The sequence below is a fragment of the Desmodus rotundus genome, chromosome X (assembly GCF_022682495.2).
Source record: "Desmodus rotundus isolate HL8 chromosome X, HLdesRot8A.1, whole genome shotgun sequence".
In the NCBI taxonomy this organism is placed as follows: domain Eukaryota; kingdom Metazoa; phylum Chordata; class Mammalia; order Chiroptera; family Phyllostomidae; genus Desmodus; species Desmodus rotundus.
This window is the reverse complement of record NC_071400.1, coordinates 79,611,075-79,683,163: the sequence shown is the minus strand read 5'-3', so window position 1 is coordinate 79,683,163 and position 72,089 is coordinate 79,611,075. Positions and strand designations below refer to the sequence as shown.

At 38.1% G+C, this 72,089-nt stretch overlaps 1 pseudogene; it reads left to right on the top strand.

The window, feature by feature from the left end:
• The first annotated feature begins 27,766 nt into the window (after window positions 1-27,766).
• On the top strand, window positions 27,767-66,735 carry LOC139440528 (tigger transposable element-derived protein 1-like; annotated as a pseudogene).
• Window positions 66,736-72,089: the final 5,354 nt, after the last annotated feature.

The window sequence follows — 72,089 nt, the reverse complement described above, 5'->3', positions numbered from 1 at the left end:
TCCTTCCCATGTTTCCAGGCCATTGTTTTAAAGATGTTTCGGTCTTTTATAGCAAATGGTCATTAACACATTATTTGTAGAACAGAAGAGAACTGGAATACTATAATCTGTCCTGGTGGAAGGTGGTTTTCAGTTGCTGCTTCGCTATTAACACAAAAGGATCCGTTTCTCAAAAAAATCAGTCTATTTTACTGAACTTATAATCTCTGTGGGGTTTATTGTATCTTCTGTAGAGGTTAAAATTCAGTGTTTGAAAGAGTGAAAAAAGGTTATCTATAGGATTATAAATAGTAATTAAATGTATATGTATTTCCACATTTATATATGTAGACTTTTAAAAATGAGGCAGTTTCTTTGTATCCCATTAAAATATTAATTGCTTTATGATTAATTGCAGTTGTAGAGATGAGTCTACAGCTTAGAAAGTGAAAAATGCAAGATGAATGACCCACTAATACTAAACATATATCTAAAGTAGTAGATCATGTAGAAATATATTTAGAGTGCTTTCTTCATTTAGTTAATTCAATATAGATAAATTCTTGTGAACAAATGTATGCATTTCTTACATATCACCATGGAATCATTTGCATACTTTTGCATTCTATCCATAACAAGAATTCTAAGGAGGATTCTGGTAACTAGCTATAGATGAATCATGCTTTATATAAAGAAAAAAATCAGGAAAGAACATAAAAGTGACTGCATCATTGGTAGCTTAGCCAACTGGCGTAATCTGTTTATGCATTTATTTAATTCGTATAGCATGCCTGCCATGTGCTGGTTACTGGGCATATCTAAGAACAAGGGAAAGTATCCAGAAGATTTTGGCACCAGGAATACCCGAGAGTGTTTTAGAAAGGAGGGATTGCTTAAAGTATGTCTATCATACACATACATAAAAGATCATTATAAACTTGATAAAAAGCAGGGGATTGAGGAGTAAATGAGAGAAAATAAAATGTACACAGGGAATACTCACAATTTACTTAAGAAATGTGACTATAAGGAGAAAGAAAAATGAGACACTGGCTAGAAGATCCAGGAGAAAGAATATCTCAATGTTTGTAGAATGATGGAAGCCACAGAGGTAGAGGAACTTTGGTCTGACAATAGGACATCTTGTCCCTCTCTAGCAAGAGGAACTGCTAAGAGAGGCTCCAGTGAATCCCAAGATTTCAGATAGAATACTCTTTGCCCTATTGATTCCTTACAAAAGCGTTACACACAGGTTGTATTTTTATTCCCATTTGGCGGAAGAGAAAAATAAGGCACACGGCAGTTAAGATATTTATCCAAATTTATTTTTTAATTAATATTTTATTTATTTATTTTTAGAGAGGGGGAGGGAGGAAGAGAGGGACAGAAACATCAATGTGTGGTTGACTCTTGCATGCCCCCTACTGGAGACCTGGCCAGCAACTCAGGCACGTGCCCTGACTGGGAATCAAATCCACGACCCTTTGGTTCACAGGCCAGCACTCAATCCACTGAGCCTCTCCAGCCAGGGCTTATCCAAATTTATTTACTGCTTCTCTGGTAAAAGAAAGATACAAAGCCAACTCTGTAAGATAGGGTTTACCAGGTGCCTCAGGACTCCATTCCTGCTTCAGTGTGATCTGGGTAAATAACCTAAGTGGAATTACTTTCTCTCTTCAGTCCTCGATTTTTCATCTGTGAAGGGGATAGATGGGTTGCTCTCAGCAATACATAAAATAATGTGGAGTTGAGCGCAGTGCCTGATACAGAGTAAATGCTCATGAAACGTTAGCCATTTTCATTCTTAGAAAACCACCTAATTGTCTATCATCCATCTTCCCTGATCTGGGAAGCTTTGACTCTTTATTCTATAGACTAGAATTATTAGCTATAGACTAAGCTGCGAAACTCTTTACGGTAGAGTTGCTAAATGTGACTGTGGGTATGTTACAAAACAGACCTGGGGTGGGGGGTGAACAATATACTGTTACTGAAGGGCCCCCCTTTCTCTGTAGGGTTCCCCCCCACCTACTAGGTTTGCTTTGCCCGCTACCAGAGGAAAGACGTCTCTCAATGCCAGAGATTAGTGAAAAGGCAAGGAATTATTTATTTACAAGTTATACAAACTTAAGAGTAATGACTTAATGTCTTCATTAAAATAGTAAAGTCCTTTAGAATACCCACAGATGCACACAGTCCCTCCCTCTCCCTCTGCCCAGTCCGGGGTACCGTATCTCAGGAAAAGACATATAAGTCCATGATTCAGGCTCCCGGCACCATCAGCTGTGTCGCCGCCACGATCTCCAGTTAATCCAGAGCCAAGTGGCACCTTCTCATGGTCCACCGGCAAGAGTCCTTTCACCCCCTTTCTTCCCAGCAAAGTCTCTCCTGCTGCTTAAGCCATGTGGCAAAAACGGAACACCCTAAAGCCATGTGGGCCTCTCCTCACATAGCTGCTGCGCCTGGGTTTAAATCCCAGTTCCAGTCTTCTTCTGCAGCCCCATTTCCGACTCCTCCCACAACCAGTTACATGTGCCAGCATTCCAGTATTCTTCCAGCTTTACTGGGCTGCCATAGTAAGTCCAGGCAGGTGTGGCCCCATGGCGTGGAGCCAATCATCTCCAAGGTCTCACTCAGGCACTGTAACCAGGGGGAGTTGCTTCCCAGTTCCATTTTGGTGAAAGTCACTTGTATCCCCCTGGCTCAAAGTGGTGGCCACAGCTATTTAACACATCCATGAAACCAGTTAAAGGTTATAGATATGTTAAATGACCATGCCAGCGGTTAGCTGCACAGCTGTTGCTGTACAAAACAGCTCTGAATGGCCCTGCTCCATGCATCCCATCCCGTAAGCTCAGACCTGTGGGGGTGAGGACATCCTATATATATTTTTCTAATACTTCCTGGACACCCTGAGTTCTGGACCCCATTACAAATCCCTGTTTGGGCCCCCCTTCTTGTGTACAACCTGTTATAGGTACTGCCATTACATTTAATGCCAAATAAGTATTTCTCTTTGACCTAGTTCCAAAGTAACTCAAAGACTTTCACCCCGCTAGCAGTTTCCTATGTTGTGGTAGGAAGATGAAAAATGAGCATTAAATAATTGCATCTGCTCACTTGGAATAGTTATGTGGACTAAAGCAGCTACTAAGGCTTCAGCACGTACACAATCAAACTTCCTATTCTGCATTAATATCCTTGGGGGAAGTTCCATTTTAATTATTTTCTTTTCCTCTTCAGCTCAGTTCAGATAAAAGTATTTCCTTAATATTGCTTTGGATAATACTTGATTTGACAACACTTTTTAAATCTTGTATTGGGACACATTCATTTTTTCCTTCAGAATTGTAGTTCAATGGCTAAAAGCCATACATATTCACTCAGCTATTTGGAATAAAAACAAGGTTTCTAGCTAGTTATCTGGAAATGCCTCATTTTTTTTATCCCTATAAGACATTTTTTGTACATTTGAAATTTTTGAAATTGGAAATTTTCTTTTTGGAAATTTTTGTCTGGATGTTTGTTCTAAAGAAAATCTTCCTCTAAGATGACCAAATGTCCAAAGTGTTTGCAGGAAAAAGTGAAAATGTAAATTGCTTCAGCGACCCTCGTCAGAGCCGACACCACAGACATTTCCTGCAGAAACGATCTATGTGCATCACACATATACGTTACTTTATTTTACTTAATTTTCTTTTGTTTTGGCAAAGAAACACATAACATAAAATTTACCTTCCCTACAACTCCAACCACGCAGCATGATGCCAATTACACGCACACCGTTGCAATGGATTCCAAACGCCCCCCATCTTACATGACCGAAACTCTACACTCACCAAACAACATATTCTGCCTCCCTCGCACTTCGGCCCCTGACAACCACCATTCTGTTTTCTGTTTCTATGACTTTGAAATTTTCAGATGTCTCGTATAAGTGTTATCATGCACTTATTTCGCTTAGCATAAAATCCTCACGGTTAAATCTATGTTTAGTATATGACAGGATTTCCTTCCTTTGTAAAGTGGAATATTATTTCACTGTAGGTATATACTACATTTTCTGTATTCACTCATCAATTGATGGACCTTGAGATTGCTTCCACCTCTTGGCTATTGTGAATAGTGCTGCGATTAACATGAGTGTATAGCTATCTCTGAGATCCTGCTTTGAAAGGTTTACGAAAAAATATTTTTCCTTTGTAAATTTTCACAGTTCACATTCCTTGATATTTTTCTTCTTTAAATTATCAACTAGCAATCTGTAATATGTAAATCAATGCACTAAAGCCATTTTGTTCTTACATTTACTGGGAAACTGCTCATTAATACCAACTATGTACACAAAGTTGTTAATATCCTTATGAATTACATTTTTTAGCCCTTTGGCTTTTCTGGTAAGTTCAGTAATGTAGGTTTATAAATCTACTTCATTGCACTTAGATTCACAACAATTCATTAGACTTCGGTATAACTATTTATGCTAATTATTTGTAGGGTAAACCAAAGCAATAAGAAATAATGTTTTCTAATTATAGAAAAGCCTGTCTTAAACCTTTTATCTACTGTAAGAAATTTTTAACTGTGCAGTTTAAAGGTATACGTAAATCATTTCATTGTTTACTTCTGAGTACTTCCAACTTTCCATAGATCAATTTGGAAGGAAATAGTAAAAACAAACAAACAAAAACACAAAACAAAACAAAAGAAGAGCTAGAATAAAAAGTGTTCTTTTTGTAAGATCACTGAAATTCTAAGATTTCTTCAAAGAAGTTTAGAAAAACACAACACCGCCAATGTAGGCGTATGATATCTCCCCACATACTATGTTTACCTGGCATCATTCTAAGTCCTTTGCATGAGTTCCAGCTCAGGGCAGCCATTAGGGATATTTCTACCTTCGCAAGGGAATTATTCTTAGGTCTTTGGCATCTCCCAAGCAGATAACCTTTCCATTCTCTAGAGATTAGGGCAACTGACAATCAGATCCTGTTGTCCCAAGCATCTTCACAGGGAAGACATTTAAACAAGCTTCAAAGTGGTTTGCCCAAGAGAAAGGTTTCCTTGCAATTAGGAGGAACACTTGCCATACGGCCATCTGTGCCTTCTGTCAGGTTTTTACACATACTGCTTCCAGAGATGCATCTTCCGTTTCTAATTTTATTTGTTTACTGTTTTTTTGAATACACATCTTATCATAATCAGTTAATATACTTTACATAAAGATAACATTTTAACATCTTGGCTATTAACAATATAGTCTAAATATTTACCATTTTAATAAGATCTGTCAGTAAATATGAAAAAAGAGTTGAAGTCAGGATGAAGAAAGTGAATAAAACTTTAGCTCTTCAAAACAAAATCTGTCTCATGCACAAACATCCCATATTTGTGGCACAAGGGACAAATTAAAATTAATTGAATGTAATTAATTACATTCAGAAACAGGTAAATATTACAAAGACCTCCAACTTGGGAAGTTTAGTATCTTTTATGCCATCTAAAGTTCATTTTGTGCTTTATAATTTGAACAGAAAATTATTTCAGGGTAAATGATAGTATCGCAGATCCAATTGTTTTTTCCCTAGGACTTGATAGTGATTAATGTTCATTTAATAGTCATGTACACTAATTTAATGTTTTGTAACTTTAAAAATACAAAGTACCTGGCTCAAAAACTTTCTGTAAATTCTATTCGTCTTCCTAACACACACTTTTTTCCAAATGTGATCCTTCAGACCACAAACACTGATGCATACTCTTTCTGAAACATGGATTTATGGGTTCAGCTTTTCTGTAAAATTGCTGCTCCTTGGAAACAAGTGGTTACATATGCTATAGAAAACAGTACTTACTCATTATTAATATTTTTAAGCCTGGGAGCATAAACGCACATTTCTACAATTTCTTCTGAATTAACAAATCTAATTTGAATCTTGATCTCCTGGAGAATTATATCTACCGTTTTTTACTATGAATCGATTTAATTTTTTAAAAATGTTCATTATAAAATAATAGCATAGAAACAATTTCACACATCCATGGAAACTTGAGAATTGACAGAGTGACCACTTGCAGGTCATTAAAGAAATGACAGATTTTTCAATAGATGATGCTAGAAGAATTGATTATTTATATGAGAGAACTGCAATTTATTCCCTACCTCACACGGATGGGGGAACTCAAGAGTTGGAAAATTTTAGTTTTAAGTAATAGTTAAAAAGTTAGCAATGAATGCAAGGAAAAGGCTATTGTTTCAGGAACTGAGGCTGTGACCCACCCTGGCTCCCTGAGACCACAGGCAATTCCACCTTTGTGCCCCCTGGGGACTGCAAGCAAAGGAGATGGTATCTGAGCCATTGTACTCCCTGGAGAGACACCCTGCAGCCCAGGAAGTCGATAAAGAATGACCCGTCAAAGGATGAGAGGATGTTAGGGAAATTGAGGGACTGCAACTTTTATCCCATTAACCTTTTTCCTGAGTTCCAAATCCCTTGCCTACACTTTTTCCCCCTGAATTCCATACCCCTTACCTACACTTTTTCCTCCTTATAAAAAAGGCTGGCTTCAAAGGAAAAATAAAGGTCTTGATAGGGGATTCAAGAGTTGGAAAATTTGAGCTTAAGGTAAAAAGTTGTAAATCTACCAAGTAATGTGTATGTTAAAGCTTTTGTTTCAGAAACTACAGATAAGGCCGGTCCTAGCTCCTGGGAAAACAGCTGACCTCCTGGGGCACTGCTAAAGATTACCGCCTGGGGACAAGTGGAGGCATCCCGGCCTTTGTGTTCCAGGGAGAGACAGACCACCACCGCCCCAGCTAACAGTTAACTGCCCAGGACAGGAATGTTGCAGCTTCTTTCACCTAATCCTCCCTGAATCTCAAAGCCCTCACCGCACCTTGTTTATTCCCAGTATAAAAAGTCTGGCCTGGAAAGAAAAGACAAGATGGTCCTATTAGGGTATGAACCTGCCGTCTTCTCAGATCCCCGGCCTTCTGAATAAAGCGCCCATAAAGATTCAATCACTATCATTGCTTATTGGGTTTGGTAGTGACAGGCAGCCCGAACGCTGGTGTCTTTTCCAGTTTCAGTCTGTTAGGGTACAAACCTGCTATCTTCTGAGATCGCCGGCCATCTGAATAAAGCACCTATAAAGAACCAATCCCTGTCTCTGCTTGTTGGTCTGGTAGGGGCAGGCAGCACGAACACCAGGTTTTCCGGTTTCAACACCATAAACAAAACTCTATTTCAGATATATTAAGAATTAATGATAAAATAGAACTTTCAAATGTTTAGCATACAGTGTTGAAGAATTTATTTTTCACCCCAAGAAATAAAAGAATTTTAAAAAATATTCCTTAACCAAAATGTGCAAAAGTGTGTCTATGTATACTTATATATAAAGAATGCCAAAAATCACCTTAAGAGATGGGAAATATAAACTGGACTTAACGAAGAGATTTTCAACATAGATGATCCACAAAGAATTAGTACAGCAAACATTGAAGAACTTCTAGAAGCAAATATATATATATATATAAACCAATAATGCTAAGTGAAATAAGCCATGTGGTGAAAGACAAATACCATACGAGTTCACCTATAAGTGCCAAATGTGAACATGGAACAGACTGGCAGCTGTCAGAGGGGTGGGGTGTTAGGGGAGCTGAATGAAAGAAGGTGAAGGGATTAGTCGAAGTATATGCGTATACATATAATCTCACATAGACATTGGCTACAGTGCCGCGATAGTCAGAGGGAAAAGGGGGATAAATGGGGGCAAAAAGAGACTTGACTTTACTTTGAGCGTTGGGCATGCAATGCAATATGCAGATGATGTTTTGTTGAGTTGTACACTTAATATCTGTATGGCTGTATTGACCAGCGTCATTTCAATAAATTCAATAAAAAACTGTGAGATACTTTTTCACTCCTGTCAATGGCAAATTTTAGAAGTCTGATGTTACCAACATTTGGCAAGGATGTGGGACAATAGGGAATCTTACCAATTGTTTGCTGGAATATAAATTGAGACAACTAGTTTTGGGGAAAAAATGACATTATTCAGTGGATAAAAATGCCAATGATTTCAATCCTAGATATGTATCTTAATAAAATAAATTAATTTTTAATGTTTCAATAAATTTTGGGTTATGAGCTAGAGTTGAAGTGTAACTGTTGGGGTGAAATTCCATAAACATGATACTGTTTTAAGAAGTTGTGGACGAAGCCCTTACTGGTGTGGCTCAGTGGATTGAGTGCCAGCCAGCAAACCAAGTGGTCACTGGTTTGATTCCCAGTCAAGGCACATGCCTGGGTCGCAGGCCAGATCCCTAGTAGGGGGCACATGAGAGGCAACCACACATTGATGTTTCTCTCCCTCTCTTTTGCCCTCCCTTGCCCTCTCTGTATAAATAAATAAATAAAATCTTTTAAAACTAAGTTGTAGAAGAATGCATATTTTATGATATTATTTATACAGTTTTTATTTTTCCCAACTATACCAAGTTCTAAGCCATAGAAACAAGATAATTCCTGTGTGTGTGCACATGTGCTTGCGTGCATAGCTCTATGAATACATCGGTATTAAAGAATTAAAAGATAAAGTCTACGTGGGAATGAGTAATGAAAAATACCCACTTCAGATTAGTAATGGAACTTACATGGTTATTTCATGTAAGCCTAATCTAAGTACTCTATATACATACAATGAATCCTTCAATCTTTACTCCAACTATGAGTTGAACTTCATTATTATTTGCATCTTATAGATGAGAAAACTGAGGTGCAAAAAACATAACTAAGGTCATAATGGTGTTAGAACTTGTACTTGAACCCAGAAAGGCTGACTTCAGATCCCGCTTGTAACTTTTGGGAGAGGAGGGGAGGGGAGAAGGGTTAGTATTTTCAGGAAGAAACACACAGGCGTCCTTCCTTTATAGTGTAATGGTGTTTTATGTCTTCAGCTGGTTGGTGGGTGCGTGGTAGCTATTTGGTTATTTTTATACATTTCTTTCAATTTTTTTTGAAAAAATATGCATGGTTCATAAATATGCTGCTAATTAAGCATACTCCTGACATCTTCTTACAAACAAAACAGCTGACACATGAGCACCTGGATTAAGGCACAGAATATTACCAGCAGTCTAGAAGGTCCCATCAAGCTCCCTTCCAGTCAGTACTCCCTCAGCACTACTACTGTTTTCTGACTTTTAAAGCTATAGATTAGATTTGGCTATTATGGAAATTTCTATAAATGATTCATGTCATTCCTACTCCTCTTTTGTGTCCTGTTACTTTAGAAATAGGAAAACAGTATTCATTCATTTAAGAAGTATTTGTTGAGATTTTCCTCTGTGCTAGACACTCTTCTATATCCTGATGCAGAGAAGTGAATTAAACTTTTACTTACTTTACACTGAGCTTATACTTCAAGGGGGATAGTGATAATAAATACGCTAAATGAATCGATGTTAAAGGATTATAAGTGATAAGTACAAAATAAAGCATGAGATAGTTTACAGGAAGTGTTGCAGTAGGGGTAAAATGAGGTCCATCTACATTGTTTGGTGTCCTAGTAGGGTCTTCCATTGTTACATGCTTTCCATTCTTAAAACTACCACAATTTGCCCTGGTTGGTGTGGCTCAGCAGATCGAGCTCTGGCCTGTGAACTGAAAAGTGAGATACCGTCCGGGCATGTACCTGGGTTGTGGACCAGGTCCCAGTTGGGGGCATGCAAGAGGCAACCAATAGATGTTTCTCTCACACGTCAATGTTTCTCTCCCTCTCTTCCCCCCTCTCTAAAAATAAATAAACAAACAAACAAACAAACAAACAAACCACAATTTACAGGTATTCAGGTACTCTTCACACTTGATCTTAGCCAAAAATGCCAAGAAGTGATGTGTACTCTTGATAGGTACCTGGGCAATTTCTAATTTGAGTCTACTATGACTAGCGCTGCCATGCGCATATCTGTCCATTTCTTCTGGTGAATACACACACACTGTTATGTAGAGAGAGAGAGAGAGGTCATAGGTTGTGCATATATTCATCCATAACAAATACAGCTTTCCAAATGCCTTGTGCCAATTTAAACCACCACCAGCATTATAGGTTAAGGTCTGGTTGCTTCACATCCCCAACAATATTTGTTTTTTGTTTTTTTTTTTTAAATCTCTTTCATTTTAGACCCTTGGTTGAGTATAGTGCCTTAACATCTTTTTAATGTCAAAACCACACCATATCATGACATCTTTTTAAATGAAAAATTGAATAAACCTGCCAAGTTACTATAATATATTGCATGTGCTTTCCTTGTGGATTTCTTAATTTTAGCAAAGAAAAGAGTTATAGTTTGGTTCATGTGAAATCATTCTGTCGTCCTGGTGTGAAAGAAAGGAAGAAAGAAAGAAAAAGAAATCTGAGAGCCAACTTTCAAGACTGGGTGGAAATTATTCAAATTGGAAATCTTTCACCAGTTTCTAGCTGGAAATTAGTAGATGTCAGTTAGTCTAAGGAGGCAATACCAGTTTCTTCACTGTGTTACTGTAACATTTTCTAAACATACAGTTCCAGGGTCAGTTCTCTCTCATTGCCTTCTGGACAATTGCACAGTGATACTTTGCCAACACTGCAAGCTGATAAGCATAGGAAGGAAAGAGCATTGCACGGGCAATCTAGGGACCATATTTATGATTTGTCTCTACCTCTAATGAGAATTGGGGTTTTAAACATGTAACTCAACCTTTATTTGTAACATCCCAAGAATGTTTGCATCGCAGAGTTTGCACTTGTAATGGCCCCTTTTCCATGGTACATTCCCTCATGTGTCATAGGTCTTGCTTCATTGTAACTTATGTAAAGGGCTCTTCCTTGTTTTTTCTGTTCTTTTAAAAAAAATAAAAGCCATTTGTTGACATTTTATCATCTTCCCATACTTTGAGAATGTGTGTGTGTATATGTATATTAAAAGTATCATCACATCGTTGGTTGCTTGAGAGACATTTTTATGACCTGTCTGATACACTGCTGAAATACTGAGTAGAACAACATTTCAATAGGTTCTCTTATTATTTTTAATGTCACACGGACTTCTTTCAAAGATTTATGGACATCTGATGCCTGCACAACAGTAGTCTGTATTTTTAATTATTTGCTTTACAGTAAATCAAAGCAAATGATTCACAGCATTATAAATGATACCTTCTTCACCCTCATTTATCACGTTTCTTCATTTCCTTAAGGATAAAGGTAGCACCTTGATTGCATTCTTCACTTCAGTCATTAAAGTTTCCTATTCTCACACTTCACTATGAGAGTTTCTATTAATAGCTCATGTTGTAAGGGGCCTTTCTTTTTCCATCCTACTTAAAAGGTTACCCTCCCCTCACCCTCACCCCTGCAATTCTGGTTTTATTGTGTTTTAGCACTTATCGGTATGAAATATCTAGATAATGAATGCACTTGTTGGTTTTATTATTTTTCTTTCGGTGAAGTGTAAGCTCAATGAGGGAGGGGTATTCTGTCATTTTGACTGCTCATTATGTAAAAAAATCTCAAATGTATATTTTAAATGAATGAATGCAGTTTTATAATCTCTGACATGATTAGAATGGGCCAAACAATGAATAAAATGTTTTCTTTGATTACAACTTGATTCTTTGACTGTAAGAGAACTAATGATCTTCCACATGATTATGACTCCCCGTCCTTTATTAGAATGGATTGTGCCCTGTACAAGAAGAACAAAGTTCATCACTTTCTGATTTCAAACTATATAACAAAACAATAGTATTTAAAAGAGCATGATACTGGCACACACGCAGACACATAGACCAGTGGAAAAGAAATGAGACCCTGGAAATAAACCTATGCGTATATGGTCAATTAAGATTTGATAACGGAACCAAGAATACTCAATGGGAAATAGACAGCCACTTCAATAAACGGTGGAAACACTGTATATTAACATGCAAAAGAATGAAATTGGTACCTGTCTTACACCACTCACAAATATTAACCCCAAATGAGTGAAGGATGTCAATGTAAGAACTGAAACTATAAGACTACCAGAAGAAAGCATAAGGAAAAAAAATACTTTGATATTGGTCTCAACAATAAGTTTTTGGGTATTATAACAAAAGCACAACAAACAAATCCAAAAATAAATAAGTGGAACTACATCAAACTAAAAAGCTTTTGAAAAGGGGGTGGAGGGGAAGTAGTAAAGAGTAAAGCAGGTGAAATATATGTGGACAGAGGGTGATTTGAATTTGGGTGGTGAACACACAATGCAGTATAGAGATCATGTATAATATTATGGAAATCTACACTTTAAACCTAGATCATTTTATTAACCAATGGCACCCCAATAAATTTAATAATCTTTTCAAAAAAGTTTCTGCACAGCAAAAGTAATAATTGGCAAAATGAGGGAAAAAAACGAACATAACCATATATCTGATCAGGGGCTAATATTCAAAATACATAAGGAATTCATACAACTTAATAACAAAAAAGTTCGAAGTCCCAATCCCAAATGTGATGGCTTTTAGGAAGTAATTAGATTTTGATGATATTATGAGTGTGGGTTCCCTATGACGGCATCGGCCTCCTTATTAGAATGGGAAGAGACTAGAGCGGGCCCCTCTCTGCCATGTAAAGATACAGCAAGAAGGAAGGCTTCTTCAAGCCAGGAGGAAGGCATTCACCAGACACTAAATCTGCTTACACCTTGATCTTGAAATTCCCCGTCTTTAGAACTGTGAGAAGTAAATGTATGTTAGTTAAGCCACCTACTGTTTGCTATTTTGTTATAATAACCTGAGCTAAGACAAGACTTATGGAAAACTAGCACTATAGAGTTTAACTGGACAGTGTAAGAATAAAATAAAAGAGTATAAAAATTTGATTAAAAAGTGAGGTGAGGAACTGAGGGAACCTTTTTTTTCAAAGAAAAAATACAAATGGCTAACTGGTACATGGAAAGGTGCGCAACATCACTAACTGTCAGGGGAAGCCAAATCAAACTACACTGACACATCATTGTCCACTTGTTAAAATTCTTATTGTCAAAATGACAAGGGATTCAAAAAGTGTTGTCAAAGATGCGGAGAAAAGGAACCCTTGAACACCATTGGTAGTAATGTAAAACTGGTACAGCCACTATGAAAAACAGTCTGGTGTTTCCTTAAAACATTAAAAATAGAACTACCATGTGATCCAGCAATCCCATTTCTGTGGGTATACCTGAAAAAATGAAACCGCTATCTTAAAGAGATATCTGCACCCTATGTGCATTGCAGCCCATATGTAATAGACACGGCATGGAAACAACCTAGGTATCTATTAAAAGACGAATCAGTAAGATGTGGTGTATATACAATAGAATATTATTCAGCCATTAAGTAAGAGAATCCTACCATTTGCAACAACACTGATGAATCTTGAGGAAATTATACCAAGTGAAATAAGTCACAGAGAGAAAGATAATTGTGTATGGCCTCATTTATATGTGGATCTAAAACATCCGAAATTATAGAAAGAGAGTAGGTTTGTGGTTGCCAGAGGTGGACAGGTGAGAGAAGTGCGTGAAGGTGTTCAAAGAGTACAGACTTCCACTTTTTTTTAAGATTTTACTTATTTATTTTTTAGAGAGGGGAAGGGAGGGAGAAAGAGAGGAAGAGAAACATGTGGTTGCCTCTCGCACGCCCCCTACTGGGGACCTGGCCCACATGGGAACATATGGAATCAAACCAGCAACCCTTTGGTTCGCAGGCCAGTGCTCAGTCCACTGAGCCACAGCAGCCAGGGCCAAACTTCCAGTTTTAAGATGAGTAAGTCCTGGGGATCTAATGTACAGCATGGTGACTATATATAACATTTCTGCATTGTCTGCTTGAAAGTTGCTAAGAGACTAAATTGTGAAGGTCTCACCACACATACAAAAAAAAAAAAAAGGTCACTATAGGAGGTAATGGATCATTAACTAACCTTATCGTGGTAATCATTTTGTAATATATACATACATTAAATCATCACATTGTGCACCTGAAATTTACACAATGTTATATGTTCACTATATCTCAAAAACCTTGTAAAAGATTCCTCATACTATTTATTCCATTATTAAAAATAAGTTTTACCAGGGGCAGGGAAGTGGAGCAAATGGGGAGATGCTGGTCACAGGGTACCAAGTTGCAGTTACCTAGGATGAAGAAATCTAGAGATGCGATGTACAGCATGAGGATTATAGTTCTTACTACTGTGTTCAATGCTGGAAATTTGCTGAGAGAGCAGATTTCAGGTGCTCTCATCACACGCAAAATAAATGGCAGCTATGTGAAGAGACGAGGTGTTAATTAGCTTGATTTTAGAAATCACTTCACTGTCTGTGTGTATATTAAGTCATATTGCAAGCCTTAAATATGTACAAGTTTTATTTTTACAAATTAGGAATAAAAATATCGTTTCACATTGGGAATAATAAAAGCCATGGACCTACGTCTCTCATTTTTGTCTTGAATTTTAGACTATTTCGTATTGTTACTTACAGATTGCCTGTGTATGTTTTTTCAATATTATAAACTCCTCCAAACTTATACTTGGTGGAAAAATCATTTGGAATTTGAACTTACACGCTTCAAGACATACTGAACGTGTTCCAGATACAAATTTCACAGCACACAACTCAGGTGAACAATTTTCATGTTTCTATAATTTATAGTTTTTTCTCTATACAGTCCCTCTTCAACTCAGTAGGATACAGCTGAACCTAGTCATTCTGTAAAACAGTTAATTCTGTATTTTTTTTTTCCATTCCATTCAGGGTTTTCTACATTAGGAAAGAATCGACTTCCCCCTCGCTTTCCCTGAGGTGGTATTTAATTAAGGGCGTACACAGGATACTCACGTACAATTATGAGTGTATTTGGAGAGGGGCGATCTGGTTCTAGATTCCCATGTGTTCGTCTCAAGCATCCTTTGCTACATGTAGTGTTCTGTCTTGCTCTCAAGGCTGTATGTGTTTTCTGCTCTGACCTTTACTGAGGTAGTCATACTCTGTCTGAGTCCCTAGTTATAAGACTCCTGCTGTTTTCTGCTGTACCACTCCTTTATGTCAACAGTGAGACCCTTAGGCTCTGCCAGCAAATCCTCTTGCTTGTTTTCAGTCTCTCACCCTTCCCACTCTGGAGCCATAAAATCTCTATGAACTGTTTCATACCAGATTGATCTGCCTAGACAAACCTTCTCCTTGCCTACTTCCACCTGCTCTTGCACCGTGCTGAAGCATCAGAAGTGCTGGGATCTTGAAGATCCCTGTGTCATATATAAAACAGAGCACAGATTCTATCTACTTTCAATTTTTTACCCTGTTTTGGTATTTTATTCCCCTTTTACCCATATCAAAACATGGATGTACCCTGAGTGCAACATACTGAAAGATTCCTTCTAAGAAACTCACACCAGTATCTATTGCCTGTACTCTTTTCTGACTCTGCTTGTCTTCCACAGACAAAGAATTTCTAGTTAAGTTACTATGATGTCTCTCATCACATTGGGCAGTAACAGTTAAAGTCTAGTTTGAGCAGTGACCACCAAGGTGGGAGGCAAAGCTATCGCAGGGAGCTGAACACTGACACTCACATACACCTAAGCAAATAGTTCAAGATGTTACTTTGCCATAGCTAATCCTATTCCAATATTGCTTATAGAACCTATGATCTGATAATCACATGTTATAAACTCAGTGGAAATTGTGAATTGAAATTTGTGTTGGTTCTGACAATTGCAAGATAGAGATATTACATATAAATTTACATGCTGCCCCGGCTGGTGTGGCTCAGTGGATTGAGTGAGTGCCTACCTGTGATCCAAAGGGTTGCTGGTTCAATCCCCAGTCAGGGCTCAAGCCTGGGTTGCAGTCCAGGCCCCAGGTGGAGGGGAACATGAGAGGCAATCACACATTGATGTTTCTCTCCCTCTCTTTCTCTCTCCCTTCCCTTCTCTCTAAAAAATAAGTAAATAAAATCTTTTAAAATAAATAAATAAACAAATTTACATGCTTATTTTTATATTATATTACTGTGGTTTAAAAGTAAAGCAAACAAAGAAGGTATGCCAGTGAAATACTCAAGACCTTCAGGGATATTAAAATTAGTTTAGGCATAAAATATGTATGCCCTTGCTGAGTTTATATGCTAATAGAAAGAGACATGTTTGTTCACAAATAACTAACACAAAGCAGATTGTGTGTTATAACAATAAGACATATTAATTGCTTTAATTTATTGAGTTTTAATATCTGCCAAACCACGCTTGGTATTTGATACACTTCAACTTACTTATTGCAGATAACAACCAATATGGTGTTACTATTGCAATATCTCATATCAAGAAACCTCAGGAAGGTGAAGCCATTTGCCCATTACACTGCATTGTATAAAAACCCAGAGAAAGGCAAGGTTGATCCCAGTGGGGTGACATTCACGGCCTGCCTCATTCATGAAGAGGCATTTGAACTGGGTCTCCTTGAAAATGGGTGGACATTTTAGAGACCCATTAGGAGAATAGCTTAAAGATTGCAAAATAACAAAGATTTTTGATTGCAGAGATAACGTAATTAGGACTGTATTTTGAAGGCAGCTACGGACAGAAGAATAAGGAAAAGATTGGAAAGTATAATAAAAATTCCCACCAGAAGAAAAAAGACTAGATGTCAAATGCACCTTGAATTAAAATTGACACGATAATTGAGGAAAGTATATTTTCATAACTTTCTAAATCCCTGGAATTTTAGCTACCCTATAAAACCAGAGTCCAAATACACACCACTCAAAGATACAGTGAAGTCAAAAGCCAATGATCTCTATGTACTCAGAAAAACCCAGATACTTCATTTGTCCACTATTGACTTATAGACACAGATAAGAGTATGGCGGTTAGCAGAGGGAAGTGGGGTGAGGGGTAGTATAAGGTAAAAGGGGCCAAAAATATGCTGATGAAAGATTATTTGACTTTGTAGGGTGGGCATACAATGTAATACACAGAGTATGATGTGTCATAAACTATTTAATCTTATTAACCAACGGCACACCAATAAATTTAAATAAATAATTAATATTAAAATACCATTTGAGAATTACATTGTATCAATTAATTAATGGGTATTTAAATACTATTTTTCAATATTTGAGGAAAAATAAACAGCTATAGTCATCTTTCACACTGATTTATTAACCTAATCAAATAGGGTCTCTGCTGAACCAACAATAAAATTATTCAGAGACTTTGACTGAGTGTGCACGGGCATTAATTTGGTCACCTCAACATGATGTTGTTTAAGAAAAGTGGAGCAAACTATCAGAGATTATACATTTTGGGAGCCTAGTTTTCCTCTGACTAAAAAATCAAACTTACACTGAATTCTAAATTATGCCACTTTTCAACATAGCCAAGAGATTTAGTAATTAATTACTAACATCTCAGCAGTTTTGTGTGATTGGCAAGATTATGGGTACAGCGAAATCAAGATTACATCTTCCATAATTGCGTGCGCAGTTAGCCTGCCACAGAACAACACACCGTGTTTCACTGGCTTCCCTGGATATCAATAAGAATTATGTCAGAAAGAGTTTCCCTGGTCAAATTAGTTTCAGAAATATTAACTTCAAAAAAAGACATGTTTGTTTTGTTTTATTTTTCTTGTAGACTTTGCCTTTATTGTAATATGATCACATGAACTGCAAATTTCTAGGAAAGCAACATAGAAAGTACATAATATTTATGAAAATTATAAGATCACAGAATCCTTTACTACCTAAACATTTCACTAGACTATAATGCTATAAAATGTACTCTGAGTATTCCACTGTAAACCATAGAACAACGCTTCTTGTAATATATGTTGTTTTTATTTTTAAAATCAAATAAAAATGATATATAAGGAAAAATGCATGATTACTTTTTATATGCATATCTGGTTTACTACTTTAATCAAATAATACTTCGATGGAGCCTAATGGGACACATTTCATAACGCAGCAGCTATCTGATGCATGGCGATTGCTTAGTTTCACTTTTCACAAAGTCAAAGATTTAAGTACAAGTAGTTGTTTTTGGAGGGACAAGGAACAGCAGCAGGCGTATAGGGATGGGAGACGGGAAAGGGAAGGGGGCTGACAATGGGTGTGCTCCTATGCCAGCTACCACAATGGACAACCAGAGATGATTGCTGCAGGGATGCCCTCCAGAGCATGAGAAAACACATACCTCCACATTATCCCAGCAATGGGGTGCGGAGCTTGGGTATTTATAACCCCATACCAGTTAGTCACTTGTTAAGAGCTGCACTGGTGGGCACTTCTGGGCAAAGTGGGCTCTGACAGTATTGCCCAACGTGTTATCTGGTATAAGAGATAACACTTATACTGCAGCACTAGGAAGAGTAGAGTAATCTGTAGAGGCCTAAAGAGAAATGCATTAAATGGCCTCAATAAATAAATGCCCATTGTGTTCATTAGAAATTATAAAAAGAGTCATGAAAGGTTATTTAAAAAAAAGAAAAGGCCAATTTGTCATTTTGAAGAGAAATAGTGTTGAAATAAAGTCAAAATCTTAGCATAGGCTTTTACCTAAATGAACACAGGACGAAGAATGACCACAGCTAAAGAATAAATGAGTAGGGCTAAAAGGTCAGCTCTATCAGTTATCTAAATGGATCAAAAAAAAAAACTAAAAAAGGAAAACCATGAAAGAAAACTTGGGAGGCATACAGAAGTTCCAACATTTCTCTATTAGATTTACAAATAAGAGGGCGGAACAGTGTTGAGTCGAAACTATTGTTGAGAGAATCATGAATGAAAATCTTCCAGAATTGAAAGTGTACTTGAGTCCTCTTATTGGAAAAAACCGTGATATGTAGAGCAGGACAAATGAAAAAATGAACCTTGTCTAGAAACTTGTAGTTTAAATTCAGATCAAGGATACAGATTATCAAATTCCCCTACAGAATTCCCTTAAAAATTCTCATCCAATGTATCAATATTTTACCAATACCCAAGTAAGAAATGTTGGGTTTTCAATATATATGAGAGTTAATGCTGGTGCTTTTATTTTCTTCTTTTTCTTTTTCAGAGTAGAAAGCAATGTTTAAACACATTAATCACATTTAGATTTCTTTTTAATTATTACCTTAAAAATGCTGTAGCAATTAAAGGATGATTTACTACTTGGGATTTTATGTCATACTTTTGAAGATATTGCAGCAAGAGATCAGCAATAATTTATTTCAATGAATGAGGAGCATTGTCTAAATATATTCTGAACTCTTATAGTCTTGCTGTTCAGTTATATTAAATTGTATGAGTTACTGATGAAAAAAGTCTTATAAGTAAACAGGAAAACCAGGCTAATGTTCCCATCAGTACTCTATTACTGTTTTTCTCCTTTCTATAAAGTACATTTTTCTATTTAGTAAAATGCTCCACATTTATAAGTTATGAAATATTTATCTCGGTATCTATTGTCTTTGAATTTGTATACATATATCCTATCTATATATTTGAATACATAAACCATTTCCATAGTTACTGTCTTACATAATTATTTCATATATTTTAAATGATGTATGGTTTTAAACAGTTGATACTGACATTGAATTTCAAATGCTAGCAATTTTAGAGTCAGTTTAATGAAATATCCAAGCACTGGTCAATGGGGTGATCTATTTATAAATATGTATATAAATCAAATAGTATGTACACTTATTTTATAAAGAATTATGTCCTTTGGAATTTACATAACTCAACTCTCAAGAGTATTTAACATGAACTTTATTTCAAATTATATCTTCTTTGTAAGATTTGTCTTTAGCAGATATTTAACCACTCATGATACAGTTAAGAGGAAAGGATGCATATCAATGTCTAAGCCAAGTATATTAAATAAAGCACCTCCTCTCTCTGGATAGCTTAAACACTGACAATAACTGTTGAAAAAAATATGGATAGTGATTAAACAGTTTTATTCTTCCTCCATATCAGAACATCCAGCCAATTTATTTACTATGAGAATTTTTGCTGTTTTTATGTGTGAAAGATTGAGATCAGGTTAAAGCAAAAAACAAATTACCAAAGAAGGAGCTCCTACCCTTTGCGACAGCACGGATGGAACTAGAGAGCATTACGCCAAGTGAAATAAGCCAGGCGGTGAGGGACAAATACCATATGATCTCACCTTTAACTGGAACATGATCAACAGAAGAAAGAAGCAAACAAAATATAACCAGACACTGAAGAACAATCTATCAATAGCCAGAGGGGAGGGGGGAAGGGACAGTGGTGAGAAGGGTTTACAGGAACTACTATAAAGGACACATGGACAAAACCAAGGGGGAGGGTGGAAGCAGGGGAGGGAAGTGGGTTTGGCTGGGGTGGGGTAGAGGGGTGGGGAGAAAATGCAGACAATTGTAATTGAACAACAAAATAATTTAAAAAAACAAATTACCTAACAAAACATCTCATAAACAAAATAAAACAAACAAAAAAGAATTGCACATCTCCTCCTGAAAATGTGGGAGAGCAACAGAAATATTATGCACTACAGTCAGAAATATACGTAAGTCTGTGAACCCAATCTCCCCGCAGTGGCAACTGTCCACTTTTCCTAACTCAGAGAAACTTGAGGAGGAGGGAACTGGAGGTGTGTACACATTCACAAAACAAAGTTTGTAGAGATTTTCATGTGGCTCTATGGCCTTTTCCTCCAAGGGAAATTGGAATAACTAAACTTTGTAAAAAAAAATAATAATAACTGTCAATGAATTAAAGACTGCCTATATCATGAAGAGTAGAGTAAATGAGGCAAACTGCTTATTTCTTAAGGAGTCAATGCAAGTTTACAAAAGCAAAAAAAGGAGGGGGTAGTATACTTGTGTAGATGGCCATGTGATGCTTAGAGGCAGTAACCGTGATTCACTGAAGTTACTACCCTGGATACCTACAGCAGAATACATGCCACAGAGGAGACGCATCATAAAATGCTGCTGCACATTTGAGTAAGCTGCCTATTATAAACCAATCCTTAAAGGAAAGTTCACAGATATTAAGCTAACACAATTAATAGCAAAAGTCCAAATAAAGATTTTATATGCCTGGTTATCTAATAATGTGCTACTCTAGGGTCTTAGAATAAAAGACATGAGGGACATAATGATTGGCCTGCCCACTTCAAAAATGTCAAGTCCTGAAAAACAGAAAGATGAGAACTCTTTCCAGCAAAAGGAGATTTACGAGATCTGGCACATAAATGCGTGTGATTTGGATCCTGAACCAGGAGAAAAACAATTTTTTTCTTCTACTTTTGCTATAATGATCATGAGGTCAATATATGAAGTTTGAAATTGTCTGTAGATTAGATAATAGTAGTACATCAACGTGAATTTTCTTAATTGGATTATGTTACTGTGGTTGTGTAAGAGAAAGTATTTCTTTAAGGAAATACTGAAAAGTTTAGAAATAGAGAAGCATCACATCTGCAACATGAGAACGAGCAGAAGAGAATGTGGCAACATATCGACATTTGAGAGCTTAGTGAAGAGTATACAGGAATTCTTTGTACTATTCTTGTCTCATGTTTATAAGTCTAAAATTATTTATTTTTTTTCAAGTTAACTAAAATAATGCTCTTTTTTAGTCATTTTATACCTTGACAGGCTTTACAAAAATCATTTGAAAGGATTCAGAATTTCAGTGGGTAAAAAGAAAAGATATACGAAAGTAAAAAAATGGTAATGTTCGCATATATAATTTTAAAAATAACAACAACCACCATAAAAAATAACAGCAGAAAGCATGTGTACTTTTGAGATACATATTTCTGACTTTCCTAACTCTGGGTATAGGAAAAAATTATATTCATTTTAGGGCAAGAAACGTCCTACTGTTTTTAAAGAACAAATCTCCTGGTGGAATGAACTAAGGGGCAAGCTATAAATACAGTTCCAAAATGGCAATAATTTAGAGGGGAGTTCAGTAACTTAGGGAGGAAGAAAACAAGAAAGACTGGAAGGTTTTCAGTAGCAACTATCTTTACCACAGAACAAATTTGCAGTTGCTGCCTTCCTTTCAATGCGGTGGTATTGTTTCCAGTGGAATTTCAACAGAAAAATTTGGCTGCTGGACAGTTTCTGTGTGGACACCCAGCTGTTCAGACAATTAAAGGACTCAAGTTGTACAGGCTGAGGTGTGGGCAGTCATGCAGTCTGCCATTGAAACACAAGTGAGCATCTAACTAGACTATTTACCAATTTATTTGTAAATTTATTTAAAATGGCAATCAGTACTGAGAGACAGTGAAGAAAGACAATGTTCTCGCTCAAATAAATAATGATCAATAAGGCCATATATGACAAACCCACTGCCAACATCATATTAACTGGGCAAAAACTAAAAGGGGTTCCCTTAAGGTCAGAAACAAGACAGGTTTGTCTGCTTTCACACTCTTATTCAACATAGTACTGGAAGTATTAGCCACAGCAATCAGAAAAGAAAATGAAATAAAAGGCATCCAAATTGGGAAGGAGGAAGTAAAACTGTCATTATTTGCAGATGACATAATATTGTATACAGAAAACCCTAAAGATGCTACCAAAAAAAATACTAGATCTGATAAATGAATTTGGCAAAGTAGCAGGATACAACATTAATATTCAGAAATCATTGCCATTTTATATACCAATAATAAACTATCAGAAAGAAATAAAGAAAACAATCCTATTTTCTATTGCAACAAAAAAAATAAGGTACCTGGGAATAAATTTAACCAAGGAGGTAAAAGACCTGTACTCAAGAAATTATAAGCTACTGAAGAAAGAAATTAAGAAAAATACAAATAAGAGGAAATATATACCGTGTTCATGAATAGAAAGAATTAACATCATTAAAATGTCCATACTACCCGAAGTAATGTAAACATTTAATGCAATTGCTATTAAAATACCAATGACATATCTCACAGATCTAGAACAAATACTCCAAAAAATTTATATGGAACCACAAAAGATCCCAAATAGCCTCAGCAATCTTGAGAAAAAAGAACAAAATCTGAGGTTCCATACTACCTGGTATCAAACTATACTACAGGGCCATAGTAATCAAAACAGCATCGTATTGCACAAGAACAGGCATATATATCAATGGAACAGAATAGAGAGCCCAGCAATAAACCTATGTCTTTATGCTCAATCAACATTTGACAAAGAAGGTAAAAACATGCAGTAGGGTAAAGATAGCCTCTTCAATAAATGATATTGAGAAAATTGGACAGATGTATGCAAAAAAAAAAATGAAACTTGACCACCAACTTATACTATACACAAGAATAAACTCAAAATAAATTAATGACTTGAAAGAAAGTCACAAAACCATAAAAACCTAGAAGAAAACATAGGCAGTGAAATCTCAGACAAAATATTTCTTTCTTGTAGCAATATTTTTATTGATATATCTGCTTGGGCAAGGGAAGCAAAGGAAAAATAAACAAATGGGACTATATCAAACTAAAAAGTATTTTTTGAAGAAAAAAATATTCATTTATTTTTCGAAAGAGGGGAAGGGAGGGAGAAAGGGAAGGAGAGAAACATTGATGGGCGAGAGAAACATCCATTGGTTGCCTCTTACACGCTTCCAACTGAGTACCTGATCTGCAACCCAGGCATGTGCTCTGACCAGGAATCAAACCAGCGACATTTTGCTTTGTAGTAGGAGGCCCAACCAACTCAGTCACACTAGTCAGGAAACTAAAAAGTTTTTGCATAGCAAAAGAAACCATCAACAAAGCGAAAACAGGAAACTGTGTGAGGTCCTAAGTGGCTTACTTTGAAGGGGGCTGAAGTGTCATTGTCCTATGTACAGTGTTTCTTGTATCTTGTATCTTCTTCAATAAATGTCTCTATTTTTCTTATTACATGGATACTTTCTGGACAGACCTTGTACACACAAAAAGATTAAGAGACAAACATATTTGTACATAGTAAAACAGACAATTTTATAAAAAGTATATATCTGCTATATAAAAATAGCATTAGACTTCCTTGAATTTAATAGAATAACAAAGACAGATGAACATGAACCTGAAAAAAAATAATGAACTTCAGATAAATACATTAGAATTTGGGATATTCAATTAAGGTTAAGAAAAAACTGATTTTTTGGTAGGATTAACTCCTGGCTTTTGAAGTGGTAGGTCTTTAACCTATAGATTTTTAATAATGAAAGTACTTTTATATTACTTTTCCTTTGTGTCATAAAAAAATTACATTTTTGACTGCAATTTTAGTTTCTTCAGAATTCTAGGTTAAACTGGAATCAATTCACACCACTTGGCATTTTATCCCAGCCTCTCACACATTCCTTATTTTTTATCATTTCTAGATCAACTGGATTTTATTATCCTCGAGCCCCTAAATTCTGTAATGTGGAAAAAATATTGTTTTTGCTTTATTTTTGAAGACAATTGGAATCCATAAATTATTTTAGAAACATATTTTATTTCTTTCAGAATACTAAGCATATTTATACATTTCTATTTTGGTTTCACTGTAGCTATGGAGATTTCTATGGTTCACTTTACTATTCCCTTAGTCAGTGACTTTGCTTTTTATGCCTAGATTGCAGTAGAACACATTCTTTATCCTTGAAATCCAGTAACTTAACAGGATGTGCCTTGACGTCAATTGTTCTGAATGAGTTTCCCTGATATATGATATGCTCTTTTGATCTGCAGATTCGATTTTTCCTTCATTTCAATTAAATTTTCCTGTATTATGCTTCTGAGTACCTTTTTTATTTATTTATAGGAAGATCTATAAAGGCTTTTCTCCTATTGATTGTAATAATTTTTATCCAAGTTCATTATCTCTGATGTTTCTCATTTATTTATTGATTTGTAGTCATGTTATTTTGATTTCTAATTTGTCTCACCTGTCCTCCAGTTTCTGTATTTTATCCCTCTATCAGACTTTATCACTTCATCGGGAGCTTTTGTTCACTTAATTCATTTAAAATATGAAAGCTTTCATAAATTTACATGCCATCCTTTCACATGTACTATGCTAATTATTTACTTTATCATTTTAATTTCAGGATATATATGATATCTAAATAAACAAGTAATAATAACAAAGTAAGTTGAGATTTATCAAGTTAGGCATTGAGCACAATGATTTACATGCATTAATTTATTTAATTCTCACAGTAGCCCTAAATGGAAGGGATTCTTCTCCAGTTTACAGATGAGGAAACTAGACCTAAGAGAATTAAGTAACTTGCCCAAAGATATATAAATAGCAAAAGACAGACCAAGATACAGGTTCTAGCTATTTATCATAATGTTATTCATATTTACTGACTCCTATTCTTCCTCTGATTCATTAACTGCCAAACATGATATGATCTGTGTAGAAAAAGTTTGGCCATTGTTAATATAACGAAAATGGTTTGCATGACATCTATGTAGCCCAGCAGCCAAGGAGAGTGGACCAGAATGCTCATGCATGAACAATGATGACCTCACTGTACTAGTCGGTGGGGGCTGTAGATGCTGTTGAGTGAGCGTGTGTACTGTGTGGTCATCACATTCAAAATGACTGAGCGAGTAGAGCAATGAATCTGCATCAAATTTTGTGTCAAGCTTGAACATTCCTTCCTGGAAACTATTCACATGATTCAGAAGGCTGCAGCTATGGGCAACTGGTGACTGGCAGCTTCCTCAGGACAAAGCGCCTGCTCATGTGTCATGTTGTGTGCAGAGTTTTTTTTGTGCAACATCAAATCACCCAGGTGACTCAGACCCCTACAGCCCAGATTTGGTGCCCTGTGACTTCTGGATCTTCCCAAAACTGAAATCACCTTTGAAAGGGAAGAGATTTCAGACCATTGTTGAGATTCAGGAAAATATGATGGGGCAGCTGATGGAGACTGGGGGAACTGTGTGGGGTCCCAAGGTGCCTACTTTGAAGGGGACTGAGGTGTCATTGTCCTATGTACACTGTTTCTTGTATCTTGTATCTATGTACAGTGTTTCTTCAGTAAACGTCTCTATTTTTCATATCATGGCTGGATACCTTCTGGACAGGCCTCATACAAGAGATTCACCATTAGGCAAAACATTATCTCTATGATATCAGTATACTTATTACAGAGAGGGGGACTAAGATACAACTCCAGCATTAAAAGAGGAGCACACTCAGAAAATGAAGGTGAGATTTAAAGTACTAGAATGACCATGCTGGAGATGGTACTTGGGAAATTTTCCTTTATGTTATTATGATACCAAGGGAACAGTATGTTGTATGTTTGAGTTGTGACAATTACTAATTTTTGGTATTCTCCTAATACCTACATCTCTATTTCTTTTTGTCCCTGGGAATAAACACAATGGGAATATCTGATAAGAGTTGCATGTGTGCTGCATGAGAGGAGGACAATGAGCAGGTAAGCATGTGGGCTTGATTGTGTGTGTTCAGGAGACCCTGTGAAACTATTCTCTGTGGCCTACTGTCCGGAGGAAAGAGATCAATTGATCACTAACCACTGGTAGAGACAATAAAAACCAAACTAAATGACACCAGTACTAGGACCATTCACTAATTAAGTAACTGATAAGATAGGATAGAGTAAGGAAAACAGTGTCAGCTGGCCTGAAAGTCCAGTAGTTTAATGTTAAATTGATCTTTCTCACTATTTGTGTTTCACCCTCACTGACTTCCTGTAACTTAGAAAAGTCCTGCAAAAAAGCAGGGAAATAGGGCCAGTGCGGTGTTCAACAGTGAACTGTGAGGTTTGGGACACCTTAATTTGAATTCTGAAAATATATTATTCTTATCTAAGTAGTACTTTAACTGAAATTCAATTTCTACAGTTTGTAACCTATCGTTGTGAGGGGTGCCTTCAAAATAAAACCCCATTATATTACCTTGTTTTCTGAGGCAAAATTCAGGTTGAGTTAAAGAAAACTGATTTATCTGTGAATCTTTAACAAAAATTTAGCTCATGTATCAGTATCTATCTGTCTCTTTTTAGATCCTTCTCCTTTTCTCCTGTAGTTCTTATGCTATAAGCCTTACAAAAGAAAAACAAAGGTTGTTTTTTGTATCTAATTGGCACAGTGATTTAGAGCAAGAAAATGTCCCATTACTATAACTGATAGAACTCTGCTATCTTTGACCATCTGAATTCCTCCTTGAAAAAGGTAAATGATGACAGGATCTTTATTTTTCAAGGTTTTAAGCTTAATCCTTATGTGCTTTGTTGCACATATTTCAGGACAAAGGTTTTTAAATCAACTGCAGCAATAATGAAAGTATGATCACGGTCATTTGACAAATCTTGGAAAACCAGAAACATCCCAGAAACACTCTTTTGCAAATGCTGTAACAGCAGGACAAAATGGCAATGTGGGAGACCGCTGCCTCTCCCTCTCCCCACAGAACTTGATAATTAGACAGCTATCCACAAACAAAAACAGCTCTTGGAGAGCTCTAGAGTCCTATTAAATATTTTAGCAACATCCCATCCCTCAAGCCAGTTCCCTTGGCACTTATTCAGTGCCAAGAGGGAACTTCCTAGCTGAAAAGAAAGAGTGAGGTGAGCAACCGGCTCCTCCAGCCTTCCGGGGTACCACACCAAGGACCCGCTTTGGTTTAACCCCATCCAGAATGGCAAAGCTGAGATGTACAAAGACAGCTAGGAACAAAGAAGAAAAGCACAGTCTATTAATAACAGCCATGAAGAAGAGTGACTGCAGTTCACAGAGACAAACTCAGCAGATTTTACCACCAATGAAACCAACAGCCAACATAGCTGCCCTGGACCCTCGGCAGATTTCACCTGCCTTTGCCCCACAGGTATTTACATTCATGGATGCCAGTCATCGAATCCATCCTGGCTCCCTCCCCTCTCCACCCCTGCATCAGCCCAGGAGCCTAGGAAACACACCAGCATCCAGCTCAGGCCCCTGCAGCTAAATAAGTACAAAATGTCAGCCAGCTGAGTCTATCTGCACTCCCTCTGTCTGCCACGCCCCAGGCAAAATCCAGTAAATGCACCAACAGCCAGCTTAGGCTTCTGTGGCTGCATGAGTATAAAATACCAGCCTATAACCCCCCACCCCCCGCCAACCCCACCACCATGCAAACACTCAGGGCTAGCCACTCCAGCTGTGCACCTGATACCTGTCGTGAGCCTCAACTGTAGTACACACAGCTTGAGGGAAAGCAAGCGTCCACGGGAGAGCTTATTAACAGCTGCCAGTGAGCCACTAGTTGGTCCCAGGCCATGCTGCCCACCCTGGTCCCCAATACTATGTATGTGTCTGCCACTGGCTTCTGCAGCCACAGATACACCTGCAACTGAGTGTGTGTATATCACCAGCTCCAGCCACCACCCCTGCCTGTCCTGGTCCTTAGTCACAGGACCTAGAGGCACCACTGAGGGCCCCAACAGCCATTGCAGCCACTGTGTGACCCCTATAGCACTTGCCAAGGACCACAAAATTGTTGGTGCAGTGGCACCCAGTAGCCTGAGCTGAAGAGACATCACTCTCCACATAGACCAGGTGCCACACTTGTATCCCCATACTTGGCACCCTGTACCACTAGAGTAGCAGGACCCCACCCAGGAGTTATAGTCTTCCCTTACCAGTCTATAAGGTCTGGAGGAGCTGACTCCTTTATTAAACATGCAGACATCTCGAACGGCTAGAGATTACAAATAAGTATGGAACTACGACTTCATAAAATGAATGTAGTTAACTTCCAGACCTGGCCCCAAAGAAAGGAAGATCTAGGACTTGTTCAACAAAATATTCATAATAATTTTTCTAAATATGCTTAGAGAGCTTTAAGAGAATACAGACACAGTTTTACAATATAAGGGGAAAAAATACATAAACAAAATGAGAACATCAACAAAGAAGAAAACATTAAAAAGAACCAAACAGGAAATTTGGAGCTGTAAACCATCATGATTGAAATGAAGAATTCATCAGAAAACTTCAAAAACAAACTTGAACAAGCAGAAGAAAGAATCAGTGAGCTATACAGGAGATATATAAAAATTATCCAGAGGAGGAAAAAATTGATGAAAAGGAATAAAGACACCTATAGGACTTATGAAACACCATTAAAAGAACTAATGCATATATCTTTGCAGTCCCTAAAGGAGAGAGAAGAAAGGATTAGAAAACTTATTTAAAGAAATAATGGCAAAGGAATTTCCAAACCTGGGGAGAGATTTAGATATCTAAGTTCATGAAGATAAAGAATCACCCCCAAATTTCAATACAAAACCAGCTTTTCCAAGGCACATAATAACAAAACTGTCTAAAAGCAAAGACAGGGAGAGAATTCTAAAAACAGCAAAAGAGACAAAAATTCTCTTATACAAGGGAACCTCACAAGGCAATCAGTGGATTTCTCGTCAAATACCGTATAAACCAGGAAGGAATAGAGAACAGAAAAACAATAGAAAAGACCAACAAATCTAAGAACTGATTTTCAAAAAGACATACAAAACAGACAAACTTTAGCTAGACTAAGTAAAAAAAGAGAGAGGACTCTAACAAATAAAATCAGAAATGAAAGAGGAGATGTTAGAAATGATACTACAGAAATACAAAGGATGACAAGAGACTAATATCAACAGTTGCATGCTAAAAAAAAAATTGGACACCTATAAGAAATGGTTAAATTTCTAGTCAAATACAACCTACCAAAACAGAAATCATGAACAAATAGAAAACCTGAGCATAGCAATAACAAGTAAAGCGATTACATCAGACATCAAAAACCTCTCAACACAGAAAGGCCCTGGACCAGGTGGGTTCACCGGAATTCTACCAAGTATTTAAAGAAAAATGAACGCCGATCCTTCTCCAACTCTTTCAAAAAAATGAAGAGAAAAAAACCACTCCATCTCCTTTCATGCTGCCAGCATTATCTTGTTACCAAAGCCATGTAAAAACACTACAAGAAAACAAACTATAAACCAATATACTATCCGTAGTATAGGTCCAGAAACTCTCAACAAAATATCACCAATCCAAATTGAACAGCACATTAAAAGGATTTTTTCCCATGATCAAATGGGATTTATCCCTGGGATGCAAGAATGATTCAATATGCACAAATCAATAAAGGCGATATACCACATTAATAAAATTAATGACAAAAATAAGATGATTATCTCAAGATGACAGATGCAGAAAGAGCATTTGACAAAATACGAAAAGCCGAACTCATGGAAATAGAGAGTAGAGTGGTGGTAACCAAGGGCTGAGGCGTGGGGTAGGTGGGCAGAGATGGTTCAAGGGTACAAACTTCTGATTGTAAGATTTATAAGTTCTGTACACCACATTGATCATAGCTGACAATGCTGTATAATATACTTAGAAATTGCTAAGTGAGTCAATCTCAAATGTTCTTATCACAAAAATCATTTTGCAATATGTAAGCTTATCAAATCAACTCATTGAACACACTAACCATGTTATCTGTCAATGACATCTCCATGAATTATATCTCAATAAATATGAAATAAATAAAAATGTTCTTATATGTTTCACATGTCACTGAAATGTCAGGCTAGGGCAACATATGAATACAATCAATGTATGACAACATGAGACATGATTTTAGTTAGAATATAACACACTCACATTTAGATTAGTAAAAATTCTTCAGGATTTAGTCTAACGAAGTTCACATGTATCATGTAACTAAAGAATCCTGAAAGATGAGTTAAGATTTATATGGTTTGGGGCATAAGCACTCAATAGCTGAACCTATGCAGTCACGCGGAAGTCAAGAATTGAAACAATTCCTCAGTGTGGGTATTAACGACAAGAGTACTTTTTACACTTGAAGGAACTGAGAAGGAACTTGGAGGGCCTGGATTTTCTATAGTAGCACTGCCCAGTAGAAAATAAAATGCAAGCCACATATAAAACTTAAAATTTCCCGCCGTGGGTGGTGTGGCTCAGTGGATTGGGTGCCGGCCTGTGAACTGGTGGGTCAACTGTTCAGTTCCCAGTCGGGGCACATGCCTGGGTTGCAGGCCAGGTCCCTGGTGGAGGGCACATGGGAGGCAACCACACATTCATGTTTCTCTCCCTTTCTTTCTCCCTCCCCTCCCCTCTCTCTGTAAAAATAAACAAATAAAATCTTAGGGAAAAAAACTTAAAATTTCCTAGTGGTCACATTTTTAAAGGTAAATACTGCAGGTAAAACTAATTGTCATAATATATTCCCTTTAACCCAATACACCTAAAATGTTATCATGTAGACATTTAATCAACACCATATTCATTAATGATACATTTTCCATTCTGCTTTCAAGCTAAGTCTTTGAAATCCTGCGTGTATACTACACTTACAGCACATTCCAATAGGACACTACACATTTCAAGTGTTCAGTAGCCATGTGTGGCTAACGTCTGCTGTACTGGACCTTACAGATTCACCTCAAAGGCTCTCAACCTTTCAACATGCATCAGAATCAACCTGTGGTTGGCGGGGGACGGGGAGGGGAGTGTTACAACACGAGTTTTAGGCTCCCTTCCTAAGTGTTCTGTGTTTTGTTTACCAAATATGGGACAGGGCTTGAGAGTTTGCATTGCTAACAGCTTTGCTGTTGATGATGACATTGGAAACTACATTTTGAGAACTAATTTGGAAAATTCACTGAGATATGCACCTTACTCTATTCATGAAAATTTGATTTATATAAATCAAAGATCCAGTTCTTGGGCATATAAAATAAGTAATGTTTTAAACATTTATTGAACATGTATAATGTTCAGGGTGTTTTAAATATATATTACCTTTACATATACAATATCTTACAACTAACTCACTGTGCTATTTTAAGTCAGAAAGAAAATATTATAGGAAAATGCACTTTACTAGCTTAGTTGGTGCATTTTTTTTAAAGTGCAGAAGATGGATTTATAGAACTAAGGACATTTACAAATAGAATATGATTAAAACACCCTCAAAATCTAGTTGAGTCATATTTCAAGTGGCCTTATTGTTGTCACAATTGTAGGTGGCTTATGCAGGCCAAAGCTGTGTTCACTTTGTAGTTGGCTGGATTGGAAACTCAGGGTTGACCTGTGACATCTTGTCAGGCCAAAAAGTAGAGAGAGGGTGGAGAAAGCAAGCCAGATAATTAACAACCTTGGCCCCGAAGTCTCTCCTCTCACATTACATTGGGCAAAATTAGTCAACAATTTAACTGCAAGAGACGCTAGGAATTGCAAATGCACATGGATGTAAGGGGTTACCCACAGTAGTCAGCTATGCAAACCAAAATCATTATTAGGAGAAGATTTCAATTTCTGAAATTACAAGCTTCAAGATAATGATGAACCATTTGGGCTTCAATTTCAGAGCTGTGCTGCCCGACTCAACATCGCAGTACAGGGACTTTTTTACACAGTGTTTGAAATTGTTATAATTATGATTATAATACAGTCTTCTGAGAGCAATTTTTGACTAGACGAATTTGATATTAATCACTTACAAGTGAGCTGCATAAAAATAAAACTGTATCAATGTGTGTCTCGGAAAAAAATATGGGAAGCCAGAAACAGAACAAACCGTGAGCATAAAAAAAGACTATACGTTCGAAAATATCTACAGATCAGGGCAGACATGCCCACGCCGCCTTGGACGTGGAAGATAATAGGCACACGGCTGAAAAAGTAAAACATATTGAAACAGGCGCTGCATGAAAAGACCATTAGAAGTATGACTTTCAAATACATCAGAATGATATGCAATATGAATATTGCTATTTTCACCAGCCTGTCGCCAAGTGCACACGATGACAAATATGTTGACTCATTGAGGAAATCTCAATACGTTTTAAAATTTTAAAGTCTTAGGACATATGTTCTCTGAGTAAATGGAAGTAAAGTACAAGTCAATGAAAATAAGATATCTAGAAACTGTACAACTGGCTTTTTAAGAGTTAGTATCTAAATTTTTCAAGAAAAAATAAAAATATGTCCATACAAGGTCTGTCTGGAAAAAGTCCAGCCATTGTTAATATAACTAGAACAGTTTGCATGACATCCATGTGACCTGGCAGCCAAGGAGAGTGGACTGGAATGCACATGCGTGAACAATGATGACCTCACTATACTAGTCAGTGGGGGTGGGGGGTAGATGCCGTTCAGTGAGCATGTGTACTGTGTGGTCATCACACTCAAAATGACTGAGTGAGTAGAACAATCAATCTGCATCATATTTTGCATTAAGCTTGAACATTCCTCCCCGGAAACTATTGGGATGATTCAGAAGGCTGCAGCTATAGGCAACTGGTGATTGGCAACTTCCTCAGGACAAAGCGCCTGCTCATGCATCACATTGTGTTCAGAGTTTTTTTGGTACAACATCAAACCACTCGTGTGACCCAGTCCCCTACCACCCAGATTTGGCGCCCTGCAACTTCTGGCTTTTCCCAAAACTAAAATCACCTTTGAAAGGGAAGAGATTTCAGACCGTCAATGAGATTCATGAAAATAGGATGGGGCAGCTGATGGCGAGATATATATATATCCTTCTATATATAGTCTGTCCAGAAGGTACCCTGCCATGTAATATGAAAAATAGACACATTTATTGATATATATGATATATACCTAAGCATACACAATTAAATACATTGTTGGTGTTATTATTTTGAACAGACTGTCACTGTTAAGTAAATTAAGAATAAGAAAAAAAAGTGTTTATTTTACCTTCTCTTACTCTTTTTTTTATGCTTTTCCTTATTTTATGTATATCCAAGTTTCTAACATATTATTTTCCTTCTCTTTAAATAATTTGTCTTAACATTTCTTGCAAGGCAGGTCTACCAGCAAGAAACCCCCCCATGCTTGAAGACTAATAATATTGCAGGGCAAGGAATTTCAAGTTGAGGTTTATCTTCCCTCAACACTAAATATTTCACCCTGCTTTCTTTTTGCTTGTGTGGTTTCTGAGGGAGTTGGGTATCATTCATACTTATTCCTCCCTAGGAAAGGTGTTTCCCCTCTCAGCTTCCTTCAGGATTTTTCTTTATCTTTGACTTTCTGTCATTAGAAAGTGATTTGCTAGGTATAGTTATAGGGGCATTTATCCTATTTGGTGTTTTCTGAGCTTCCTGAGTCTGTGATGTGTTTCACGTTAATTTGATGAAATTCTCAGTCATTGTTGTTTCAAATATTTCCTCTGTTCCTTTCTCAATTTCTTGTCCTCGTGCTATTCCCATTTGTGTATGGTATACCTTCTGTAGTTGTCTCATAGCCCTTGAATATTCTGCTCCATTTTTTTTTCTTTTTAGTCTTGGTTCTCTTTGCTTTTCAGGTTTCATGTTTCTATTGCTCTGTCGTCAATCTCAGGCATCCTTCCCTCACTTTTGTCTAGTCTACTAATAAGCGTATCAACGGCATTCTTCATTGCTGATACAGTTGGGTTTTTTTTTAGTGTTTAGCATTTCCTTTTAGTTCTTTCTTAGGATTTCCATTTCTCTGTTTTATTGTCCATCTCTTGAATATTGTCCGGTTTATCCATAAGAGAGCCCTTAGCATATTGATCATAATTGTTATAAATTCCTAGTCTGAAAATTTCAACATCCATGCCATGTCTGATTTTTGTGCTTGCTCTGTCTCTTCAAATTGTATTTGTTGCCTTTTTGTATGCTTCCGAATTTTTTTCTTGATAGAAAGACATGATGTATCAAGTCAAAGAAACTGGTATAAACAGGCCTTTAGTAGATTCATGGTGAGGCATAGGGGGAGACTGCAAGCATGCTATATTCCTATGATTAGATCCCAGTGTTTTAGCAAACCTATGCCTGTGGACTTCACAAATGTTTCTCGGTTTTTTCTCCTCCCTTAGGTGAGACAGAGTGTTAAAGTGCATGGGACATTGGAACTAGGTGACTTGAGAAGAGGGAAAAGTATAGCTTCTGACATAGTGTTAAGGGGTCTTCGTTATCTACAAGCTGAAATTATTCTTGGAGTACCAGACATCGTAAATCAAACACTATAATGTACCATGAAAATTCCTTAAACTTCTCAAACATTGAGCTCTCGTACAGTCATGCGTACACGTTCTGGTGATTATCTAGAGGCTTTTTTGTACACCACACAATAGTTTCTTTTTCTGTAACAAGATTGTCTCTTCACAAAACCAAATGCTTGCCTCTCCGTATACTTTCAAAGGGAATCCACTGTTTTTCCAATTTTTCCTACTCTCTTTATCTCTTCCCTTCGCCCAAAGCCTTTCCCAAAATTCATCAGCAAGCATTTTTGAGGCCTGTAGTGTAGCACACCCAATTTGTTTTTAAACTTAAATTCCATTGTAATCATAGCATCTCTGCCCCTTTACCCAGGTGTCTTGCTTGCGAATGTATTATTTGATCTTTATCTTTGTTCAGGCAGGAATGGGAATGAGTCATTTTGAATTTAAAATCTCTCCCATAACGGAGGTTGTCTGATACAAAGCAGCACTGTTTCTAAATATTTCTACCTTCAGTTTAAAAGTGTCTATAACTCTCCTAGACCCTGAAGGTGGAGGCCTTCTTTGTCATTTTCCCTCTGCTTTTGTTTGACCACATATTTTCTGTATCGATCACTTCGGAAAGAAGTAAGCTTCTGTTGTCCTTTTGCTTGTCTGCTTAGTGGTTCTTTTAGAGTCTGAAGACTTATGAGACAATGTCATTTAACACTGTGTACTGTATTGAATTCCTCATTGGGTTTTAGAAGTGGGGTTAAAATAATTAAAAGCTCATCAAACTTGAAATTACGCCAAGTGGTGTTGAGCATTAGTTTCTCCAAATGAAACACGTTAAATTCTGGCCCCAGCAAATTTGTTACTTTGGTTGTTGTTGTTGTTTTTTTTATAGTAGGATGTATACATCTCAGTATAATAAATGTTTTCCCATTGTTTTGCAAAAAATCAAATATTTTTTAAAAGTACACTAAAGTGCGGCTCTGATATAACTCCAGCAAGTTAGGATCCAGTTAATGAATTTCCCGTGAAAGCACGGCTCGTGGGGAACACCTGAGCGCCCTGGTGTATTTCAGAGTGGTTCCTTTTCCCTCCCCCTGCCAGAAACAGGAGGCAATCTTTCCCTGATATTTGCTGTAGGAACCTGCTCAAGCTCTGGCAGATAAATCTCACAATTACGGTGGGCTCTCCTTATGGCTGTGTTTCCCTGCAGTGTTTAACTCCCAGAGTTGCCCACACTGAGCCTCTAGCAATTTGTCATTTACAGTTCACATTGGCCTACCCTGGCACTGGTTCCCGCGGCAGTGTCTGCTTTAGAGTGTCCACTCCAGTAGGCCGTGGCTCGGTCTATTGTTCACTTGCTTGTGTCTCCGATCTTGGGGCAGCAGGGCGGAGAATGTAAGAAGACTTGTTGATCTTTCAGTCTCTTCAACTTCTTAGGATGGAGTGGTGATTTCCGAGACTCTTACACGTGCAATAGGAACCCCCTGGTTTTTGGGTAAGTCTAAAAGAGAGGCAAAAGCATAACTCTCTATGGTTGAAGTATGATACTGGAGAGTGTTACTGACGTATTGTCCAGTGGGCGTTGATATTTTTGCAACCTCGTTGGTTGTAACTTCCATTGAGGTAGGGGGATGTTTAAGTATAAAAGATATATTTTAAGAAATGTACTTAGAGTCTTAGTTTAAATCTGCTTATTCCTTAGCAATAAAAACACTCTATATTACATTAATAAGTAGTGACCATTTCAATATCAACAGTTACCCATAGGAAGCGACAATGGTCAATGCAACTAAAGAAGTATTTATTGTCCAAATTTTAAAAATGATATCAAAGTCATCTATGTTTTGCGAAATCAAACTAAAACTAGACCATAGGGGTTTTGGATATTAGAGTAAGTACTTTCACCTCATATTTCACTGTCTACCATGTGGTAAATGTCCTTTGATTCAGTTATTTTAAAAAGTGCAAAAGCTCCAAGATATCAGACTGGTGGTACTGCCTCAGCTGAAGAGTACAGACTGTTTCTCCAGACAACGTCTAAGCATCAGTTAGCAGCAGCTTTTCTATTTGTACCACAGTCACAAGGAACTTCTTGAACTGAAATTTGCAAAGAGGCCATGCAAATGTACCGTCTCAGAAAAGCTGTACAAGGAAATTGTTCTGAAGACATTTTACGTATTATAATTTCTAATATACAAGGTCTGGCAGAAGTAAGGCCTGCTTGAGTGTGGTGGGTAGTGTAATAATATGGGCATAATAATTTAGTTTTCATTTGAACATTTCACCTAAAAGACCCTGTGGTGTGCTTGTGTGTGACATTGTTATGTTACAGAATCACATGTTATGATTTTGTAATAGAAACGGGGTGTTATTTGTGCCAAGACCTGTACATTGCACATTAAATGTATCCTATTTTCTTCCTTTTTCTTTTCTTTGACAAGGATAAAATAAGTGGTCCATTCTTTTTAGATTTTCTGTTCTTGTTTTAATCACTCCTGAAGATGCTGAAGTTAGATTATTCTGAGGATCGACTGTATTTCCAGTTCAATTATTTAACCAAATTATTCTCTTCTGTCACTAAGAGAACAAGCCAAAATGAGCCATTCAAATAAGTAGCATCAACACAATGGTTCTGGAAACCTAATGGGCACATCGCTCAGATTTGAGGGGAAAAAATGCATGTGGAGAGTTCCTGTGACTTTTTACCTTTTTTTTTTTTTTTTTTTTTGGTTAGATGATTCATACAAAGCACCTATAAAATATATATTTGGGGGCCACATATTTGCATTATAGCCTTCTTTTACTCACCAATAGTTGAAGAATAACATTCATTTTTGCTAGAACAATTATATGTTGAAATGATAGTCATTCCAGGTATCATTTTGTAAAATCCCTGTTATTGAAAATTTTCTAAGACTAGTGTAATTTTTTACCATAACTATTTTACAACTATACATTTTCTTGATGAGACTGGCATGACCCTCTAAAAATATTTAGTGTTTAATAAGCATTGTATAAATAAGATAAAATCACTTTCATTACAGAGGAAACATAAAATTTCTCCAGTGAATGCCTCTAACGCACACATAAAAAACTACTTTCCTTGACAAACTTAACTATTTACTAAATTACTATTTAGTACCTAATTTCAGTACACAAATTAGGAAAACAAACAAGACCTTCTATGGTTTTATATTAACATAAATATTCATTCCTAATTTAAATATAGATAATTATTCAATTCACACTACAAATCAAGCTGTATCTTGGAGACAATTACAGTCAGACATATAATTTGCTTCTCAACTACTAGGGCATGAAATGGAGTGGTGTTTTTTTTTTAAACAAAATTAGTTTCTTAGAACATGAAATGGAGTTTATTTTGTTTTTTTATTGTATTTGTTTTAAAGATTTTATTTACTTATTTTTAGAGAGAAGGGAAGTGAGGGAGAAAGAGAGGGAGAGAAACATCACTGTGTGGTTGCCTCTCATATGCCCCCAACTGGGGACCTGGCCCACAACCCAGGCACGTGTCCTGACTGGGAATCGAACTGGCGACCCTTTGGTTGGCCTCCACTCCCATTCCATGTACTCACATAAACAAATATACTCACAAACTAGTTGTTTATATGTGAAGTATTTTTTTTCAATTTGTTGTAGATACAGAGTATTTCTCAGAAAGGAAAGTAAAATCTCGAATTGGTAGTTGGAGGACCACGCTTGCCATCCACCTCCCTCTTCCCCTCCCGCATCCACAGGAACCCAACTCTAGCTTTGGGAATGTAAACACAAGGTAAAACTGGTTTCATATTAAAATCCAATACCACATCAACCACCCTGAGCATCACAACTAGATCATTTCTAAGCATTTACTTATCTCAGCAAATCATGTGACCAATAAAGCTTCTGAAATGCCCACTTAGCAATTTAGGAAAAATGGAAGGGAGAACAATCAGGCATCTTTTTATTTCCCTATTGTAGACAGGCAGAAGGACTTTCTCTGCTGCCCAAAATTGCCCATGTTATAATCCCCAGAACCTGTGAATATATGAGCTTAATTGGCAAAAGGGATTTGAAAGACTTTAAAGGACCTTGAGATGGGGAGCTTATCTTGGCTTATTCCAGTGGGCCCAAAGTAATCACACCAGTCCTTAAGGTAGAAGTGGAAGACAGTAGAGTGGAGCCAGAGAGACGGGACAAGGGAAGCAGGGGCAGGAGCAATTTGAAATAGGAGAGTCTCCACCTCCTTTTACTGTCCTGAAGATGAAAGAAGGGGACCATGAGCCAACAAATGCGGTCAGCCTCCAGATGCTGAGAATGACCTTCACCCAGCAACCAACGAGTGAAAGAAGACCCGAGCCGTACATTCACAAGGAACTGAAGTCTGCCAACATCCAGAATGAACAAAGAAAGTGATTGTGCCTTTAAACCACCATGAAAGTATACAGGGCGTTTATACATAGATTTCAGATTTCAGCCCGATGAGACCTGCACCAGACTTCCAAGCTACACAACTATAAGGCAATAAATTGTGTTGTTTTAAGTCTCTAAATTTTGGGCAGCTATAGAAAATTAATACACCCTTCCTAAAATAATTTCTGCAGAAGACTTTTATTGGAGTGATTTTACTTTAAAGCAAGAAAGGGCTTGTGAGTTTCTACAAAAGGCTCTTAAATCAGTTCTATTATTTTAGAATATTCTGGAATGATATTAGTCTTTTGAAAATGAGGTCTTTCTTCTTTAAACAGATACAATTTATTCTAGCTTATAATCATCCCAGATTTGAGACATGGTTTCCTGTCTCAGCTTTATGCATTGGGCTCCCTGCAATTCCAAAAAAATATACAAAATAAACTGCCCTTTTTTCTGTGCCACTTTAACTAGATGCTCTGTGCGCAAGACAAACAGTAACACTTCAGGTTTATTTTTATACTCAGGCTTTCTCTTCACAATCTTTGCCCGATTGCAGTGGTCATGGCGCTTTTTCAGAAGCAACAGGATGTCTGCTGCATTGATTATCGAGTGGTTCTGACATTTCCGGTGCTCACGCTTTGTGATCACAGGACTTGGAGCGTCTGGACTAACTACAATACTCATTCATAATCAAGGGAAGGATGTCTTTTTTCCCTTAAGAAAATCACAACCTACCATTTCCTTGTCTGTTTCTGCAACAATGACTCAGGATGCGAAGCAGTATGATTTCGTCAGTCAAAACAATGACTTTCTTTGCGGGGGGTGGGGGGACGTAAGAAGTAATCAAAGTTGATTAGGAAAAGTAAAAGTATTTCAGTGAGATGTTTCATGCTCCATCCTTGATTGAAAACTTGTTCCCACTAGGAATCAGCCTTTTACTATCTTCCTTTATGTGAAGTATGTGCATATTTTTCTTTCTTTGTGTTTTCATATTACTTTGTAATTCACTTATATCATTTATATTAATTTCTTTACATTGTAAGCTTTTGGTTACCTAACATCCTCCTTTTGCTAGTACTTGAATTAACTTGCCTTTCTGTCTCCTAAAGCACCCAGCTTATTAAATGACACATAAAATGTCTTCAATGGAGATACTTGTTAACTTGAATCCTTGCCCTCAAAAAGGTTATAATCCAAGGCAAGAACCTTAGATTAAAAGACAGCATTTCATAATGATAAAAACCATAGAGAGAGATGTTTGAACAAATTTAAAATACAGATGCTATTAATCCAGGGTACAGTTGATTAGAGAGGGCTTCTTGAGAAATCCGGGTTGACAGGTCATCACTCCAAGCAGGAAAAAAGAATTAAAAAGGTGAGAGGCTTCGTAGGGAGATCCAGCAGCCAACCCTTCGTTCAGGGTCGTGAGCGAGCATCATTGTATATGTCGGAGGGCAAAGGGAGCAACAAGATAGAAAGTCCTAGAATACTTCATTGATCACAAGAAATCTGAAAAACAAAATTGATGTTTCTGAACAAGGGAAGAGTGGAAGAACAGAGATTTACCATGTATTCAGCAGCTACTCTAAGACAAGCACTGATATTTATGTATGTTATCCCTTTAACAGCAGACTAAGAAATAATATTATCTCTATTTTATGAAGAAATAACCTAAGACACACAGACATTGAAGTCATAAAAGCAGTAAATAGCAAGATTTAAACCTAAGACTGCCTGATTCCAAAGCTCCTGCAGTTTTTGACAATATTGGGGGATTGGATCCTCCCTTACTTAAAATATTCTCAAGTGAGTTATGACTTTGTAGAATAGCAAGAAAGTAAGAAAGGCAGTTGAACTTGTTCCCCATATGAACTTAATCAACAATGACAGTGAAGGGGAGCAAAGTTTTGCCACCCTAAATTGTTCCTTTTGAGATATTGGTTTGAGGCTTGTGATTAAACAAAAGTGTCAGAAAGAACCTTTGCCCTTCCCCCTTTCCTGCCCAAGGAAATCAGAAGGAAAGGCCTGCTTCAGGCAGGGGAATCTTAGTATATTCCCCTTAGAATTGTGAGGTAAGTGCGGTAGAAAGGAAGGACCTCCGGCAGGGGAAAAAACCTGTTCGGCTGGATTGAGGCCTTTGTCCTATTGTTTCTGGATCCCTCAGCAGAATTTGTTTGCCAAGCTTTGCACTCTTTCTCATCTACCTGTAAATTACCTACTTCCTGTTTGAAATCCTAGACCCCTGCCCCCTTTCTCCTTTGTCCGAAATGGCACAGAAGCCTCTAATGCCCAGAGTTTCTTTGAGTCACATTCTTATGGATCCCTGAATGTACTTTCATATAATAAATTTGGGGTATTTTCTCTTGTTACTCTGGCTCTGTTAATTTTGTTATTAGCCCAGCTAAACAATTTAAAAGGTGGTAGGAAAGTTATGTTTTTGCACCCCCACAAAATTCTTAATTCCCTTTTAACAATCTTTTTTTAAAATCAACGAATACACTTTTGTTTTATTTTCAACTTGATGCCATCTTTCCGTGGGACTATTTTAATCATTCAGACCGTGTTTATGGCACACTGAGTCTGCAATGGAAGGACACAGACCTCCTGTGTCACTGATACTGATGTTCAATTTTGAAAGATTCCACTTTTGCTAAGTATGTTTCTCTTAATGGTGGAGTTGTCCTAATTGGATATATCTCCAGATCTAATTGTTTCATTTAATTTTCATATGATAGAAAGAAATGAACTCCATATCACTAGGAGCTTTCAAATTTGAATTCCTATATATGCTTATTTTGAAGAACCCCAGGGGAAAAAACCTGTTGGGCAAAATGACCACAGACATTCTAAGATTCATCATCATATATGAACACGTCTTAAACTACTAACTAGTTAAATACCTGAAAATGGCAAAGAGAAGACCATTTTGATCAGTCTAAGTTATCAAATTACCAAAATAAAAGCAAAATGTCTAATAGTCATTACTATTGAAACTGATAGTTCAGACTGTTGGAGACACTGCAGCAGAGTTTAAAATAAACTTTTCTGGAAATCTACAGTCTCTCCCTTTAAAAAAAATTCATAGCCATTGATGCATAAACTCAAAGTCTAGACCTAAACAAATGAACAGATATATAGGCGAAAATTATATTATGGTATTGATTGCAGCAAAAATGGAAATATTTTTAAAAATGCAGACATGGTGTCAAATCAGGAATGCTAAATATATTTTTCCATAAATGGATATTATATTATACAAACATAAAAATAGCAGTTAAGCCCTGGCTGGTGTGACTCAGTGGATTGAGTACTGGCCTGTGAACCAAAGGGTAGCTGGTTTGACTCCCAGTCAGGGCACACGCCTGGGTTGCAGGCCAGGTCCCCAGTAGGGGCGCGTGAGAGGCAACCACACATGGATGTTTCTCTCCCTCTCTTTCTCCCTCCTTTCTGCTCTCTAAAAATAAATAAATAAAATCTTTCAAAAAAATTGTAGTTAAAAATATTTACATTACTTAACACAATTATTATGATATTAGAAAAAATACAGAATATGATTCAGACAATCCATAAGAAAAATGACTAGTAAGAATTTCTTTTTTTTTAATTTTAATTTTATATTATTATTCAATTACAGTTGTGTGCCTTTTCTCCCCATCCCTCCACCCCACCCCAGCTGAACCCCCCTCCCTCCCCCACCTCTGCCCTCCACCTTGATTTTGTCCATGTATCCTTTATAGTAGTTCCTGTAAGAATTTCTTAAAAACGTTAATATGAATTAACTCAGAAATGATGTCTTATGAGTGATTTTTAGATATCCTTTATAATTTTTTCAGCTATTGACAATGAACAGACATTACATTTACCAAAGCAAAACAGTTACTGTCAGTTAAGCACGCCAATTTCCCTGTAACTCATACAGACCCAAAGGATTTATTGATTGACTTCTTTTTTTTCTCACATAGCATCCCCCTGATTTCTCTTAGAACTTTGAAATTACCACACATTATTCCCAACCCATGGAATAATTCAAGGTGGGTTTGGACACAATCCCTTCCAATCTCCGTATGATGGTTACATTTTCATGTCGACTGGACTGGCCATGGGGTAAGGGCATACACAATGAGTAGTGGAAGAAGTTACTTACAAACATCAGCTACAATTACGTGACCACGTACAGACAGGACTGTAACTCTCACGAGGATTTCCTACTTATTTTGTTATAAATATGTTTGTTTTCTTTTCACGTTTTTGTTTTCTTTCCTGTCTATTCCCTTATCATGAAACATAGGATGTATTAACTTCATATCTTGGTATTTAAGTATTGTGAATTTAATGTAAAATAGTCTTTTTATTAAATACTATTTTAATTTAAATACTATTGAAATTATGGGATATCAAGGAGAAAAGTCAATGTTACTCAAAGACTTCAACTCCTCTTCTGAGGAAGGGGTAAGTAAATTTTCAGTTGTACTCAAGATAGTTGTATCACATTAGGCAGAACCTTGCTATTGTCTTTATTTGGAGATTACTGGTTTAGGAGTTGCCTGCATGGGCTAAATTGACAAGGGGTAGACTGACTAGTGAGGGTGAATCTTACCTGTCAGCTTCAATGGTGTTGTAACACTCAGATTAATCTTTATTTCTGGGTGTGTCCATGAGGGGCTGTTTCAGCATTAGATTAGCATATGAATTCGTAAACTCAGTAAATTGGCCTCCTCAAAATGTGGTTGGCATTAGCTAATCCCCTGAGGGCCTGAATAGAACAAAAGGCTGAGAAAGGAGGGTTTCTTCCCTTTTTCCCTTCCACACTGAGCTGGCACAATGTAACTCAGATCTCTTGGGACTCAGGCCAAACTACATAGTCAGCTTTCCTGGTCTCCAACTTGCATATGGCAAATTACGTGTCTCCTCAGCCTTTATAATCACACCAGTCAATTCCTTATATCCTGGTTGTGTTTCTCTGGAGGAACCTGACTAATACATTTGCTTCTGAGGTAGCATTTTTTATTTGTGTGTGGGGGGTTGATACATGGCTGTACCACCACCAGTGATAAGGGTTGGCCAGGGAGCCCCTGGCCAGGATTGTGTATTGTTTTGGTAAGGGATAGTAACTCACACCTCATCTCCTTTTGGGAGCAGCTCTCTTGTCCTGTGACTGAAGCAGGGTGCAGCCAAGAGGAGGGCCCCAAGAAGGGATTTGTAATGGGGTCCAGAACTCAAAGTGTTCAGGAAATATTAGAAATATATACATAAGATATCCTCACCCCCACAAGCCTGAGCCAGGGGGGATGGGACACATGGAACAGGGCCATTCAGAGCTGTTTTGGGTAGCAAGAGCTTTGCAGCTAACCCCTGGCACAGTCATTTAACATATCTATAACCTTTAACTGGTTTCATGGATGTGTTAAATAGCTGTGGCCATGCTTTGAGCCAGGGGGATGGGACCAAATTCCACCCAAGATGGGACTGGGAAGCAACTCCCCCTGGTTACAGGGCCTGTGGGAGAGCTTGGAGATGATTGGCTCCATGCCATGGAGCCACACCTGCCTGGACTTACTATGGCAGCCCAGTAAAGCTGGAAGAATATGGGAATGCTGGCAGGTGTAACTGACTGTAGGAGGAGTCAGAAATGGGGCTGCAAAGGAAGATGGGTACTGGGATTTAAATGTAGGCGCTGCAGCCATAGAAGAGGTAGACCACACGGTTCTGAAGTAAACAGGGGGCCACATGGTTCTGGAGTGAATAGGAGAGAACCACGAGGTTCTGAGGGGAAAGGAAGAGGACCACGCGGTTCTGAAGCAAGTAGATAGGTAAAGGTCCACGCGGTTCTGATGAAGTGAATAGGAAAAGAAAGAGGACCACGTGGTTTTGGAGTGCTTCTTTTTGCCACACGGCTTAGGCAGCAGGAGAGACTTTGCCGGGAAAAAAAAGGGGAGAACGGACGCTTGCTAGTGGGCCATGAGAAGGTGCCACATGGCTTTGGATTAACTGGAGATTGCAGCAGCCACCCAGCTGACGGTGCCGGGAGCCTGAACCACGGACTTCTACTTCTTTTCCTGAGACACGGTACCCCGGACTGGGCCCAGGGAGAGGGAAGGACTGTGCATCTGTGGGTATTCTAAAGGACTTTAGTATCTTATTGAAGACATTAGGTCATTACTCTAAGTCTGTGTAACTTTTAAATAAATAATTCCTTTCCTTTTCACTAGTCTCTGGCATTGAGAGACGTCTTTCCTCTAGCGGCGGGCATTTCGAACCTAGCAGGTAGGCGTGGGGGGGAGGAACCTCCAGAGACAGAAAGGGGGGACCCTTTCTGTAATAATTTATCGTGAATCACCCCCGCCCTGCTCTGTAACATGACTGCTTCTTGACCTTTTCCTCCTGCATGTATACACTGACGTAATGGTAGCTCTGGGCCACAGGTAATACAATAGCTTTGTGCAACCTGGACCCGTGCTGCCTTTGTCTCGGACCCCTTACAGGGGTGTAAAATCTTTTGGTGTCTCTGGACCATGCTGGAAGAAGACGAGTTGTCTTGGGCCACACATTAAATACACAAATTCTAACGAAAACAAAAAAATCTCATTGTGATTTAAGTAAATTTACAATTCTGTGTTGGGACCCATTCATAGCCAACCTGGGCCACAGGTGGCCTGTGGGCCGTGGGTTGGACACCCCTGCACCTTATAATGAGCCTCAGATTGGAGGGGGTGCAGTCTCTCTCACACCGACCCGCCGACATTGGTGTGTTCCTCTGTAATGTGAGTAATAAATGACATGTCCCCATCTGCTAGTCCTCCAGGTGTTTTTTTCAGAATATCACAGACACTTAAGCAGCTCCCCAGTTTTGGGATAACTGCGCTACAATCGGTGTCACAAACAGGATATTCCAGAAAATATCTCTGTTGGTAGACTGCATGTGATAATATGCCCGTTCAGAGAGGCCAGGAGGAAATGCTGGGAATAGCAGGGGGAATCCCAGGGTGGTGCACCAGTATTGCGGGGATGCCCCTAATGCTCCTGCAGGCCTTACAGAGGACCCTGTAGGGAAAAAGGAAGGAGTAGCTGAAGCAAAATTATGGCAGTTAGAGGGTGAGCTTAATTTATAGAGAAAAGTAAGGCGATGAGATTCTAAGGCTAATCCTAGTCCCTTCTTGAAATTTTGCCTGTGCTTTGGATTTTTTGTTTTTGCTTAGGAAAGGACTGGTTTATGTTGCATTTTAGACTAATTAGAATTGTTTTGTTAAAGATCTAGTAAACAGGGTAAGATTTATGAAATGTATTTATGAATGTGTCAATCTAAAGAATGCTCCTTACTTATGTTTAAGTCAGGGAAAAATATATGACTTTAGTAATAAAAGGTACAAATTATGACAATATGTTTTGAAGGAAATAAAAGTAGATGGTTCTCATTTCTGGGTGAGTTAAAAGGAAATAGGAAAGTTGCAGGATTGTATAGAGGGGAGAAACAAAAAGACAAGCAAAGGAGAACATTTTGTGTTTTCTCTACCCAAATTAGTAAGTCAGATTATGTGTATAGTCTTTATGTGTTCAGTCTTCATGTGTATGGTCTTTATGTGGTATGTGTTTGTGTGTGTATCACATGTGGTGCATTTTCTGCCTCCAGGTGGCATAATTAGGGTGTAATATTTTATCGGCCTGAAGAAAATAAACACTTACGTAAATTAAGCAGGATCCTGTGGTCTGGAAATATCATTTGATGTGAAAACTGGTTTTAAGATTAATTAATGTCTTTTGAAGTTATTTCTATAAAAAAATGTGTTGTTTTACACAAAGTTCATGTTACACTCTTTGGTTAAGTTTGTTTGACAGCCTCGCCAACATTTAAATTTTAAGAGAGTTTTTTAACTGAGAAATGACTTTGAGTTATTCCAATGGGCCTCTGGAATACATCAAAATCTTGTTCTCCCTTTTTTATAAAAGAAGTTTGGGAATCAATTAGGCCTATTTAACATGCTTAAAGTACTTGGAAAGCTTTGTCAAATAAAGAAATAATAAGCATGTTCTATTTGTGTACCCATATTTTTATGTTCCAGAGATTATGTAAATTCTGATAAACTTTTATTTGTATTTTTAGTTGTTACCTTAAGATGTTGTTGCAGGAAAGCAAAGTCCTTTGTCATCTGCATTATACTGAACTGTGTAACCATGTCATTTTACATCTTGTCATTTATAAACAGTTAATGTTTTGCTCCACTGCATTTGCAAAAATATATTACGTCTTGGGAGGGGATCACAGAGAGGACTGATTTGTTTTGGACTGTATATTTCTGAGAAAGGATTTCATTCATATCTTTGAATTGAGTGAAGATTGCTGGAGCTTGGTGAAATGACTGGATTTATAGAGGTGATTGCAGATGATCGGGATCAAGAGAAATTAATTATGGGGCATAATAAACTGTAGATAATTGTGGCTTTGGTAACTCTTTGTTGAAAATACTGCTAATTTTTCATCATTTGTTTTTCAGGCATAAGAAAACTTTCTGTTTCTTAAAGCAGTTTGGTAAAGTATGCTCTCATGAGCAATGCTGAGGCATTTATCTGTTTTTTCTCTACTTGATCCCTCTGGAATTTGGAAGCTCTTAATGAGTATTATTCTTTCCATCGCAATATGTTCATTTGCATAAATAGTAATCTGATTTCTTCATAATGGGACATATGAAGCCAGTTTCCAATTGTGATTTTATTAACCAAGACTGTGACTGGAATGTCATGCCTGAAGGAGGCATGCCCGGAGTCTGGTTGTTACCAGAAAGCCTTCAGGAAGTGTGATTGACTTTTGAAGCTGATAAAAGCCCACTGGAGAAATGGCCTGGCACCGAGGTTGGTTGTGTGGTTCATGGCAGTCTTTCCAGGTAAGGAGTGAAGATTGCTTTCTTGAAAGATGGCAAGGAGTAACCTCAAGGCACTATGGGAACCTCAAGGACTTGAGGAATAGGCACTGTGGGTAAAGCCTGATGGCAGGCGTGTGTGGCTCAGCTTCTGTGCCCTGGAGGGCCGACTGAAGCTAAATCTCAAGATTCCTAGTGTAAGTTCCAGTAAAGCAGTCTTAAGGAGCCAGTATGATCAATTGGTATTCCTGTTGTGTTTATGCAAATAATCAGGCCAATTGAAACTTGACTTAATGCAATAAATGAATTGGCCTTGATTTGGCTCTTTGATAAAAATAAGGGTGATTTTTAGGAGAAAGATTATATTTCAATAAAATCTCACAATTATGGAAATTAGCTCTAATTCACTGTATTGTTTGTAAAATGTTATTTCTCACGTATGAACTAGACTGGATCCTGAAGTTTTCCACTTTTTCTTTCAAACGAGTGTTTCATTTTTCCTTCATCCCTTGATTTGGAATTAGTGAGAATTGCCGATACAGTATCAAACACACAGAATTTACCTGAGCACCTGATGATATTACTAGAGACATTTAACCTGCAGGTAAAGAGGATCTACCAAACTGTCTGTGTTTCATTTCATTCCAGCAAAAGCCTTGCATTTGGAAGTCTTCTCGTCTGACAGTCTTGCAGACTCGGAAACTGGTTCACGATTTGCTGTGTTCATTCACCTTTGTGTTCTTTCTGTTTTCATAGAATGTATACTATGACCTTGTTTTCCTGCCCTCTCTGTCAAATTCTTGGGGGTTGTCTGGTTGGATTCTGTGGAAACAACACCTCCCTCCAATGGGTGCAAATTCTGGCCACTGTGAATGATGACTGCCCAGACTATTGGGTCTGCACAGAGTTCCCAACCTTGGCCTCTGCTGGCCTACCATGGTGGATTCACCCTTCAAACCAGACACACCGGGACTGGCCAAAAGGATGGAAGGCTTCTGACCCCCTCTTCAAACAGATGCATGAGGAGGCGCTTTCCCTCATGAGAGAGCAGGCTAATCACACCAAGCCATAGCTCACATATGCAGTTTGGGATGGGGTGGGGTGGAAGGCAGCATTACAGGTAGAAGTACAACAGCCCATACCCATATATATTAAACACAGGAACGGGACTACAAATGAAACTGTGCAACTCATGGGATGGATGCCAGAGACCCTGTGCAGGAATATGATGGTGCTGACTGCCACAGACTATTGGTGGTATTCCTTCCTCCTTGGTCTCTTTGGCTTCTGTATTGCGCTTTTAGTCTTAGGGTGTAGCCTTCACTGTATCTGTGGTACATGGATGCAAAATGCCAACATGCTCACCACACAGGCCCCCCTACCAGAAGAATTAACACAAAGAATGTGAGGTGGAAGAGCAATGTTGGGGTGGGGTGTGGGGTCAATACATTGTTCTGCCACCACCTGTGACAAGGGCTTGCCAGGGGTCCTCCTGGCCAGAAGGAATGTGTATTGTTTTGGGAATGGATTGTAACTCCCTCCTTATTTCCTTTTGGGGGCAGCTTACTGTCCTATGACTGCTTCTTGTCCTTTTCCTTCTGCTCGTACATAGTGATGTAATGTCGCTCCTGGCCACACGTAGCTTTGTGCAACCTGGACCTGTGCTGCCTTTATCTGGGACGTCTTATAATGACCCTCAGACAAGAGGAAGTGCATTCTCTCTCATACTGACCCGCCGCTCTTGGTGCACTCCCCTGTAATGTGAGTAATAAACGGCATGTCCATATCTCCTAGTCCCCTGGGTGGTTTTCCAGAATATCACAAACATTTCAGCAGCTCCCAAGTTTGGGGCTCCTGCCATACAGCATGTCATTTTAAAAATCATCTTTATTACCTGGCTGGTGTAGCTCACTGGATTGTGCATGGGCCTATGAACCAAGGCATCGCCAGTTCGAATCCCAGTCAGGGCACATGCCTGGGTATCGGGCCAGGTCCCCAGTAGGGGGTGCTTAAGAGGCAACTACACATTGATGTTTCACTCCCCCTCTTTCTCTCTCCCTTCCCCTCTCTCTAAAAATAAATAAATAAAATATTAAAAGAATAAAAATAAAAATCTTTATTAATGTATACTTTACATATAAAAAATTTCACTAATTTTAAGTGTTCAGTTTGATGAGTTTTATCAAAAGGTATGCTACTTTATTTGTGCTTGCTTTTGTTTTTATGTGCCAAGTTTAAAGCCAGTGTGTGAATAGCAACCTCCCCCATCATCACCGGTACAACATCAGAGCCCTCAAAATCCGGTATTAGAAAATACTCGTTTCTTTATCTCTTCTACTTTCTTGTTAACTTCCTTGAAATGTTTAATTATCTCCTTAAAGTTTCCAATATTGTTTGAAGTCAAGCCCTATTTTTCCCTTAGTCACCCTGTAGTAGGCACTTAGATTGCCAAGAGCAGAGTAGGAATGATATACAGGCTGGGTAGGGGAGGTCACAAAGACGGAAAGCCCCAGATGCCTAGCAAGGGACAATTATAAGGTGGGACCTTGCCCCCACGGTGGTCTTTTCTCCCCTAGCATATCACTGGCCATGTGGTTTAGACCCCCCTGACCTTTCATATCACTAGTCATGTGGTAGACGCCTTTAGAGGAGGAACAAGATGGCTGGAGAACAGTCTCCTACAGCTCCCAAATGAGCCCTTGCGGGACCACTCCCTTAAGCATTGAGCCCTAGAGATAACACCCAGGCCTCAGTTATGTTTCAGCTCCAGGCCCAGAAAACCAGCAAGGCCAGGCAGGGCGATGCCATGGCTGCATCAGGACTAGCTGGGAAGACTAATGACCCCTGTCCTGATGCCAACCAATCAGTAGAGACCACAACCTTGAAAGAACATGCCAGGAACGCTGATGAATATTCTATTCAGATTCTTCCCGGAGACCTCCAGATAAAAGCCCTCCACACAAAGGACTCAGTGCAGCTCTTTCTCTCTCTCTAGAGAACGCTCACACCTCTCCCACGTCTCCTTCCACCAGGCACACTCTGTTTTTGTTTTTGTTTTTCTAAAGTTCCAAAGGCCCTTCTTTTGCTTCTGCAACTCGTTTCCTGAACCTATGCAGCCCCAGCTGGGTCACCCTTTCTACCTCTGTGACTTTCTAAATAGACTTTCTCATATGATTTGAGTGTCTTGGCTCTGAATTCTTTCTTTGCTGAAGTCAAGTACTGAGGTTGCTGAACCAAGGTCCAGTAACATTCTGGTGGTATATTGCTGCTAACAACCCCTGCAGATGTAACTTGAAAAACCTACTCTCCGCATTGAAACTGAAGATCTACGTAAGATATTAGTAGTCAGTTCCTTTGGAAGGAACCAGTGTTGAGTGGCAACCTGAATACCTGGAAGCCTATCACAAAGCTAAGGGGCCTAGACAGCCAGTGATATTTCCCCAGAGATGGCATAGCCACATTGTAGTAAAAAAAAAATGAATCTGCTATATTCAGTTATTTTTAGGTTCAATGAGGTCAGTCTCCATCTGTTAAACAAGAATTTTAACATCCATAGCTGAAAGTCTTTTCTTTTTAAAGGGTTTATTAAGCCATTGCTAGCAAAACAAAACAAAAAAAGGGAGACTGGTCTCGAGGCATGGAGTCTAAAACCCCAGCAGCACGGCTAGGTAGACAACATGTCAATGGTCCCAGATGTTTGCAAGTGTTTTTACGCATCAAGTAGAGGGGAAAAAGATGTAAATGCTTTTAAAAGGATTTAACCCAGTTCTGGGACAAGGAAAGCAGAGTCCACAAGGAAGAAGCCCATGCCCCTGTGGACGAGCTGTGGCAACAGATTGGGAAGTTCATGCATTCCTGGTTCTGTAGTGCCTGGCTGTTCTGTGTGTGTGTGTGTGTGTGTGTGTGTTTTATTTATTTATTTTAGACAGAGGGGAAGGGAGGGAAAAGAGAGGGAGAGAAACATTCATGTGTGGTTGCCTCTTCTGTTCCCTTTACTGGGGATCTGCCCTGGCCCGCAACCCAGGCATGTGCCCTGACTGGGAATTGAACTGGCAACCCTTTGGTTCCCAAGTCAGCACTCAGTCCACTGAGCCACACCAGCCTGGGCTGTTCTCTTTTTTGGATAATCATGGAAATAGCTGCCTGGAAATTATTCTTAAGCTCCAACAGATACACAGGAATGTGAGCAGTCTTTTGTCAGAGCTTGTCTACAGCTATTAACAGGCTAACCATTCTCTTTCTCTCACTCTTCAGCTGCTCTCATTTTAATTTAGAACATCTCAGAATTGTTTTCTCGTCACATCCAGCCTCATAACTGTCCTCATAACCCACCTCCAACTCACAAATCTTTCTGAATTGTCAAGCATGCAGAGGGTGTAACACAAACGGGACACTGAGAAGTCAAAGTTAGAAAGCAGAAGTCACCACGAAAATAAATGCTTCTTTGGAATTCCACAAATCTTCAGGAAAGTTTGGGGCTTACATGGAGTATTGAATGGGAACTGAAGCAATTTTACTGAGATAGCAAGAGGGAGATTTGAAAAATGGGCCCTTTACCAGCCTGACAATTTGTGAAAAGGCCTGGAGCAGAGGTTATATAAGTATTTTGCTGAGACTTTCAAAAATAAAACCAAGGAGACGGAGAGTATAACATACAATAAGATTGAAGCAAAAACAAAACAAAACAAAACAAAAAACCAACCAAATTGTTTAGAAACTTAAAAAGAAATATAGTTTGCATAGAAAGATCTCTAAAAAGAATTGGATTCAGCACAACAAGACAGTCACAGGTTTTCCCGAGTACAAAGGTATATAAGAAAAAATAAAGGGGGAGGTGGTGGTTCAGTCCAATAAAGCAGAATTAATTTTGATGCTGAAGCCTAAAGACATTTTATTTAGGAAGATTTTTATGATAGCAATATATTTAATGTAATATCTTTGAGGGTCACCTTAACTCCTATTTTCTGAAACCTTGCACCTCTCGGAGCATTGCATTGTAATCTATGCTACTTTTCAGGAATAAATCTAAATTTCCATTTCTGTAAACTGGGACTAATAATAGTGTTTGCCACAGAGGAATTTTTTGAGGATTAAGGGCTTTAATGCATGTAAAACCCTTAATACAGTGCCTGAGAGATTAAGTGCTAAAGAAAGGAAAACAGTCTGTGTTATACTCACACAAAAAAAGATCCTCTGTTGTTGCTATTTTTGCTGATATTAGAAGTGATCTCATTTGCCAATAAAAGTCACCTTAGAAATTTACATTAGAATGCTCATTATCTGTGGGTGGCAAAGAGTTAAATTAAAGGACCAGGAGAAGCTTTGCCTGGAGCAATAAATGGAAATCACCTCCCTCCCTCCCTCCCTCGTGTTTTCTACAGGCTTCTACGGAGATCAGATCTCTGTATTACGTTTTGGGGTCCTAGAATGTTAGATCTGGAATCAAATTTAAAATGAATCCAGGGCAAGTCCAACGCCTTAAAAAATCAGGAAACCTGCCTGAGTGTCTGAGTGGCTGGTCTAAAGTCAGTTAATAGGAGATTTGGGACCAAAACAAAAAAGAAAATCCTCCAATGTTATCAGTGAATTTCAATAACTAGTCAACCAGGTAAGATAGCATTACTGGGGATTCAAAGACACCCATAGCTTTGAGGAAATCTTGGTGCCTACAAATAAGGCTATAGCCTCCAGGTGTCTTACCTTCTTGACAAAAAAAAAAATCCTTATCCCCACAGCTCTAAGCTTTAAAGAACAGGAAATTCTCTCTACAAAATCCACCTGTCCAACAGTTTACAAGTCCACACCCTATAGTCTCTCTCTCTCTGTTTTCTCCCAGTCATCAGACACACACTGACATCAGTACTAAGTGACACTCCATTGTATATATTTACATCATATTTTTATCTCAGTTTTTGTGATCCTTGTTACTACAGCACGTTTGTTAAAATGAACTATTGGAACCGTGGACCCCAAGAAGAAAGATTCATTTGATGTGAACCCCAAAAGGGAATTTATCTGCTCAGATGGACTTCCCATGGTCAACTGAGAGCCCAAATTTTATAAATAATAAGAGCCTAGTGACCATTTGCTGACCAGGACTTCTTGAGCACTCTGTATATGAGGAAGAATCTCAGATAGAACTCTCCGTTTTACCATCTGAGTCAACCACTGCAGGAATACCTGGTTTCATCTTTCTACCAATGGATTGAGACCTGACCTGTCCAATCAGAACGGCACAATTTGGAGTCCTCATTTACATAAAACGGACCTAATTGAGAACCTGGGTGGAAACTTTAAAAGATAAAAGATAAAAAACATCTTTTAAACTATAAAAGATGGTTTCCCTTTGTCTCCATGGAACACAATTTCACTTGCTACCTGAATCTGTCTCCCGGGCTGCAGCTCCTTTTTGCTCAGATGAATGTCTTCTATTTTTTTTATTTCAGTCTAAGTTTAATTTTGGTTTACAGAACACATTTCCACCTTCAGTCTTATTCCATTTATAATCAACTACATTATTCAAACCAGATGAGTTTTAAAGATTGTAAATGGTGATTTAACATTTAAAAATTTAATATCTTATTGGTTAATAAGAATTTCAATTGTATAAAATAGTTGATGTTTTAACATAATTCACTTTCTTCTTGCATTCGCATTACTGATGTTAATCTTTATAAAGGGGAGTGACCTCTCACGCCATTTTGACTTGATTCACGTAGCAGAGGAGAAGCGACACTGAGGCTGCTGAAAAGCATTGTTTTTCCCACTTCACACCCAAGATGAATGGGGAGAATTTGTGGTATTAATATTCATAAATGCCATGTTGGATGGTTGTCCCTTTTCTCACTCTTCTTCCAGAGGTATTTAGTGGCTATGGGCTGTGAAATGGGCTTGCCCCATGCCTGACCCCAAAGGCTGAAAGGGAAGCAATTCATTGAATGGAGAAAAGAACCTGATGAAGACATGGCATATGAATAAGCACATTTAAACATACATTTAAACTTTACATGGCACTGCTACATATAGGGTGGCTTTCCCTTGACCACTGACTACTGAAAATGAGACCCAAGCATGTGAATCTCGCTTACCAAATTTTCAGACTGACTTTGGAATACTGTTGCAGAAAAGCCCCTTCCCAAATAATGTGGCAGATAACAAAGGTAACACTGGATGAGTCATCGTATTTAGTAAGCAGTTATAAGGGGTTCAGAAATTAATGTTAATGGCTTGGTAGCAAGGAATCAGAGCCCAGCTAGTTACAATTTTCCATGTATTTGAACTTGAAAATATTGAGTGAGACAAAGTGAGAACATGAATCAATGAGGTACATGCAGGAACCACATTTGCACGTGCACAATCACACAACCAAAATCTCTTCAGATCTTTCCCCATCTTAGTATCAGGAACCAAGATTGACATATATCAAGATAACCAACAAGTGACTAATACAGAATCTTAATATAATCACTTCTATCTAACATTTTTCAAGACAGAAATAATTACTCTTAAAGTAGACAGTGTAGGGGCAGAACACTTTCCTCTTTTTTTCCTGTTTAGGTTCTCTGGCTTGTGTAATAATTAAATTGACATAAGACAGATTACCGGGTGAAAAACAAATGTTATATGTGCTGTACAGGAGATCCAAGACTTGAGGCCCCCAGGCAATCAGGCAATGAAGGTTAATATGATGCCCGGAACTAAAAAACAGGATATGGGCATGGGGCTTTAAAGGAGAGGAGGGCAAATCACAGGGAGGTAAGAAGAGTAGACATTTGCCCTGGCTGGTGTGGCTCAGTGGATTGGGTGCCGGCCTGTGAACCATAGGGTCGAGGGTTTGATTCCCAGTCAGGGCACATGCCTGGGTTTCAGGCCACATCCCCAGTTGGGGGTGTGAGAGAGCAACCAATCAATTTATCTCTTGCACATTGATGTTTCTCTCTCTCTCCTTCTCCTCTATACCTCTCTCTCTAAAAATAAATAAAATCTTTTAAAAAAAAAGAAGAGCAGACATTTGCTAATCAGATATTTGCCACACAGTGCAGGAATGTCCTTTAGATAAAAGTTATGTCTGGTAGTAGTAGCTCTCCTTCTGGGCTAGGATGCCTACCTAAATTCTTTTAGGCAGTTAAAGGAGAGGCAAAGAGCTTTTCCTGAATCTCCCTGGTCTCAGTTGCTTTCAGGTCAAAATAATCCACGTGCAATGGTGGTACATTTTTGGGTGACATATGCTGTTGCTCCTCAAGAGTGTAGTATTTACATTTTGCCTTCAACCGGCCCTATTTTCAGCAAACAAAACAGAACAAAGATTACATCCTCACTGCATTGTCTTGGTAGCCTAATTACTGTGAAAAGGAAAATGTCAACAACAGAGAAAAAGCTGTTTACTGTTCATTGAAACAATAGCTCAACATGTGCAATTGTGGTCAGGTGTTTCAGGAATCTGGGACTCAATATGAATGTAGGGGAATAGAGATAGCTTCTTTTACCTGCCTTAGTCTGGAAATGATACATCTGTTCCCCTTCTTTTGGTGTTCCCCTTCTTTTGGTAAACACATGGCCCTACTAGTTGCAGGGAGCTGGGAATTATAGCCGAGTTGTATGACCAAGAAGACCGGAAGAACCAAGCATTGCTTAACATAGTCTCTTGTTATACTCACAAAGGAAATAGCAGACTTCTACAGCTAATTTTTTAGCTTTGTCATTTAATGTTCATTAAAGTAGCAAGCATGTTGTATATTCAGAGAAATGTGATGATAAAAAGAAAGCATTACAAAGAGAAAGTACGGTTGTCACACGTGACAATATTTCTCTCCTATATCACTTATATTGCAAGACAGGAAGGTCGGCCTTGGGAGTTATGTAATCCTACTTACATGGCAGTCAAGGCTCGTTAGAGTAGACACCTAGAGATTTACAATGGAACTAAATGGTTGGTCTTTAACTCAGTTTCCAAAAGTCAAAACAACATATGAAGTAGTGAAATGAACAAACAGACAAACAAATAAAAACTCGTAGACACAGACAGCACTATGGTGGTTACAAGAGGGAAAGGGTGTTAAGGGGTAATAAAGGGTAGAGGGGGTCGAGTGTACAGTGACAGAAGGAAGGAGATTTGCCTTGGGATGGTGAACATACAATGCAATATACAGATGCTGTATCATAGAAATGCACACTTGAAACCTATATAATTTTATTAACAAATATCATCCCAATAAATGTAATACAAATTTAAAAAACATATGAAATAGTGTTTGGAAATACTGGCTCCGTTACCAGAGAAACTCCCAGAAACTCAGTTCTCGCCAGTGCAATTTTGATTTAGAGATCAGCAAGTCTATTAGCGTGCAAGCAGGGTTTATTAGCGATTCGTTCTCATGGAAGAGAATGGGACTAGTTAATGTGGGGGTAGAGGGTTGAAAGGCACAAGTTCAGGGTGAAGCAGGGTAAGGGTGGCGAAGGTAAGGGAAGCCAAAGGCCAAGGTGGCAAGTGCAAGGGTAGTGAGGGCCGGGATGGCCAGAGAGGTAAGAGCACCAAGCCCGCCCAACCCTTTGTCCTGAGGACTTATATAGTTGGCAGGACAAGGGGTGAGGGGGTGAAGAAGTTACATATTGATTGACATGTAAAGGTGGTGCCAGCTTTGGTGGGGGTGTGTCCAGAGTACCCAAAGGTGTTAATGGGCTTCTTCCTTTGGGGACTATGGGCCATTTCTGGTCTTTCAGGCCTTGGGATGAAAGCACAGTTTCAAAGGCTTCCTTTCCCAGATAGTGGAGACATACATAGAATTTCAAGGGCTTCCCTCCTTCCTGCCTTTATTTCCCCTCTGGCTGATCATTCTACCTTAACAGCTCTATGGGCTAACAGATCCAGCCCCACACCCTCCGGCTGCCCTCCTCTTATTACACAGCATGCAGCATGTGTTCCTTAAGCTTTCTTCAGCCCATATTATTTTACAAAAAATATCACAAGAATTTATTTCTGTTTTAATTGTATGAGGGCTTCCCACTGCCCTGAAATACTTTCCTCTTCCTTTGTAGCCACGCTATCTGCCAATGAAGCCTCCCGAACATCTTTAATGGCATAAATAATGCTGCTCCAGAACTAAAGTTGGAGTGCAGAGGGATGCTACTTCTTCAGCTGCAGTGTTATCAGACCATTGTCCTCTGAGCTGATAAGGTGCCTCTGCTTGGCTGAGATTGTTCCCATTTCCATGCTGCTATTTACTTTGCATCAGAGGCTCCGTGGGAGCTCGGGACTCTACCAAATGCCAACACACAGGGTGAGAAACTAGTGGTGCCATTCCGTGCTGCACGTACACATGAACTGGAAATGCCACCTCATGGTCCCTTTACATCTTTTCATCTGCATATACTGACCACCAGCATATTCTTTTTTTACAATATGAATATTTCTTTATTATATTTATATATATATATAATTGTTGTTTAAGTACAGTTGTCTCCATTTTCCCCCCACCACTCCCCGCCCCACCCCAGCCATCCCCACCTCCCACCCTTGATCCTATCCCACATTGGCTTTGTCCATGTGTCCTTTATACATGTTCCTTGATGACCTTCCACCTTTCCCCTGTTATCCTCCTCCCCGCTTCCCTCTGGTTACTGTCAGTTTGTTCTTTATTTCAATGTCTCTGGTTATATTTTGTTTGTTTTTTTCTTCTGTTGATTATGTTCCAGTTAAAGGTGAGATCATATGGTATTTGTCCCTCACTGTCTGGCTTATTTCACTTAGCATAATGCTCTCCAGTTCCATCCATGCTGTCATGAAGGGTAGGGGCTCCTTCTTTCTCTCTGCTGGGTAGTATTCCATTGTGTAAATGTACCACAGTTTTTTGATCCATTCATTCACTGATGGGCACTTAGGTTGCTTCCAGCACTTGGCTATTGTAAATTGTGCTGCTATGAACATTGGGGTGCATAGGTTCTTTTGGACCGATGTTTCAGGGTTCTTAGGAAATAGTTCCAGCAGATCATATTCAACAAAGTCCCATTGGCTTTCTGTTTGGAACCAGCTTGGAGAGGAGAAATAACAATCCAAAATTCTTGAATTCTTAGAAGAAGGGTCATTGCTCATAACTGTCTCTCAAATTTTTCCTTAAACTCAGAAAATACATTCCACATTTTTGCAGACTACATTAATCTAGTATTTAACCAAATCCCCCAAATCCAAAGTTATATATAGTCCTTAAACCAAGAAGTAGACATTTGAGGTAAAACAATAACAATAACAATGCGATTGTTTGCCTGGCCCTTTCAGCAAATACAGCAGTACCTGCTACAGCACTCCCTTGATTCACACGAATATCTAATATACTTGACATGGTTACTTTGACATCGAAAAAAGTGCTGAATGTTCTGACTAAGAGGAAACTCTCCTCTACTCTTTCTCCTACTGTGGGTTTGCTCATTGAAGTTTCTTCTACTTTCCCCCATGATGAGGTAGAGGCCGAGTCATGGAGACATTACATGACTCTAAACATACCATATTAACAATTTCATCTTGAAAGTGTTCACCTTGAAGGAATCCTCTCAGCAAATAGTAGTATTCCACTTTGGCACCTGAAATTTAGCTTGCAAATAAACTACAACATCTCTCTTTCTGACATACCCTCCATGGAAAATTCAATAGTGTTTGTCTTGGGAATCCTTGGGGTAAAGAGCTGTCCCCGCACCCTCAAGGATCTCATCAATATATAGGAATTTATCTTATATATCAGCAATAATGTCAAGTCCACTAAAAGTCTCAAAGGCCTTTATGTAGCCTTTGCTTCAAGGCCTCCAAAAAGGCTTAAGAATATTGGCTGTTTGTGTTTCCTTTAAGTTCAGGTTCATTTTAGATCTTAACACCAGGATGGCACTTTAAGCTCAGGTCATGAAGAAGGTTGGCATTTGGAGGTTCTGGGGGATTAGGGTTTCAACATATGAATCAAGGCAGGAGATAATCTCCCTCCACATGTAAGAATCATGTTTTTGATTTGTTTCTAATTATGTGCTGGTAGTTTGAGTGGTCCCCCAAATAAATATTTGGTGTGTTCATTCTCCATTCTTTATTTAAAAACTTATGCTTTCACAGATCAACTATTTCAAATCTCATGTTGCCATTTCTTTCAGCTATATGCACAATGAAATTTGATGTTGGTTGCCCATTGAGCTCTCTGAGAAGTAGATGCTGAGATAAAGTTAAAAGTAAAAATATTTTTTGTAGAATCATGGATGGGGAAAGAAAAAGGAGGCAGTAAAATTAGACATGAGGGGCTGCCTGAACATGATTCCGACCTGACAAAACTCCTAACAAGTCAACTGAGAGCTCCGGAGCCAACATTACTCAATAAGGAGATCCTCCCTGGGAGGTCGGCTAGACCCTTGGAACACCACCGTCCTCCATCACTGCTCAGCGGCCCTAGGAGGTCATAACCTTGGCTCACAAGTTAACATGGACCCTGATGAAGCTTATAGCTGCAGTATGTCAACTGACCACAAACCTTGGAGCTGGGTACCTGGGTAGCAAGTTCCTCCTTAAGGAGGGATCTGATTGGTGTATTTCTGGGTCTGCCACAAAGTTCAAACCTCAAACATTTAACAGATACATGAAAAAGGGAAGGAATATAAAGCAATGTGAGTATCTAAAGAACAGGAATAACTAATATTTTTGACATCTTACTATGTGGCAGAACTATTAGCCCTTCAAAACAATATCTGCATTTCTCCATCTTCCTCAACATAATGAAGAAGAAAAACATAAATATTCAACATGAATATTTTTACTGTCAATGATTTTAGTTCTCATATTGGGGCACCAATAAACATTAACTACAAACTGCACTGTTCACAAAAGAATATCTCAGTTTTATAGGTGCAGATACTGATTTAAAAATATTCAATTACTATGAGACTCGTTTATTTAGAATAATATTCTAGCATACAAATAGTACAATATTCCAAATAGAAATTAATGCATTCCATTTAATAATCTCCCAAACCAAGTTTATTGATGGATATGCATGCTTAGATGCATGTATAATTCTCAGCTTTGGACTCTAAACATTTCTTTTTTGTATTTATTGATTATTAGGCTTTTACTGATTTTCAAATAAACTGAAAATAAAGCTTCACAGGTTTTAAAGAGAGTATCCTTTGCAACTCACCATGTTTAACTTTTTCATTTTCAATCCAAATTATTTGATTTCTTAAGCAAATAGAGCACTTGGGTGAAAAATGTATGCATGGGCTAAGGAATTATATCCATGTCCAGCAAACTGGGAGCTGTCTGGGAAAGTGTTTGAATTGACTGTCGAAGGTATAGACACTGAATAGGATCCCATCTGTAATGCTGAATCACATTAAGCATTTCAGTTTTGAAATTTCATAGGTCTGCATGGTGTCCTTAAAAGTTTCTCAAAATTAGCCCTGGCTGGTGTGGCTCAGTAGATTGAGCACCAACCTGTGAACCAAAGGGTCACCGATTCGATTCCCAGTTAGGGCACATGCCTGGGTTGTGGGCCAGGTCCCCAGTCGGGGGCACGCAAGAGGCAACCACACACTGATGTTTCTCTCCCTCTCTCCCTCCCTTCCCCTCTCTATAAAAATAAATAAATAAAATCTTTTTAAAAAGTTTCTCAAAATTAGATAATGTATATCTAGATTCCAACTCAACAAATAAAATGAATTATGGTAAAATTTGTTAAGTATGATTAGATAATGAAAAATAAATAAAAATAGGAAAAAGGTATATATCTATAAAAATTTAAATTTATATTCCATACTGGTTCTTATTTCCAAAGGGCTTTATCTTAATTTCACTTTTTTCCAAGTTATTGCCTTGGAGAAATTCATTTAAGCAATGAATAATTATTAAAGGAAATTCTTCACCTTGAGAATAACTGATTTTACCTGGTACAGTCTCCCTTTTATTTCTCTGTCTTTAAATTGTAGCTATGGTAAGCCTTGTCAATTACAGAGCAGTACATCGAATGGTATCTCCAGCTATCTTTTTAATTAGTCTCCAGAGTGAAAATTTCTAGAATGTTCATATGCCTCTCCAAACACAACAAATTTTAAGCATAACTTTGATCCATATATATCAAAGTTGTGCTTAAAATTTTTTTTCAGCACATTAGTTCTAGGCTAAGAAATTTTCTCAAAACACAAATTAAATATATTTTGTAGCCCCAATCTTTGAAAACAATATATTGCCGTAACTCTGCTAGATCCCTAAGCACCTTTATTTTTTTTAATTTTTAATATAGATTGATTATTTTTAGAGAGGGGGAAAGGAAGGATAAAGCCAGGGAAACATCAATGTGTGGTTGCCTCTCAAGCGCCCCCTACTGGGGACCTGGCCTGCAACCCAGGCCTGTGCCCTGACTGGGAATTGAACCAGCAACCCTTTGTTTTGCAGACTGGCACTCAGTCCACTGAGCCACCCCAGCCAGGGCCCTAAGCATCTTTAAACATAAAATATTTTTCAGCCCTTTTTATCTGCTCTCCATCTTATAGTCTAGTAATATAGCTCAAGTTAAAACTTTTCAATTATCTAGTCCTCCTACCTCCTCAAGATCCCCCACCCCAACACAGTTGTATCTTTCAATGGTCCCAAAGTCACCCAAAATATAGCAAAATCTCTACTTTCCTTAGCAAGGCATTAATGGCCTCCAAAGCCTGGTCCCTGTCTCTCTTTCCAGGAGTATCTCTCTACACTTCTGTCTTACAGTTTAAGCACTAGCAAAAGAAATGTTAACTCCTCTTTTCTACTTTGCCATCTCTACTGCACCCTTCCTCACTATTTTCTAAGGACCAGTGTCCATTTCCTCTCTGTTGCATTCTGTGCATGCCCTTATAACCTGGCTCCTCCTGTTTTATTGTAACTATTGATCCCCACACAACAAGGTCTATGTTACAGACCTGTGTGCATCACAAATTTCAAGTTCTGACAATTCACTTATGAGATGTTTTCCTTCCAAATTCACAATAACAGCAGTAATATTTTGAAGAGTTTATATATATATATATATATTTCTACATATACACAGTCGAACATACTGATATCAGTGTTCCGAATTTACAATAGTATCATAGTGAGTATGTCAAACTGAGTTACTTTTTGCAAAGTTAAATATTTCCCTTTTTATTGATGTAATTGACATGCAACAATTGTGTCAGTTTGAGGTGTACAATGCGTTAGTTGGATACACATATATATATCAGTCTGATTACTACAATAGCTCCTTTTTGAATTAATTTTTTTCTATAGAAAATACAGGGATGTACTATAACATTCAAAAGCTACAAAATGGTAAGTTTCAAAAATCGCCTCTCGAACTCAATTTTCCGCCAGTCTAGCAGTTCTTTGTAATGACAATATTGCTACTAGGTACTTGTGTATTTCTAGATATTTCAAGCTTTTCCAAACAAAGATTTTATTTATATATATATATATATTTTAAACATAATTTCCTTTCCATGAGGCAACTTTCTTCTAATATTGAGAGGGAGAAAGAACTAATGGAAAGGAAACGTAAAATCTAGTACTTCCCACCCCCTCACCCCCCACCCTCCGTTAACCTCCTGCACGTGGTTGGCATAATGTGTACAATATGTGTACGTCCTTTGTTTTTCTAATGCTGGGCTTTGCCTATCAGAGCTTTTTAGAATTCCTATTAAAGAGAGATTGTATTTATTTCCTGTAGTAGAAACCTAATATATCTTACCTTGTCAGGTGCTGAACATGGCATAGGTTGTATCTGTGAGCACATTACCACTGAATTCTAGATTATTTGAAATTTTCCTCCAATGCTCTAAATCTGCCTGTTGTATTGCTCTTATATTTTACTTACCCCTAGTATAGCTGGATCCTCATTTAATTTTCTTCTGTTGGGCTTGTTTTGCTGTACTAAAGCTTCTCTTGATTTTGGTAACTTAGAGAAAAGTCCATGAGAGCTAGATTTATGTTTTTCATTTATAAATGCATCCAATCTGCATTATAACTCTTTGATTCTGTGACTATTTGAGTAATTATAGATTGTGAGAACCCCTGAATCTGATAGTTTTGTTAAGTGTATAAGCAACTCAAAGTCGATGCTTTAAAATAATCATTTATTATTAGAATGCACTGGGAGATACTTGGTTTCAGTTAGACCCAGCTGGGTGGCTCTGTAGTTGGGCTCTTTCACGTGTCTGTGGCTTGGCTGGTACACTCTACTTTAGGTAGCGAATAAAGAAGCTTACTTGTGAAGCCCAATTTCATGTGACTTGAGTCCATGAACTTGGAGCAAGCCTAGCTAATCCAACCCCACCCAATCTACCTGAAGACTGTATCACGTAAGTCCTCTCAGAAGCAGCCAAAAAGAAGGCATTGAACACGCAAGAGATTTATTGAGAGATTTGCTTCTGAAGGATAAAGGGGAATGGAATAGGCGGGACTAGGTGGGAAGAGACTTCAAACTGCAATGCAGGTCTGCCCCTTGTGAAAGGGGAGAAAGAAAGAGGGGAAATTTGGTAGAAAGAGCTTCCTTCAGACTGCAGGGCTGCTTTGAGAAAGTGTTCGCCAGCTGGATGGGGAATCCCAGAACACACAGGCCCATTTGAGGAGTCGCATGCTGGGCAGGAATGGTTTGGCTCCCGCAAACTCAGTTTGTTCAGGACCAGCCTGAGGATAATACAGCCTTCACAAGAATGCCGAGGTAGAGCCAAAAGGGCATGTTAGCTGGAGGCTTTCAGCAAATTGCTCTTCTTTCAAGTTCTCTTTGGAAGGAAAATTTGAATGATATAACTTAATGGTAGCTACTAAGATTCTTTCCAGAAAATAAACATTAGAATGTCCTTCAATACATAAAGCCTAGGTTAATGGATTTATTCTGTATTATAGAGTGTAAACTTGTACATCTTGATTAATAAGACCCTAAGAGAAAAAGAAAAACAAAATTTTTCAGGGAGAAGGACAACAAATTTGTTTACTATATGCGTTCTTGATAACTTGGTAAGTTAAAAACAAACTCCACAATAGCTAACAAAATACTGCTGGAGAACAGTGTTAGAACTACAAATTTGCCATTACAAAGTAGTCATGGGGATGTAAAGCACAGCATAGGGAATATGGTCAAGCATTTCGTAATGACTATGTGTGGTGCCCGCTGGGTACTGGGCTTATTAGGGGAACACTTCCTAAACTATATCAATGTCTAACCACCATGCTGCACACCTGAAACCGATATAATATCAAATGTCAACTTAATTGAGAAATAAATTAGTAAATAAATTTGAAACAAAGATGAAGAGATTAAAACAAATTGTACCAAGTCCACTCTGCCTGTGCTCTGTAAATGGAAGAACAGCGCCTGGATGGCAGCACGTGTGTTTACAACACAGTTTACTGAATAGTTTAAGCCCACTATTAAGATGCACTGCTTAGAAATGTCCTTTCAAAACATTACTGCTCATTGACAATGCATTTGGTCACTTAAGAGCTCTGATGGAGATGTACAGCAAGACTAATGCTGATTTCATGCCTGCTTACCTAACACCCATTCCGCTGCCCATAGATCAAGGCATAATTTCAACTTTCCACTCTTTTTATTTCAGAAATACATTTCATAAGGCTATAGCTGCTATAGGGAGTGATTCCTCTGATGGATGTAGGCAACATAAATTGAAAACCTTATGAAAAGAACTCAACATTCCAGATGCCATTCAGAATATTCATGATTCATGGGAAGAAGTCCAGCTAAAAACATCAACAGGGGTTTAGAAGAAGTTGATTCCAACCCTCATGGATGACTGGGAGGGGTTCAAGACTTCAGTGGAGGAAGTAACTACAGATGTGGCAGAAGCTGCAAGGGAACTAGAATCGGAAGTGGAGCCTGAAGATCTGAGTGAATTACTACAATCTCATCATAAAACTTTAACAGATGAGGAGTTGCGTCTTATGGATGAGCGAGGAAAGTGGTTTCTTGAGATGGAATCCACTCCTGGTGAAGATGTTATAAAGATTATTGAAATGAGTCTTGGCTGGTGTAGCTCAGTGGATTGATCACTGGACTGTGAGGCAAAGGGTCTCTGGTTTGATTCCCAGTCAGGGCACATGCCTGGGTTGCAGGCCAGGTCCCCAGTAGGGGGCATGCAAGAGGCAACCACACATTGATGTTACCCTCTCTTTCTCTCTCCCTTTTTCTCTCTCTAAAATTAAATAAATAAAATCTTTAACAAAAAAAAAATTACTGAAATGACAACAAAGGATTAGAATATTGCCTAAACTTAGGTGATAAAGCGGAGGCAGGGTTTGAGAGGATCATCTCTGATTTTGAAAGTTCTGTTGTGGGAAAAATGCTATCAAACAGCATCACGTGCTACAGAGACATCATTTGTGAAAGGAAGAGTTCATCAATATGACAGACTTCATTGTTGTCTTATTTTTTATAATCAGCACAGCCACCCCAACATCAAGGTAGGACCCTCCGCCAGCAAAAAGAATATGCCTTACTGAAGGTTCAAGTGATGGTTAGCATTTTTTTTCAGCAATAAGGTATTTTTAAATTAAGATATGTACATTGTTCTTTTAGACATAATGCTTCTGAAGTTAATAGATGACAGTATAGTGTAAACATCACTTCTATATGCACTGGGAAACCAACAAGTTTGAGTTACTTTCTTTATTGTGATATTCACTTTATTGCCATGGTCTGCAACTGAACCCACAGTATCTCTGAGGTATGCCTGTAGAACTTTCAGAATGTAGCAAAGGAAAATCTAGGTGACCTTGGGTTTGGTGATGAGTTTCTAGATACAATACCAAAAGCATGGGCAATAGAATAAACCAATCGGTAAGTTGGACTTCACTGAAATCAAAATGTTCTACTCTGTGAAACACACTGTTAGCATAAAAAGACAAGCTAGTGACTTGGAGAAAATCTTTTAAAATCATATATCTGATAAAGGATGGGTATCCAGACTATAAAATGAACTCTTAAAACTCAGCAATAATAAAACAACCCCACTAAAAATGACAAAAGTTCTGAGTAGGCACCTCACCAAAGAAGTTAAACACCAAATACGAGCATGAAAAAAATTTCACCATTGTGTGTTATTAGAAATTGCAAATGAGATAACTACAAATCTATTAGAATGGCTAAAATTGAAAAGAAATACCCTGGTAATACAGAATGCTGGTGAGGATGTAGAACAGTAGAAATTCTCATTCACAGCTGATAGGAATGCAAAATGGTACCATCACATTGGAACACAATTTGGCAGTTTCTTACAAAACTCAACATTGTCTTAGTACACAACCCACCAGTCACACTCCTAGGTATTTATCAAAATGAGTTCAAGAAGTACGTCCACACAAAAGCTTTTACATGAATGCTTATTGTAGCTTTATTCATGATAAAAAACTGGAAGCTACAAAGATGTCAATAGCCAACGAACAAAACTGTGGTACATCCATACAGCGTTAAACATGATTATTCAGCACTAAAAGGAAATAAGCTATCAAGTTATAAAAAGACATGGAGGAAGTTTAAAGGTTATCACTAAGTAAAAGATGTATGTCTCTCTCACTCTCTCTCTCTCTCTCTCTATCTATCTCACTCTCTAGCTCTCATATGCTATATGATTTCAACTTCTCTGAAGAAGATAAAACTACAGAATAAAAAGCCATCAGTGGTCCCCAGGGATTCAGAGGGATGGGAGAGGGATGAATAGGTGAAACACAGGGATTCTTTACGGCGATCAAACTACTTTGTGATGGAACTCCTCTGTATAACACTGCAATGCAGGATACATGACTTATGCGTTGGTCAAAACTCACAGAATTGTACAACACAAAGAATAAACCTTAATGTAAGCTGTGTTTTTTCTTTAATAATAATACATAAATATTGGTTCCCCAATTTTTAACAAATGCATCATACTAATTCCAGATGTTAAAAAATAGTAGAAAATGAGGGGGAGAGATTTTTTGAATTCTCCATACTAACTGTTCAATCTCTCTCTTTCTTTCTTTTTTAAGATTTTATTTATTTTTAGACATAGTGGAAGGGAGAAAGAAAGAGCGGTAGAGAAACATTGGTGTGTGAGAGAAACATCAATGGGTTGCCTTTTGGCCCGCAACCCAGGCACGTGCCCTGACTGGGAATTGAACCGGCCACCTTTTGGTTCTCAGGCTGGCAGTCAATCCACTGAGCCACACCAGCCAGGGCTGTTCAATATTTCTGTGAAACAAAAACTGCTGTAAAAAAGTCTGTTAATCTAACACAACTACAAAAATCTCTGCACTCATTTATTTGCATTGTAGTATCTTTATTTTTCCTTTGACAGATTTTAGAAAGACCAACTGCCTTCCCAGTTCTGCCTCTTGCTAGTTGTATGATCTTGGCCACCTCCCTGAACCTCGACTTTGTCAATATGTGAAACAGGATTAACAATTCCAAAAGCATAACACAGTGAGCATACCTGGCCATGGGAGCATATGCATGGGGTCCTCAGTACACATCACCATCCTCCTCGTTTTCACTCTGTCTTCTATTCCTAAATGGGAAGACCCTGACCCAAACATCACTTGCACACTTTCTCCTGCTACCATGTTTATTCAATCACCCACTCCCTTTCCCCCCCCTCAAATGTCTCTATTTTATTCTTCCCTTTTCTATGTCTTCAGATCCCAGAGCACAGCTTAGAAAATAGCTAGAGGGTTCACAGTAAGGGAGGGGGTGGTTGTTTGGCATTATGATAAAGAATTCTTTTTGTTGAATTGTTGAGGCGGTGACTGTTCCCCAACCTTAGCACCAGGAGAGGTCCTAAAAATCAATATGAATAAAACATGATTCCTGCCTTTAAGTAACTCAGTTAGAAAGAAGAGATGCATGCGAAGAAACCGTACTGATACAGTTATCAACACCTCAGTGTGAATTCGTTTTAGAGACTTTTCTGAGACTATATTGAAGAAGCAGAGGTGGCCCCAGCATAAGAATATTGGGAATTAGGTTGGGAGTAGATGTCCCTTAAAGGGAGGTGGGGGGGTTGGAGAAATTGAAATTTAGTAGCACTAATAAATACTCCACTTATTTTGAAGCTATGTTACTTGAAAGCAAATGCTATCCCTCCAAAAATCCTGTTTTCTGATGGTACTGCAAAATGCAATTACCCAACGTTTCTGTCAATGGAAGTCAGGACAAAAATCATTCAAGTACATTAAGCACTGAAGAGAATTTGGGTTTTTAAGCGTGGGTTTCTAAGAGACTCATTTTGCTCATATTGCTCTAAAAATTAACATCCTAGAGTTTGTTTGGGCTTTATGTTCCTCTTGCATGAATAAGTTTTGAATATGGATTCCAAGGAAAAGTTAATTACTTTGTTTTACCTTTTCCTAATTAAGATGTTACTATAACCAAATTGTATGGCAGTACAAGTTGTGAGGCTAAAGTTCACTTTAATTTAGCTCTTCTTTTTACTAAATTTATTAGTAAACTGTATGTTTCTGGTATCGTGTTAATTCTTTTTATTGCTGAGAATGGAGAATTACAAAACATTTTCTAGATCAATGATTCCGGTAGAATTTGAAAGTATAAAGAACTTCAGGGATAATAAATTTATTTAACTGCATTTTCACTATTCATTTAAAGTATATTTTTCAGAGTATACTTTTCATAATATTTATAGTCATTCATTTTCTAATTTAATTAATTCAATAAACAGAGTAGGTATTATGAGGTATTACCCACAATTCTAGGTATGTATGGTCCCAAGTTCTGGGTAATATGATACAAAACTAGATCATCCTGCCCTGGCAGGTGTGGCTCAGTGGACTGAGTGCTGCTGGCCTACGAAACAAAGGGTCACCAGTTCGATTCCCAGTCAGGGCACGTGCCTGGGTTGCGGGCTGGGTCCCCCAGGGGGTGCACGAGAGGCAACGACACATGGATGTTTTTCCCCCTCTCTTTCTCCCTCCCTTCCCCTCTCTCTAAAAATAAATAAATAAAACATCTAAAAAACAACTAGATCATCCATGGTTCTACTTTTACCTTCCCAATTACCCCAGCTCTTCTGTTTTTAATATAGCAAACATTTTTCATATTTTTGTACCGTTATTAGTACAAATGTTATTAGTAGTTAAAACTTATTAGTTTCATGTTATTTTGTACTAATCCAAAGTCAAAGAGGGCAGAAAAAAAATCCACAAATTCCATGAAATTCAATCTCCCTTCCAGAGATGTTTATTATCACCTTGGCATTCATGACTTTAAAACTTCTGAAAGATATCACAGAATTAAAATCACCATGAAAATATTACCTGCAGCATACTTTTCTCAAGAGCAATACTTTATCACCTTTATGTCCATTGAATTTTTATTGTTTCTCACTATGTCTTAAACCCTTACTGTTTTAAATAATGGTTATGTCTTTGAATATAAAAATAACTGATTTCAGTATAGAAACTTTTATTAAAGCGCAATACAGTGAATATTATTACTAAGCATTAGGCCAGAATCTAGATAACAATTACTCTTATATGGAATATAGATATGCTTTTAAATCTATTATACTTCAGAGATATTATATGTCAGAGATGAAAACTTCTATAACGATGTTGATCACTCACTAGTGGGCTCAAACAGGGGGATATATTAGGAAGAAGAAAATTCACAATTTCACAGCACAATTTAGATTTCCTACAATGAATATATCAGCCACAAAATATAGAAATGACCTTATCAACAGTCATAGTGAAGTTTGGATGCAGAGAAAAGCAACTGGGTCCCAAATGCCTTAGGAGCATGTTAGCAACATCATTACAAATGCCAGATACTTACCCTCGTTTCAGCTGCACATATATGACATTCACTGGCTCCTGTGACCTCAAAGTTTCCAAATACTTAAGCTGTATCTGGTAAAGTAATTGCTATGATAATAGTTGGCCCCAGGGATGGTCCCAGTTTCAGGGTTAAAGCATAACCATTAATCATGATAATTGACTAAAATGCAAATGTGCAATAGGGGAAGATGTTATTGGCCTAAATGAACCTGAAGATCAGCAGTTGAGCTTGGCAATGTGATATCACTTAAAAAATGTAATATCTGGCTGGCAAGGCCTTGTATCATAGTGTAGCAAACTCCATTTCTGGGTAAGGAACAGTGGTAAGTAACCTGATATTTCAGACCACCAATACATATACAGTCTTATCTAACCTCCTTTTTTTTTTTTTTTTGAACATTTCCCTTTGGTGTAAAATAAATGATGCTTGCTATTGAGTCAAAAGCATTTATATATGAAAGTGTCATGTTACGTAACCGTGGTGTTTTAAAATGACTCCACAGACTTTATTTTGTTTTCTCTCACTGTGTTTTCTGCCCTTCACCTCTATTTTCTCATTATCCATTGCTGTTTGCAAGATTCTGTCATCCTGCCTTCCTTTGGATCACTCTCTTTTCTTTTCAAATATCCTCTCTGGTTTTATATTAAAATCTGTTATATTTCAGGCAACTAATTGAAGATCAAGTTGAGCAGGAAATTAAAAAAAAAAAAAAACCCACCTCATCAAGTAACTCCTGGGCTAGTCAGAACTCGCTTTATTTATTTTTTAAAGATTATTTATTTTAGAGAGAAGGCAAGGGAGGGAGAAAGAGAGGGAGAGAAACAGCAATGTGAGACAGAAACATGAATTGGTTGCCATCAGGACACACCCCAACAAGGGACTGAACCCAAAACCCGGGCATGTGCCCTAACCGGGATTCAAACTGGCAACCTTCAATCTAGGCGTGTGCCTTCACCCAGACAC